The sequence below is a fragment of the Triticum urartu genome, chromosome 2 (assembly GCF_003073215.2).
Source record: "Triticum urartu cultivar G1812 chromosome 2, Tu2.1, whole genome shotgun sequence".
Taxonomy (NCBI): Eukaryota; Viridiplantae; Streptophyta; class Magnoliopsida; order Poales; family Poaceae; genus Triticum; species Triticum urartu.
The window spans coordinates 744,252,424-744,321,743 of record NC_053023.1 but is presented as its reverse complement, the minus strand read 5'-3'; the positions used below and the strand labels follow the sequence as shown (position 1 = coordinate 744,321,743).

Here is a 69,320-nt window from a genome sequence, read left to right as displayed (position 1 = left end):
CAATTGCTTGCCGATCATTGGGCAAGTCAACCAAAGTCCATACTTTGTTCTCATACATGGATCCCATCTCAGATTTCATGGCTTCAAGCCATTTTGCGGAATCTGGGCTCACCATCGCTTCTTCATAGTTCGTAGGTTCATCATGATCTAGTAGCATGACTTCCAGAATAGGATTACCATACCACTCTGGTGCGGATCTCACTCTGGTTACTTACGAGATTCAGTAGTATCTTGTCCTGAAGTTTCATGATCATCATCATTAGCTTCCTCACTAATTGGTATAGGTGTCGCAGAAACAGTTTTCTGTGATGTACTACTTTCCAATAAGGGAGTAGGTATAGTTACCTCGTCAAGTTCTACTTTCCTCCCACTCACTTATTTCGAGAGAAACTCCTTCTCTAGAAAGGATCCATTATAAGCAACGAATGTCTTGCCTTAGGATCTGTGATAGAAGGTGTACCCAACAGTCTCCTTTGGGTATCTTATGAAGACATATTTCTCCGATTTGGGTTTGAGCTTATCAGGATGAAACTTTTTCTCATAAGCATCGCAACCCCAAACTTCAAGAAACGACAACTTTGGTTTCTTGCCAAACCATAGTTCATAAGGCGTCATCTCAACGGATTTAGATGGTGCCCCTTTTAACGTGAATGCAGCTGTCTCTAATGCATGACCCCAAAAACGATAGTGGTAAATCGGTAAGAAACATCATAGATTGCACTATATCCAATAAAGTACGGTTATGACGTTCAGACACACCATTATGCTGTGGTGTTCCAGGTGGCGTGAGTAGTGAAACTATTTCACATTGTTTTAACTGAAGACCAAACTCGTAACTTAAATACTCTTTTCCACGATCAGATCGTAGAAACTTTATTTTCTTGTTACGATGATTTTCCACTTCACTCTGAAATTATATGAACTTTTCAAATGTATCAGACTTCTATTTCATTAAGTAGATATACCCATATCTGCTCAAATCATCTGTGAAGGTCAGAAAATAATGATACCCGCTGCAAGCCTTAAATATTCATCGGACCACATACATCAGTATGTATGATTTCCAACAAATCTGTTGCTTGCTCCATTGTTCCGGAGAACGGTGTTTTAGTCATCTTGCCCAAAAGGCATGGTTCGCAAGCATCAAGTGATTCATAATCAAGTGATTCCGAAAGCCCATCAGCATGGAGTTTCTTCATGCGCTTTACACCAATATGACCTAAACGGCAGTGCCACAAATAAGTTGCACTATCATTATTAACTTTGCATCTTTTGGTTTCAATGAATATGTGTATCACTACGATCGAGATCCAACGAACTTGTTTCATTGGGTGTATGACCATCGAAGGTTTTATTCATGTAAACAGAACAATAATTATTCTCTGACTTTAATGAATAACCGTATTGCAATAAACATGATCAAATCATATTCATGCTCAACGCAAAAACCAAATAACACTTATTTAGGTTCAACACTAATCCCTAAAGTATAGGGGAGTGTGCGGTGATGATCATATCAATCTTGGAACTACTTCCAACACACATCGTCACTTCACCCTTAACTAGTCTCTGTTTATTCTGCAACTCCTGTTTCGAGTTACTACTCTTAGCAACTGAACCAGTATCAAATACTGAGGGGTTGCTATAAACACTAGTAAAGCACACATCAATAACATGTATATCAAATATACTTTTGTTCACTTTGCCATCCTTCTTATCCGCCAAATACTTGGGGTAGTTCCGCTTCCAGTGACCAGTCCCTTTGCAGTAGAAGCACTTAGTCTCAGGCTTAGGACCAGACTTGGGCTTCTTTACTTGAGCAGCAACTTGCTTGCCGTTCTTCTTGAAGTTCCCCTTCTTCCCTTTTGCCCTTTTCTTGAAACTAGTGGTCTTGTCAACCATCAACACTTGATGTTCTTTCTTGATTTCTACCTTCGTCAATTTCAGTATCGCGAAGAGCTCGGGACTTTACTTTCGTCATCCCATGCATATTATAGTTCATCACGAAGTTCTACTAACTTGGTGATGGTGACTAGAGAATTCTGTCAATCACTATCTTATCTGGAAGATTAACTCCCACTTGATTCAAGCGATTGTAGTACCCAGACAATCTGAGCACATGCTCACTAGTTGAGCGATTCCCCTCCATCTTTTAGCTATAGAACTTGTTGGAGACTTCATATCTCTCAACTCGGGTATTTGCTTGAAATATTAACTTCAACTCCTGGAACATCTCATATGGTCCATGACGTTCAAAACGTCTTTGAAGTCCCGATTCTAAGCGTTAAGCATGGTGCACTAAACTATCAAGTAGTCATCATATTAAGCTAGCCAAACGTTCATAACGTCTGCATCTGCTCCTGCAATAGGTCTGTCACCTAGCGGTGCATCAAGGACATAATTCTTCTGTGCAACAATGAGGATAAACCTCAGATCACGGATCCAATCCGCATCATTGCTACTAACATCTTTCAACACAATTTTCTCTAGGAACATATCAAAAATAAACATATGAAAGCAACAACGCGAGCTATTGATCTACAACATAGATATGCTAATACTACCAGGACTAAGTTCATGATAAATTAAAGTTCAATTAATCATATTACTTAAGAACTCCCACTTAGATAGACATCCCTCTAATCCTCTAAGTGATTACGTGATCCAAATCAACTAAACCATAACCGATCATCATGTGAGATGGAGTAGTTTTCAATGGTGAACATTGTTATGTTGATCATATCTACTATATGATTCACGCTCGACCTTTCGGTCTCCGTGTTCCGAGGCCATATCTGCATATGCTAGGCTCGTCAAGTTTAACCTGAGTATTCTGCGTGTGCAAACTGGCTTGCACCCGTTGTAGATGGACGTAGAGCTTATCACACCCGATCATCACATGGTGTCTGGGCACGACGAACTTTGGCAACGGTGCATACTCAGGGAGAACACTTCTTGATAATTTAGTGAGAGATCATCTTATAATGCTACCGTCAATCAAAGCAAGATAAGATGCATAAAAGGATAAACATCACATGCAATCAATATAAGTGATATGATATGGCCATCATCATCTTGTGCCTGTGATCTCCATCTCCGAAGCACTGTCATGATCACCATCGTCACCGGCGCGACACCTTGATCTCCATCGTAGCATCGTTGTCGTCTCGCTAATCTTATGCTTCCATGACTATCGCTACCGCTTAGTGATAAAGTAAAGCATTACATCGCGATTGCATTGCATACAATAAAGCGACAACCATATGGCTCCTGCCAGTTGCCGATAACTCGGCTACAAAACATGATCATCTCATACAATAAAATATAGCATCATGTCTTGACCATATCACATCACAACATGCCCTGCAAAAACAAGTTAGACGTCCTCTACTTTGTTGCTGCAAGTTTTACGTGGCTGCTACGGGCTTAAGCAAGAACCAATCTCACCTACGCATCAAAACCACAACGATAGTTTGTCAATTTGACTCCGTTTTAACCTTCGCAAGGACCGGGCGTAGCCACACTCGGTTCAACTAAAGTTGGAGAGACAGTCGCCCGCAAGCCACCTGTGTGCAAAGCACGTCGGGAGAACCGGTCTCGCGTAAGCGTACGCGTAATGTTGGTCCGGGTCGTCTCGTCCAACAATACCGCTGAACCAAAGTATGACATGCTGGTAGGCAGTATGACTTATATCGCCCACAACTCACTTGTGTTCTACTCGTGCATATAACATCAAACCATATAACCTAGGCTCGGATGCCACTGTTGGGTTTCGTAGTAATTTCAAAAAATTTCCTACGCACATGCAAGATCATGGTGATGCACAGCAACGAGAGGGGAGAATGTTGTCTACGTACCCACGCAGACCGACTGCGGAAGTGTTGACACAATCGTAGAGGAAGTAGTCGTACGTCTTCCCGATCCGACTGATCCAAGCACCGTTACTCCGGCACCTCCGAGTTCTTAGCACACGTACAGCTCGATGACGATCCCCGGACTCCGATCCAGCAAAGCGTCGGGGAGGAGTTCCGTCAGCACGACGGCGTAGTGACGATCTTGATGTTCTACCGTCGCAGGGCTTCGCCTAAGCACTGCTACAATATGATCGAGGTGGAATATGGTGGCAGGGGGCACCGCACACGGCTAAGGAACGATCTCAAGGATCAACTTGTGTGTCCTAGGGTGCCCCCTGCCCCCGTATATAAGGAGCAAGGGGGGAGGCCGGCCAGCCCTTGGTGCGCCAAGGAGAGGGGGGGAGTCCTTCTCCTAGTGGGAGTAGGACTCCCCTTTCCTAGTCCAAATAGGAAAAGAGGGGGAAGGAAAGAGAGGGAGAGGGAGAGGGAAAGAGGGGCCGCGCCCCCCTCCCTAGTCCAATTCGGACTCCCCATGGGGGGGGGGCGCCACCTCCTGGGCTGCTGCCCTCTCTCTCCCCTCAGGCCCAATAAGGCCCATTACTTCCCCCGGGGGTTCCGGTAACCCCTCCGGCACTCCGGTTTTATCCGAAATCACCCGGAACACTTCCGGTGTCCGAATATAGCCGTCAAATATATCAATCTTTATGTCTCGACCATTTCGAGACTCCTCGTCATGTCCGTGATCACATCCGGGACTCCGAACTAACTTCGGTACATCAAAATGCATAAACTCATAATAACTATCATCGTAACGTTAAGCGTGCGGACCCTACTGTTCGAGAACAATGCAGACATGACTGAGACAAATCTCCGGTCAATAACCAATAGCGGGACCTGGATGCCCATATTGGCTCCTACATATTCTACGAAGATCTTTATCGGTCAGACCGCATAACAACATACGTTGTTCCCTTTGTCATCGGTATGTTACTTGCCCGAGATTCGATCGTCGGTATCCAATACCTAGTTCAATCTCGTTATAGGAAAGTCTCTTTTCTCGTTCTGTAATACATCATCTCGCAACTAACTTATTAGTTGCAATGCTTGCAAGGCTTATGTGATGTGCATTACCGAGAGGGCCCAGAGATACCTCTCCGACAATCGGAGTGACAAATCCTAATCTCGAAATACGCCAACCCAACATTTACCTTTGGAGACACCTGTAGAGCTCCTTTATAATCACCCATTTACGTTGTGACGTTTGGTAGCACACAAAGTGTTCCTCCGGCAAACGGGAGTTGCATAATCTCATAGTCATAGGAACATGTATAAGTCATGAAGAAAGCAATAGCAACATACTAAACGATCGGGTGCTAAGCTAATGGAATGGGTCATGTCAATCAGATCATTCAACTAATGATGTGACCCCGTTAATCAAATAACAACTCTTTGTCCATGGTTAGGAAACATAACCATCTTTGATTAACGAGCTAGTCAAGTAGAGGCATACTAGTGACATTCTGTTTGTCTATGTATTCACACATGTATTATGTTTCCGGTTAATACAATTCTAGCATGAATAATAAACATTTGTCATGATATAAGGAAATAAATAATAACTTTATTATTGCCTCTAGGGCATATTTCCTTCATCTAGATCCACATTTCCACCAATCACTTTCTCCTCTATGTGAGGGGAACCCCTTGGATTTAGATCTTGGAGTTCTTTGTGTTCTCTTTCTTGTTCTTCCTCTCATTTTCCTCCCTAGCATTATTTGCTTCGGTGGGATTTGAGAGAGAAGGACTTGGGCAGTCCGTGTGCCATTGCATTTGGTGCATCGGTTTGAGTTCTCCACGGTGATACGTGGAAGTTACAAATTGAGAAGCTTATTACTCTTGGGTGCTTGGTACCCTTGAGCTTGTTTCTCTTGGGTGCTTGGGCGCCCTAGACGGTTGTTGGTGTTCAGAGCTCAATCATTGTGGTGTAAAGCTCCGGGCAAGCGTCGGGGTCTCCAATTAGGTTGTGGAGATCGCCCGAGCAATTTAACGGGTTTCGGTGACCGCCCCCAAGGGTTGCCAAAGTGTACGGGTTCGGTGACCGCCCCCAAGGGTTGCCATTTGTACGGGTTCGGTGACCGCCCTCAAAGGGTCCCTTAGTGGAATCACGGCATCTTGCATTGGGCGAGGGCGTGAGGAGATTACGGTGGACCTAGTGGCTTCTTGGGGAGCATTGTGCCTCCACACCGCTCCAAACGGAGATTAGCATCCGCAAGGGTGTGAACTTCGGGATACATCGTCGTCTCCGCGTGCCTCGGTTATCTCTTACCCGAGCTCTTTACTTATGCACTTTACTTTGTGATAGCCATATTGTTTCTTGTCATATATCTTGCTATCACCTAGTAGTTTATCTTGCTTAGCATAAGTTGTTGGTGCACATAGGTGAGCCTAGTTGTTGTAGGTTTTGTGCTTGACAAATTAACCGCTAGGTTTATTCCGCATTTGTTCAAGCCTAAACCGTAATTATTTTAAAAGCGCCTATTCACCCCCCCTCTAGGCCACATCCACGATCTTTCAGCGCGCGCGAGAGAGAGAGACGCCTTATGATTGGCCACATTCAAACACGTTCTGGTTTGTGTAAACATTGAGACCATCGCCGGCAAGGGTGACAAGGAGAATAAGACACAACACAAATGTGATGCCCTATTAAAATAAAGGACGTTGACCTATTGTGGTTTTGAGTCATGGTTGTTGGGTTAAGAGTGTGTGTTATTTTCTCCCGTTGCAACACACGGGGCTCTTTTGCAAGCACTCCGTTCCTCTATATAAGGTGTATTTGTTTTTTAAAAAAAATCCATGATGTAATGTGTATTTCGCTTCTCCTCTCATATTTCCATGTGTGCCCTTCCACCATCCAATACATGCTTTTTATAGAAAGTGGTACGTACTCCTCAATAGGAAGGTAGTAAAAAAGACCTCTCTTCCTGACTGCATGCACTCATATTTTTCTTTCTCGAATCTCACCGACAAATTTTATTAGAGATTCAATTGCCTTTTATTAGACTAGCACATATGTCCGTGCGTTTCAACGGGAGTGAAAATTAGCGTGTTCACCAGTGTGATATGATAGCATCCAGAAGGTATCACACGGCAGGGAGACGCACATCAAGCTCTAAAAGAAATACATATCAGTCTGGCATTAATCATGCAACAACCCTTAACACGGGTACTAAGGATCAATTAATTCTTCTTAAAATCCTACCATCTACACTTAGTTAGTTTTACACCTCCACACATCCAACTTGTAGCACACTGATTGACCTCGCTACGACACGTGTCCGACTTGTAGCAGTGGCGGTCATCCTTGTTGTGTCCATGTGGTTGGCTTTGCGACGTTGTCCATATGACTTGTTGTCTTGGCATCATTTATGTAACTGGTTTTGCAGCACAGTGGTCCAACTTTTCAATAGAAAAATAATAACGACGACTGGTGTTACAGTGGTGTGCTTCCGGATGTAGCAAGCAATTGGCCTTCCAACGTTGTGTTCTGCTTTGAGAAACATCAGCGGGCCTAAAACTACTGTGTGTGCCGTTTGCAGCAACAATGTTCGATCAAAAGTTGCATGTTGATTAACCAGTTTTTTTTTTAAAAAAGTAAAATTTAATAGCGGCAAAAACATCGAGAAATAAAAACATTTCCTTGTACATTGAAAAGGTTAACATGCCGCCCAAAAATCAAAGCCGACGGCAGGTCGTTTGCTTCCTTTTTCGTTTTTGAGTAGTTCACGAGCGAGACCCGATTGATCCCATGAAAAGAAGGCAGCAACATCTCTCGTGTTGCACACATCTCGGGGGCTGTTTTGTTAGTGCGCATTGAGATTCGACCATCACTCACCAGCTATATATACCACTCCAACCAGATATTTTATATCTTTTGTTAGTTAGATTCAGCCATACCATACACTCCATGGGACATGCAAGCACATCCCGAGCCTACAAATCCAACAATACTTCCCACATTTCTGTTTAGAGCCAACATTTAATTCTTTCGTCAGGCTCTATTCCAACAATTTCATTTAATTAGAGCCAACCTTAATTCCTTCACTCCCGCACCATACCCTTCCTTGGGCTTCATGATTACTCGACAACTATCCAACGTATATAAACTGGTGGATTTTTGAGGATCAAACCGACGTGGGATAAATATTCAAGCGAACCCTCTCTATCTAAAAAATGTTTGCGCTTTTTAAATTTAAAAAATGGTTGTGTTTCCGTATTTGTACATAAACTAAAAAATATTCTTGATTTTCAAAAAATGTTCGTCTTTTTCAAAGTTGTTCAGAATGGGTTGCTCTATTTTTTCACAACTTTTACAAAATGTTCAGAATTTCAGAAAATGTTCCCGTTTTCAAAGATTGTTCACAAATCTTAAAAATGTTCATGTTTTCATTTTCAGGAGTTTCAAATAATGTTACAGTTTCCAAAAATGTTTGAAAATGTGTTAAAAACGTGTTTTCAAATTTTGTTTCGGTTTTTCAAAAATTGTTTGGAATGTTTTTGTTCTAAATTTTCAGAAGTTTTCAGAATTATTATTGGAATTTCAAAAAAAAAAGTTCCCCTATCCACAAATTGGTCAATTTTTTTTTCAAATTTTCATGTTCCAATTTCTTTTTCGGAGTTTCAACTTTTTTTGTGTTACCAATTTTGGTTGCAAGTTTCCAAAAATGTTTGTGTTCCACATTTTGTTTTGGAATCAAAAAAATGTTCCTGTTTGAAAAAATTGTTCAAGATTTTAAGAAAATGTTCATATTTTTAAAAAATGCTTCATTTTTTAAAATATGTTTATAAATTTGTAAAGTGTTTGCGCTTCGCAAAAAATTCTCGTATTTTTTTCAAAAATAGTTGATATCGAGATTTAAAAAATATCCGTATCTGCGCTGGTGATTAGTTCTTAGGATTTTTCACTGTTTTATAACCAATAATGGTCGGTATGTCAACGGGTTGGAGCGTTATGTGTTTAATGAGACATCTTGGGTTCGATCCCCATGAGCTCATCGTTTTTTGAGCTACAGTATATATCATCACAGCCTATCATTATTTCATGGGCCGGCCCATACGTTCGAGAAAATCACAGACGAACGTACAAATTAACCCCAGCTTCCCATGCGGACGAAAAATAGGTAGGTCCCACCGTAAAAGAAAAAAAATATCACAAGACAAACAATATTATGACCAAACCAAGAATACCTATTCCATTTAATAGTAGGTATAGGTATAGGTATAGATTGTTGGTTATTTAGTTGTCTCTAATTAAGTTGCTAACTACATAATTAGTCGAGGGTATTTTAGTCCAAAACTCATCCCAATTCTATGCATATGTCACCGCGCGCAAAAAAATACATCTTGCATTGTAAAAGCATCCACATAATCAAAAGAAAAAGAATATGAATCAACCTGTAGTTGGATGGTCAGAAGGACAGTGGTATGCCCAACCCATTAAAGTTCAAATTCTAAATTTGACATTGATGCTCGCATTTTGCTAGATTTATTTCACGTCTTTCCTGCGACGTGCGCTTAGTAGGAGGAGATGTCGCCATCGACTCCCGAAAGAGTCTGTGATGATTTTGTTAATTTTCAGAAGATGTGCCGGCACAGTCTATTGAAGGTGCTCACCGAGATAGAGTGTGCGTGAGTCCGATCATAGGAGTGAATGTATATGCGTACGTTTAAGCGTCTGCGTCTTCACTGTGTTATTAACTAGCACATATGCCCATGCGTTGCAACGGGAGAGATGTTTATTACGAGAAGCAAGGAAGAGAAATGATATGTCCTCCGAAAACAGTCTCTGCAGCGGTGGCCGACAAAGGTAGGAGCTGCGATCTTCCCACGGGTCATGTTTGGTGTACGAGATCTTGATAGTGCTGGGTTGGTCGATGTCTCCTACCACGGTGTAATTGGATGTATTACTAATTACAACACATAAATCAAAGACCAGACGACGTGCTGCTAGCTAGTCGAAAAAACACATCCTAAAAACCAACGGCCAAATCGAATATTTAAGAACATAGTGCAGCATCAGTTTTGAAACATTTTTTGATTTTTTCGAACTTATCATAAAAATAAGAATGATTTTGCGTATATTCTTCGAAACATGAACAATTTGAATTCCAAACAGATTTTTGAAAATTCTGAATATTTCACAAAAAACATCAAGAAAGTTTTAAATTGGATTTTTTAAATTCACGAACATTTTCTGAAAACACGAACTTTTATAATAACCTGACTATTTTTTCAATTAGTGATTTTTTTTTATTAAAATGGTTTTTTTTTTGAACATTCAGAACAATTTTGAAAATGTTTTTTTTCAACTAATAAAATTATTCTAATTTCGTAAATATTTCACTGAAACAACAACATTTTCAAATTTGAAACATTGTTTCAAATGCGAAAAGAATTATTGGAAATCATAAATAATTATGGAGAAACAACATTTTAAAAAATTGGGAACATTTTTTTATTTTCAAAAAATTTCATAAAGAAAATAAAATAAAGTGTTGAATATTTTTCTAAACGGAAACTTTTTTAGATTATGGAACATTTATCGAAAACTTGGAAAAAAATTCTTAGTTTTTTTAAAAATTTCGAATTTACTAAAAAACGAGAAAATGAAATTAAATTTGGAAGGGAAAAAAGTGAAAGGAAATAAGAAAGAAAGAGATAAATAAACATAAAAAAGAAAAACACAGGATAAAAAAAATGGGCCGGGCCGGTATATGGCGTCCTATGGGAATTTTTAAGTATTTGACACTTCGTGCGGCAAATAGGGTTCTGCCAACTATGTGGGCTGAAAAATAAGCAGGCTGGCTTCGCTGTGCCTGAGCGCGCGGCCCAGATACGAAATTCACAAACCGTTTTTCTTTTGTAGCAGATGAACGCACAGAAATTTAGTACCATCTCGGGTAAAAATAATCTATTTGTTGGTGAACAGATGAAAAAATTCGAAGAAACGCACCTTGCTTTATTAGTATAGGTATAGGTATAGATAAGAAGGAAAAAAATTGTTAAAAAGAAGAAGGAAAAGAAACAGGAAAAGCAGAAAAAAGAGAGAAGGAAAGCAACTCGTATCCTATCCGTCCGACCGGCCCGAGTCGAGTCGGTTCGCAGCAACAGCAGCAGAGCCCACCTGCAGCCTCGGGTTTCACTAAAAAAAAGACCTGCAGGCAGCCTCGGGTCGGTTCGAGCAGCCGACACCTGCCACTCGCGCCGCCGCCGCCGCTAGGGCTTCCTCCCTCCACGCCGCCCGCGATCGCCGCCGCCGCCGCCGCCAGCGATCGCCGCCGCCGCCGCCGCCAGCGGGGGAGATGGCGGACCGGCTGACGCGGATCGCGATCGTCAACGAAGACCGCTGCAAGCCCAAGAAGTGCCGCCAGGAGTGCAAGAGGAGCTGCCCCGTCGTCAAGACCGGTAACGCCGAATTCCCCCTCTCCTCTCCTCCTCTTGCCCCCACTCGGCGGGCCGCCGGCCGGACGGGAGACGCGAGGTCGTTTGGTCGACTAGATCCCCAGGTTGATTCGGCTGCTTTTCGAGTCCGTGCGTGCGTGGTGTTTTGATCTGGCGCCTCTGGCCGAATTGCTCGCGAGATCTGGCTGCTGGGCACTCAAGGCGCCCCCTTGATTTCTCCAGCCAGCACCACTACCAGTGTCGCTCCTGCTACGGGCTCTTTTACTAATCTTGTTCTCGTGCATGCGAGCATGCGACCAATTTAAGTGCTCTCTCCGCCTCTTGAAAAGAATTGAGGCTGTGCTTTTGAGTTTTGACAAATTAGGTCCGGTCAGTGGTAAAGTCGAAAGCTTTGACTACATCTTCTAAAATATCTGGGTTAAACATGCTTGAAGAAGGCCATGTGTAAAAAATTGCCTATTTTCACAACGTCTAACTTGAATTGGTGGTGAAGGAAAGGTTGTGTTTCGGGGACCATGTTCATGCCCAGAGCAAATTTTATACGACCGGCTCCCCGGTTGATTGACAATTTGACTATACGTATTGTAGCCTGTGAAGGACATATTGCATCTGGCGCGCAGGTTTGTAGCGTATCACTTATTTTGTTTGTGCGCAATAGCTCTACACTCGACTCGGTGTGGCGTTTGTAATATATCCTGATGCATGCTTATTCTGATTGTATACATTTTCGGCTTTGAGACCATGGCCTATTCTGATTGAACTGGATTACGACAATTTGCTGGTTAATTTGTTGCACAGGGAAGTTGTGCATTGAAGTTGGTCCGGCGTCCAAGGTTTCCTTCATCTCTGAAGAGCTGTGCATCGGTTGTGGTATTTGTGTCAAGGTATATGTCTATATGCATATGCTGACAGCTTCCAACACAGCTACTCCCTTCGTAAACTAATATAAGAGCTTTTAGATCACTAAAGTAGTAATCTAAATGCTCTTATATTAGTTTACAGAGGGAGTACTAAATTGCATGGTCTTTGTATGCGCTCTACTATTTGGTTTTCTCATTTCTCTGTAATTAATTCTTGCTGCAGAAATGCCCATTTGATGCCATCGAGATCATCAACCTCCCAAAAGATCTGGAAAAGGATACCACCCATCGCTATGGGCCAAATACATTCAAATTGCACAGGTAAGTTTTGTTTGATCAAGACTTCTCGGTTTGTATCAAGTTGTGTGTTATTTGTCATTTGTGCAATTACTAATTTTGCACTCGCAGGCTGCCTGTACCAAGGCCTGGTCAAGTGTTGGGACTTGTTGGAACCAATGGAATTGGAAAGTCCACAGCGCTTAAAGTCTTAGCTGGCAAGCTGAAACCAAATTTGGGACGATTCAAAGTATATATCCCATACCTCCTGCACAAAAAGTTTCTTCTGTATTCAGTGAACTGCTCAAGATAGTGTTATTTAGCTCTGCACTTCTCCTTTTTTTTGCAGAATCCACCTGATTGGCAGGAGATCCTTACATACTTCCGTGGCTCTGAACTTCAGAATTATTTTACACGTTTATTGGAGGATAACCTGAAGGTACTGTATTGCCACAGTTTTTTATTCACTGTGTTCGTAATTCAGGCAGGGTCTGTTACTATTTAGTTTCTAACAAGAAGCTTGTGATAACCTTTTCATTTGCCGTGTTATTTTTCTGTTCTGTTTTATCATATGTGAAAATAGGCATGCAGGCTAGTAGCAATATTCTCTCCCACTTATGCATTCAACGATATGCTTGTAGTAGATAGTCTAATGTACCTAGAGTAGGCATATAGTACCGCACTTATGGTAAACATTCAACTTCTTTTGTCCTTCAAATAGTAATATGCAATGATCATTTTAGTAAAACCATGGCTACGGCGATTCTTGTATTAATGCTTCTAATGTGGATGCCTTGAGATAACACGTTACTATGTGAAGTGTTGCAAACTTGCAAAATTAAGCATATACGTAATAGCATACTCTATATCTTATGGTTTAGTCTTCCTGATATTATTTAGTCATGCATTTGTTACCATGCCCTCTGTTACTGTCTGACATACAAATACCTGCTCTTTCATATTTCTAATAGACTGTTGTACTACTGTATGTTTTTTTTAACAGTTGAATACTTCTGATGATTCCTTGCACTCTCTCTGCAGGCAATCATTAAGCCTCAGTATGTTGACCACATTCCAAAAGCTGTCCATGGAAATGTCGGGCAAGTACTTGAGCTGAAAGATGAGAGGGATATGAAAGCTGAGCTGTGCGTTGACCTTGAATTGAACCAAGTTATTGACCGAAATGTGGGAGATCTTTCCGGCGGTGAGCTCCAGAGATTTGCAATAGCAGTTGTTGCTGTGCAAAGTGCAGAAATTTACATGTTTGATGAACCATCAAGTTATCTTGATGTTAAGCAGAGACTGAAGGCTGCACAAGTCATTAGGTCCTTGCTGAGATCGAACAGGTAATCTGTATTTGTTTTCATGGATATATTTTGAATCTTTTGACTAATAAAATCTTTGAAAATTTTACTGACAAGTACTCTGATTTTGTTTCCAGCTACGTCATTGTTGTGGAACATGACTTGAGCGTCTTAGATTACTTGTCCGACTTCATTTGCTGCTTATATGGAAAGCCAGGAGCTTATGGTGTAGTTACACTGCCATTTTCAGTCCGAGAAGGTATCAATATTTTCCTGGCTGGATTTGTTCCAACTGAAAATCTTCGGTTCCGAGATGAATCTCTTACATTTAAGGTAAGGCAAGATACGCAGATGGTATTTCAGATCCTTGTTCCATGATGAAAATATGTTCTGATGTTTATATTGCCCTCTTAGATTGTGGATACACAAGACAACGCGGAGGAGATTGAAACATACCAACGATACAAGTACCCTACCATGAGCAAAACCCTAGCAGATTTCAAGCTCACTGTCATGGAAGGTGAATTCACTGATTCTCAGATTGTTGTGATGCTTGGTGAGAACGGGACAGGGAAAACTACATTCATCAGAATGCTGGTACATCTCTCCACCCGTTACTTCTCCCCTATCTTCTCTCTATATATAGTGTACTTTGCGCTCTTGATCTTGCAAGGCACTGCTATATTTGTGTAAATAGCGTTATGACTAAAATGATACAAATGGAAGCTTTGTGCTCTAGACCTATAATGCTGTAAGTTCTTTGATAATGTGATAACTCCAGTCTTACGTATTACGATCAACCATTTCATGGTCAGAATTTTCAGAAGCAATGGTATCTTGTTTTTCTTATCCACTTCTTAAATTTATAGCAACCATTCAATTCCTGAGAACTGTTCTCAAGTCAAAACTGTTACCAGATAGCTACTCTTCTATACAAGAAGTTTGTAATCTAATTTGCATTTAAATTGATGAAGCCCTTGGTTCTTATGTTCATTGTCTTTTATGATCGAACAGGCTGGGCACTTGAAGCCAGATACCGTGGATGGAGTTGAGATCGAAATTCCTGAATTTAATGTGTCCTACAAGCCCCAAAAGATTAGCCCAAAATTTCCGGGCTCAGTGAGGCAACTGCTTCATAAGAAAATACGCGATTCATATACTCATCCTCAGTTTATATCCGATGTAATGAAGCCACTACAAATTGAGCAGCTCATGGATCAGGAGGTGCTGAATTTATCAGGTGGAGAACTCCAAAGGGTGGCTCTATGTCTTTGCCTTGGACAGGTATCTCCTTGTATCTGAAGTTCTGAACTGTTGCTTAGTATTCTTGGTTTAGCAGGACACCATAGTTCATGTTTGACCACCTCATCTGTATTGACAACAGTATCTTGCATGAGATATAACCTCCACATGCAAATGAAGAGCATTTTGTTAACAGCAATTCAAGAGCATTTTTTAAAACCAAACCAAGAGCATTAGATAAAGCACAAAATGTGTTTGAAAAGATGTCATTCCTACTTCACATGGTCTGAGAGATACCAGCAGTGAGAAGGTAAAGAATTAGAGAAACATGGAAGGTGGACTTGGTGACATTGAAGTCATATTGTTGTATGAATTTGTGCCAAGATAAAAAAATGGCTGTAACGGCTGTATTAATTGTTGACATGGATATAACTTCAGACCAGTTTATTGTAGATGCTATAAGAGATAATTTCATTTGCAACATGCCAAGTGATTCATGTTCAGTTGCTGGTTACTATTTGTTCAATGTTTGCTGAAAGAGATTTTGTACGACAGCATAATATGGATGAGACTCAGCTAGCACAACAGATGTGGGATACAAGAATATGAGTACCGTCATCAACGTGTGTGGATAACTAACTAACTAACTAACTTGTTTATGTACTTTTCAGCCTGCAGAAATCTACCTTATTGATGAGCCGAGTGCGTACCTCGATTCGGAGCAGCGCATTGTCGCCTCGAAGGTGATCAAGAGGTTCATCCTCCATGCCAAGAAGACGGCGTTCATCGTCGAGCACGACTTCATCATGGCAGCCTACCTTGCGGACAAGGTGGTGGTCTACGAAGGGCGCCCCTCCGTCGAGTGCACTGCCTGCACGCCGCAATCCCTGGTGTCTGGGATGAACAGGTTCCTATCGGTAAGTGCATAAGCAACATCCATCCATCTAGGGAAGCAGAAAGCTAGGGCAATCGACGAGCTTTCCTGGTCAGTTAAGTTGATGGGCACAAAAGCAAAATACCCTTCAACAACTTGGTCTGAGTAACCTCCCCTTCTATCACAATTAGAGTGTCATCTTCACATTGTAGCACAGGGCAGGGTTGAGAATCTAGGACGGGGTGTCGAAGCCTGCAACACATCCAACCACCACAATGAAGAGCAGGGGGGAACGTCTCCCTGCCTTAATCACCTTTTAAGGTCGATCCGGTCTTCTGGTATTCCTTTGAATAGAATTGATGACTTGGCCGTGGTTAAGAGTGCTTCCATCCATCCAATCCGGTGATCATTAAACCCTCTGGTCCTTGGAACAGAGAACAGTGCGTCCCAGGAGGCAGTGTCAAAAGCCTTTCTTTTTTCCTTTTTCTGCAGGTTTGGACCAAATCCATTGCATATAAGAAATTATCTGCAATGCGTCGCGCCTTGTCAAATCCTGGCTGGTCGTTGTTAACGAGCAAAGTAATCTATTAATTCTAAAACTTTAGTAATCCATTTAACTCAACAATTGAGCAACGAGATCGGTCAGACGGTACCAGGAGAGTTGCCATTGTCTCTCTTCCTAAGCAATATCATTAAAGATCTATTATTTCTCTCCAGTTGCAGCTTCCCAGAATGGAACTGATTGGAGAAAGCAATTATGTCATCTTTAATGGCTTGCAAAGTCTTTGTAGAAAGCTGAGCCGAAACCATCCGGTCCTGGACTTTTATCCCTCGGCACATCTCTTATAGCTCTGATAATCTCGTCTGAAAACGCAGTAGTCATAGAAGACAAGCCAATCTGATCTGAATATAGCTGAACCATGTCAATGCCAAAGTAAGTATTGGATCGGGTTTCCATCAGTTCTTTGTAGAATTTAGTCAGGACATCTTGTTTTGCCGAATGGGAAAAGTGGGGGCACCCCATCGACAGTACAGATTTAAAACATGTATCTTCCTGCTCTGCTTTGCTGCCATGGCAACCGAATGGAGAAGTGACTGAATTTTGAGCTTCATCATAGTTATGAAATGAAATTCAAGCTGACACCTGTGTTTGTTGCACTGACACAAATAACGCTAAATCCGGAGTTTTCTTACCCGTGCTTTACCCCAGTCCTTCGGTTTGGAACCAAGCATGTACGTGTCGCGTGGAGGTGCCCTTCTTGGCTCATCTTCATGTCTGTCAATATGCTAATAAGAAAATCAATTATGAGGAAAGTTTCAGTTACATATATCCAAGATTGTACAAAATATGTTGCATAATACCCAGAAACCTGTTCAGCTAGTTAACTAACACTAACCAGCGAACTGTGAGCAAATGAAGCACGGGTGCGCAGTGTGGTAATTGCTTTAATGTTTCATGTCAAGTTGGCAAAGCCCATTGAACAGGGGTGCACACCTGACAATGGGTAGTGCTGAAAATTACCAATGTGGTAACTACTTCAATGGGCTTTGCTTTAATGTCTTTCTTGTCAAGTTGCACTTTGGTAAAATTTCCAGCTATTAGCTTAAATGTTTTTACTATGTAAACTAAATAACTAATTTCAAGGTTGAGTCTTGTTTGCAGTTCAGTGTGATTGCGATAATGGCAAATTGAATTGGAAGAAACAGCATTAATACTTAGTTGGATATGCCCATAAACTGAATGGGCAGAGTCATAATTCAGTATGATGCATTTATGGACTGCGGCATGCGACATCTCCTAGCCGCTATCTCTTGTGCTTGATTGCCAATTTTTTGTGCAAAATATGAAAGAAATGTGTATCTATCTACTATTTTATGTAGTTGGAATCGAAACCCTCTAAGATGTATAATCAGTTATATCCCTCTCCCAGCATCACTTGATTTGAGCAGCACGTAGAGTTTTGCATCTGTAGTTTTCAGCGCTAATTTCTGTTGTTTTGTTCCTTCTGGTTTGGCAGCACCTTGACATCACGTTTCGGAGGGACCCGACCAACTACAGGCCTCGGATCAACAAGATGGACTCAACCAAGGACCGGGAGCAGAAGGCCGCGGGGTCCTACTACTACCTCGATGACTGACTGATTGGCGCACCGCCCCTCCCGAGAGAATTCAGTTTGACTGATCTTGTTTTTAGGTGAATTGAATTATGCTCGGATAGACAGACAGACAGACCTGGGTTTGTCCCCGTTTTTGTCCTGGGTTTTATACTGAAGTTGGAGAGATTTGGCAGATGAGACAGCGAACTGCACCTGCTCTGTCCCAGGTCAAAAGCAACTCTGTTATCTTTGTTACTTAATTAGCAGCTACTAATTGAATTAGCATACATGCAAAGCCAGACCTGATCTGAATCTGATGGTTATGTTTCTGCTCTTTCTCGTGTCGCTGGGTTTTTCTAATTATGCATTTGCATTTTTCTTTTGAAAAAGCTACCGGTTTAAACTGCAGAAATTATGTACGGAAAGGTCGCACACGACTATCAGTTCATACTCATGCACAGCAATGCAATTTATTTTAGCATGAACTGCATGAGTCTTAAAAATGCCAACGGAGCTCGAGCTGTTGGGAGCTTGTTTTGTAAATTCAAATTTTCGCAGCGTAAAAAGTTCTGATTTCTTTTGTGAACACATACACATGTTACTATGTATGTGTAAAATTTCACAATGTTATACTTTCACACATGGTGTACAGAAGAAAGAGAAATGTGTATTTTCAAAATGGGCCCTTCTTTTTTGTTGTTTGGCCGGAACTTTTTTGTACAGCCCATGAATCACAATATTTTTAAACAAAATTTCACACGCTCATGCGGAACACATAAGTTTCCATGGAACTTTTTTGGATTGTTTTGAACCTTACGAAAATGCCTTGTGATTTTTTTAATTGGGAGACAAGCAAAAATGAAGGGAATGAGACAACCTCTACAAGTGCTCATAGGTAAGATGAGCAAAGAGAGAAGAGAGTGAGAAAACAAAACACTAATCTAAGAGCCAACCCTGTTTATTTAGGGCCTGTTCGGTAGTCCACCTGCTCCACAAAATCCTGCGCTCCGGCTCCCCGAGGCAAGGTCCCACTCCTCCATCGATTATGAGAGCCCGGAAACTGTTCGCTTGCTTGCTCCGCTCCAGTTCATAAGATGGGCCGGAAGCCCAATAATCTGGCCTTTGGCCCATACTGATGGGAGGTGGTACAATAGAAAAGATGACGAGCGCCAGAAACATAACACCAGCGAACCGGTACGCTCGACTTATCGGTGGCAGCCTGCCGTAAATTGAATGAACTCCTCTGTTTCGAGAATCTGTGGAGCACCTCATTCCTCGCTCCGTAATTTTCAACAACAGAGCGCTCCGCTCCGCCTCCGTCGACTCCGCCTGCTCCGAGAGGGGAGTCCTGGAGCGGAGCGACTCCGAACAGGCTTTTATTTATGCGAGAAAGCCAACCTTATTTCTCCTCTCCTCATTTCCACTGGCCAGCCAGAATCTTCACCACTGACGCACGCCTTGACCATCTTAACAATTTTTCCGTAACATCATCTGTGTTGCAGAAGTCCTTCTGCAACATCATCCATATTGCAAAAAATCGAGATAAAAAAAAATTCTACAACATCATCTGTGTTGCAGAAGTTGTTCTATAACAACATTCATGTTGCAAAAGAGTTAAGACGAAATAATAATAATTATACAACAGAAGCTCTGCTGCAAATGTTTCTCCAATATGAGGTCTCTTGCAAAGGGTTCTGCAACATCACATTTGTTGCAATGGTGAGAAAAGGGCTAGGCAGCTGCATGGCTCCAGATCAAAAGGCTATCGAGGCAGTGAATCCTTTAGAAAGATTCATCTGGTGCCCGCGGAAAACATTGGTAACAATGAAAAAAATCATAAACTTTGTTTGTTTGGAATATGAAGGGTGACGCGTCGATGTTGGATCCAACAACATCCAACTGCCCCCCCCCCCCCCCCCCCAAGATTAAACATTACTATTTTCTATTTTCCACTGCCTACGTGGTGTTTTGTTTGTTGTTAACGGTTGTGGTTGAACGGTGGTAGGCGTCTGTTTGTGTGAACCAGAGTTATTTCTCTAGCTACATCTACATTACGGTTTTGAGAATCAAACTGAGACATGAAGGAGTAATAGCCGTGGGGTTCACGTGTTTGAGAAGCAGATAGGGTGACAACTCAGTAACTCACCCAAATCGTGTCTGCCTGATCAAACGGCTGTTGTGCGGATGGCGCAGGCGAGTTATCAGTCGAATGATACCAAACGTTTTCCCAACAATAATGTTAAATCAAGCAAAGCAAACTAAAGAAAATTGTAGGTCTATTGATCGGCATGCATCTACTCCCTCCGTTCGGAATTACTTGTCTCGAAAATGGACATATCTAGAACTGAAATACGTCTAGATACATCCATTTCTGCGACAAGTAATTTCGAACGGAGGGAGTACATGTCTGATGATATGGTAGGTATATGAGCACAAGTTGCACAACCCTTGACGCAAACCAAGGATGAGTTTAACATGAATAGACGAACACTGATGAGGGCCTCTTCGGTAGCTTCCCAGCTCCACGCTTCGCCGAATCCACGACTGGAGCTGGCCCGAACGGCCCGGCTCCATGAAGCTGGCTTCCCGGATCAGTGGCCGGGCTATGTACAAAGAGTCGTGCTATACACACGACATAAATCAGACGATTCATGCATGATGAATGAAATCCGGCCGGACATACGTCTGATGGAGAGAGCATCAGCCGCTGGATTTTCTGTCGTGCATACATCGGGCACGAGGATCGTGCATGGAGCAGTTTTGATGTACAAAAACGTGGAGCAGCTCATTTGGAGATCTCAGAAAAACGCAAAAAATAGAGTTTGCTCTTATTACAGAGTTGTGCCACCGTCAAGTGCCATACGTACCGGTTCGATAGATAGGCTGGAGAGACGCCCTGATCCCCACTCTCTTATTACAGAGATGTGTCACCGCCAAGTGCCATACGTACACGCGTGATCCACTGAAAAGGCTGTCAGCCCATGCATGGCGAGAGGGAAACTGGAGCAGCCTCATCGAACGATTTTTTGATCGCTAGCGTTCCGGCCGGAAGCTGGCAACCGAAACGAGAAGCGAGATTTGAGGATTTGCTGAAGTTGGGCAACTACCGAACAGGCCCTGAATACCGGCCATCTTTGAGTACAAAAACTGATTGTCTTATCTGTCCTATCATCTCGCAGGCTGGAACAGTTCATCTTCGGCAAAACCGCCAAGACACAGGGCGCCTGCTAGTTCTACGCCCACAAATCCATCATCCGTCTGAAATACACTCCCTCCATCCCATAATGTAAGACGTTTTTTGACACTAAAAACGTCCTATATTATGGGATGGAGGGAGTAAATTCTAAGAGTCTCTCTCCCGGTCTTGGTCATGAGGTCGCCTCCAGAAGCTAAAGGTATTGTCTGATTGCCTAGTTGATTGATATTCCCTTTAAACCATATAAATGCAAGTATGTTTTAATCATAGTTATATTTTTTAAATTTAGAACCTATTATCATTACGAGCTCCTGAGATGGCTCTGACCATTCCGAAGTGTTTATCATGGTAAGTGGCTTATTGTCAATAATATAGTCAACCTTTTCTTCTTACTTGAATTGTCAACTCAACTAGTTAGTTGACCAACTTAAGATGCATGTATTATAATTATATAGTATGACATCCATATGAAAAGAAATCGATTTAATCACATTTGCCCTCACCAACATCATTCTGCCATCGCCCTCCTTCTTCACCATGAAATCAAACCGGTGACTTGATGGAAGTAACTGAAATTGGACATAAGATTCCACCAACAACAATGTATAATAAAGCAAAATAAATTAAAGGCAATGGTAGATGTACCGTTCATCATGCCACTGCATGTAGAAGACGCATTAGGTAGGGAGTGGACCCCTTGATGTATTACATTTTCACGATTTTTGCCTAGTTATTCTACTATGACAAAAAACGAGCTAGTGGCATGACCCACGGGAGCCTGTTTCATGAATAAAACTTGCAACAAACAAGATCAAAAGTAGATAACCAATCTAAAATTGATGCCAACAATTTTCTTACTAATAGTTTGACAACAACATATTTTATTAATTAATGGTATGGCAAGATTACACTGTAGAATCTGATGGCAAGTACAATGGATGTCATTTAAAGAAGGAAACATACACATATATAAGAAATAAAAAAAGTCCATACCAGCTCATGGAGTCCAAGAAAGGAACATACTGGCACTATGAATCGAGCTCAATGAATCAATGAAAGCAAATGACGCTGAAGATGGATCACCCTGTATATTGCATAGACTAGGCGGTAGGTAGAAAAGTGCAACCCTTGATGCACTCAAAGTATGTGCTTAACGACGGCGAGAAAAATATCCTTGTCTTGAATAAGACAACATGCAATTTCTGGTCGTAGCGACAGTGTGCCCGTTGTATGCATTGAGCACCTCGAAGAGGTAGCTACCATGGAGGGGATCATTATCATGGGTCATGGGGGCATCAAAAGCATCATCAGGCAATGGATCCACCATCGAAGGAGGCAACGGTACCATAGGGAGAGGATCAACCATCTGCACATTGTCAGGCACTTGTACCGCAGAAGAGGAGTTCGCCCCATCAGCTGAGGTGGCTGCACCAAAGTGATGATCATTCATTGAGATTACCTCGGTCGTTGGCACCACATGAATGGATTCAATGGGTGCAAGAGGAGATGGCAGCATGGCCAGTGACGCATCTTGCTCGTGTGGTGGAGGCAACACTAGCGCTGACACTGAACGGAGCTCCTCAATGCGTGCATTGACTACATTGAGTTGCATCTCTACCCTCTTTCCAAGGACATGGAGGATGTCAAGGGGCATCTCGCCAAAGCTTCGATGGCCACCACAGAGGTGATTGAGCAACAAATTGATCTTCAGGTCGTGGTTCTTCTGGTAGTTTTTCAACAACCTCGCCTTTGCCTTGATGATCATCTGCTGGATGAAGCCGGCAGCATCCACCTTATTCTTGAGTTTTTCTGAGTCTAACATGTTGCCATACCGCTGCAAGAGAGCAGTGGCTTCCTCCGGTGATGGCCACTGTAGGACCGGTCGGGCTTCACCGGGAACACACACCAAGAGGCAGATTGGAATGTTGCAGAGGATCGCTAGCTCTTGAGCCTTCTTCGCGAGCGTAGGGAGGCGCCTCCTCAACGCTTCCTCGCGCTTCGCTTTGTTGACGATCCATTGGATCTTAGCGCTCCGCCTACGAGCCATCACTTGTGTTTGGCAAGTACAAGGAGAAGGAGGGAGGATGGTCCATCTTATCGCCAGATTTTTTGGACTGCCATATAATTAGCACACAAACATGTATATAAACCTAGGGGGGGCGATGCGCAAATATGCAATTAAACACAAAATATTTTCTTTTTGAGTGTGGGTATGTTTGTATGTAAACATGTAAGAATATGCATGTGAACGGAGGGAGATTATTTAGACGTGAACTCGTGAGATTTCTTCTTGAAATGCATATTCTCCAATGGAGAGCAGATATCTCTATTATTAAAGGAGAATCGAACGTCGTGGTGGTTCGACCTCCTACGATGGTTCGACCTTCACGATCGCCTCGCTTCCCTCCACCCCACCCTCCTACGATTCCTGAAAAATCGGACTGCCTCCCCGCCCCTCCGCTCACGAGAAAAAGAAAAAAGAAAAAAAAAGAAAAACAACGCACGTCCCCACGTCCTCGTATCCCACCTCCCACTCCCTTCCCCAAATCCCTCGCTCTCGATTCCCTATTCTCTCCAGAGAGGAATCACCGCCGCCGACCTCCTCCCTCCTACAGCGACGGAGGCGGACGCCGGGCTGGGTCGGACGCCCACGTGGAAGGAGCGGGAGAACAACAAGCGGCACGAGCGCCGGAGCGCCGGCGCCGGGCCATCGCCGCCAAGATCTTCACCGGCCTCCGCGCGCTCGACAGCTACAAGCTCCTCAAGGAGCTCTGCCGCGAGGCCGAATGGGTCGTGGAGGATGACGGCACCACCTACCGCAAGGTGAAGCCTCGCTTCTTGGTCTCGGGATCGAGATCGCCCCTCCCCCCCATCCCATGTTTCTTCTCTCCTTCTGTTTCCTGGATCTGGCCAACCTTGCTTGATGTGTAGATTGGTTTCGTTGACGGGTGGGGACAAAGGCCGCCGTCGTCCGGGCCGTTCGGTGGGGTCTCGTCGGTGGGCATGAGCCCTTGCTCGTCCTCGCAGCTTCTCGGTGCGCCGTCGTCGTTGTCGTCGTCGTTCCCGAGCCCGGTGCCTTCCTACCACCCCAGCTCGGCGTCATCCAGCTTCCCGAGCCCCACGCGCCTCGACAACCCCAGCCCCGCCTACCTCTTCCCATTCCTCCGTGGCCTCCCCAACCTGCCCCTGCTCCGGGTCTCCAACAGCAGGGGGTGAAGCAAACACTTATTGGGAGGTACTCAAAATTTGACCACTTTGTTGTAGAATCATGGTGCCGATCAATTAATCCTTGACTGATTTTGAATCTCTGCCAATAGTTCAACATCTTTTTTTAATCACAAGGTCTAAAAGGTATCATTCAAAATCTTCTACATGAACTGCTTTGTAAAAAGTGGAAAATTGTTGCTCGTAATGTTGATGTGCAGACTACCAAATTGGGATTTTTTTTTATCATGGTGAAACTACACTGTAAAAAGTGAATCATATTAGTAATGTCTCCCAACTCTCAAATTGTTGCTTGTTATATTAATCTGCAGACTACCAAATTGGAAGATTTTCAATCATGATATGATTCTGAGAATGAATGCATGATTGCAGATGGCTACCAAACCGTAAAATTTCAACATTCAAAATATGTATTTTGTACTGGCAGTTTTGATGCATGATTGCAGCTGCATGTAGGTTTCGGTTTGTCCAAGAACTGTCTATGTATACCGATAATGATTACTCCATCCGTCCCAAAATAAGTTTATTTTGTTTAGTACAGTTTATACTATAAAACTGTACTACCTGTACTAAATCAAAGATACTTATTTTGGGACTGGGGGAGTACTCTGTTTTCAAATGGCGCCTGTTGTACACATGACAACTGTGCGTGTATAAATTAGTATCATGTTGCCTGCACATTGAACTTATAATTCTTTTTCTGAATAATGTGTCATATTTTGATTCCCGTCAAAATGACCATTGCTATTTGCTTTCTAGACATCTTATATGTGGCTTGTGGTGATAACAATTTTTATTTTTCTCAGGATTTGATTATGATCGTGAAGGGTACATTACAATTTACGATAATTTAATCTTCTCTGATAATCAAAGCGCTGCATAGTCTTATGTGCATTCATCAGAGCTATTCCACAATTTTTCCCCACTTATGCCTTTTTACACTTTTATATGTGTAGCTTTTAATTTTTTTAAGACATTCATTCTTTTTTTCTAAGTCTTCATGTGTGCAGAATTACTTCTGCGGTGAGCCGGAGTGTGACGTCTTCTCACGGGCTACTGTCATCAATCAAGGTGGTCATTGTCTATATCAAGCTTGACGAGTACTTCCTGAAGGCTGATTTCTGCTCCCGCCGCGTTGCTGACCAAGGCCCCATCTACGTGGGAAGCTGCTATTTTTTTGATAGATTGGCAATGAAATGCTTGGATAGGAGAAAAGAAGTCGGAAGAGCATGAGAGAAGATGTTGAGAACCTAAATAATGCACACACATTTACATATTTCATGTGATGGTAGTATGTCGTCATAGTTTTTGTGTTGGTTGTCCTACTGAATGTTCCTGTCAGCCCTAACTCATCACATCACTCTCAAATTTCAGTCATGCTTGGAGCCTTTATCTCTAACTCTACAAAATCAGAAAGCATGTCTAAAGCTCAAGGTAATGTTGAAACTTGGAGGCGATCAAACCATATGCTTTTTGGGCTATAAGAGTTTAAACTAACTATTGCTTTTTGGGTTCTACGAGTTTGAACTAACTAGTGCTAACATCCTGGCTTTGAATTTTCAGTTTGTATTTTCCTTTTGCAAAAGTTTGTATTTGTCCATGGTCAAGATAGGGGGCACATGGAGCTTGGTTTGTTAAGCTTCTTTATATTCTCAAGGAGGTCAGGAGTTCCTCTTGAGAAGAAAGAGGACAACCTTTAACTCAACCTACGCCTTCAGAGAGAACTGCTTGAACTCAAGATGCTCCTCCCAGTCATTTGATTGATGCAGAAATAACCTTTTATGAGTGACCTAAAAGTCAGATGTTTTACATTAAGCATACATCTCTTGTAGGTCTATTTAACTTTGGGTTTGGGAGTATTATATGTTGTTTGAGAGGGTCTATTTTTTTAAAAAATATGATTTTGTTCTTTGTTTCTATACTTATCGAAGTTCATGTTTCTTTCCATTTAGTTGTGATATGACTTTGTAAGTTTCCATTCAAAAAGGAGATCAAATAATATTTTGAATCGATGACATAATAAATGAAAATACAAGATTTTGAATAGGGCTTGCCCACACGGCACTGTGGAAAAAGGTGAAGGGAAAGGAAGGATGAGGAGAATAAAATGATGCAAGGGGGAGTTTTTAAAGACATACGACGATTGCCTAGGAAGAAATAAGAGGAAGAGAATCAATTTGTCCAGGAATTAAAACCAGTCCTATCATATCCGTCACGCATTTTTTTAATTCAAAAAATTATTTGATCGTAATTCAAAAAATTATTCTCTACTATTAAAGGAGAATCGAACGTCGTGATGGTTCGACCTCCTATGATGGTTCGACCTTCACGATCGCCTCGCTCCCCTCCACCCCACCCTCCTACGATTCCTGAAAAATCGGACTGCCTCCCCGCCCCTCCGCTCACGAGAAAAAGAAAAAAGTAAAAAAATAAAAACAACGCACGTCCCCACGTCCTCGTATCCCACCTCCCACTCCCTTCCCCAAATCCCTCGCTCTCGATTCCCTATTCTCTCCAGAGAGGAATCACCGCCGCCGACCTCCTCCCTCCTACAGCGACGGAGGCGGACGCCGGGCTGGGTCGGACGCCCACGTGGAAGGAGCGGGAGAACAACAAGCGGCGCGAGCGCTGGCGCCGGGCCATCGCCGCCAAGATCTTCACCGGCCTCCGCGCGCTCGACAGCTACAAGCTCCTCAAGGAGCTCTGCTGAGCAACTTTCTCAACTATCGCACCGGTGTGAATGCCACATCGTTCGGCCAACATGCGGAAGTGAAATTTCACGTCTACTCTAAACCAATATAAATGTGACACAGAGAGCGGAGGGAGTAAGGATTAATCGCATAAACGAGTTTTTGAAGCAATCGTGCAGCCAAATGAGTAGGTGCTCCATGTCTAAGTGCCCCTACGAATTTCCCACGTAAATAACACTGAACCTAGTTTTGGAATAGTCCTCAGACCTGATAGGTGTATGGCTAGATCGCCTTATGCCTCGAAGGTAGAAGTTCAAGACTTTGTGGTTTTTCCTATGGAATACGACATACCTAATCTCCTGCGAGAAGGGGATGCATGGGAGGCCACCTAGCGACGCCTCAGACAACCATGGATGCGAACCAGTGATAGGGGATCTTGGCTCAGAAGTCCTCTTGGTGATGCGGAGTATCTCCGGCTCCTGGTATATTTTTTTCATTCAAGGGAGAGAAGTGAGCCCTAGGTTGGTGTCCTAGCGATGAGCCGGAAAATAGTCATTTTTCCGTTCTTCCTTTTTCTAGGAGAAACTTCAATTCTATTCATAATCAATGATGGCACTTTAGAGAACACCAGAGCTAACAAAAATTACAAGGAAGTCTATGTGGACCACCTAGATAGGACTACAAGCATTGAAGCGAGTGAAAGGCGCACCGCTGCTACTTGTAAACTGTGTTGGAATTTTCTTCGAAGAGGAGGGGTGAAGCAGTACCGTAGAGATAAGTATTTCCCTTGGTGAGAACCAAGGTTATTGAACCAATAGGAGCACTGACTAAATCCTTGTGAACAACACCTGCACAACACAAAAGCAAATACTTGCACCCAACACGGGTAAGAGGGTCATCAATCCCCTTGAACTTGATACTTGCAAGGATTAAATCTTGTAATGGTAGATAGATAAATTGCAAAATAAAAAAATAAAAAAATTGCAGCAAAGTATTTTATTTTTCTTGATATGATAAAGGTAGACCTGGGGCCATAGTTTTCTCTAGAGACTTCTCTATCAAACCAATAGCATATGGTCGGTAGACAAATTATTGTTGGACAATTGATAAGAAAGGGTATAGTTATGATGTTATTCATTGCAATGATCATGTATATAGGCATCACGTCTATGACAAGTAGACCGACTCCTACCTGTATCTACTACTATTACTCTACCAATCGACCACTATCCAGCATACATATATGGTATTAAGTTCATGAAAAATGAAGTAACGACTTAAGCAAGATAACATGATGTAGACAAAGTAAACTCAAGCAATATGATTAAACCCCATCATTTTACCCTTAATGGCAACAGTACAATACATGCCTCACTACCCTTTCTGTCACTGGGTGAGGACACCGCAAGATTAAACCCATCACAAAGCACCTCTCCTACTGAAAATAAATCAATCTAGTTGGCCAAACTAAATGGATAGATCAGAGAGAAATGCAAAGCTATAACAATCATGCATAATAAAGTTCAGAAAAGACTCAATTACTTTCATTGAATAATCTGATCATAAACCCACAATTCATAGGATCCCAACAAACACACCGCAAAAGAAGATTACATCAAATAGAACTCCAAGGAGATCGAGTAGAACACCGTGTTGAAGATCAAAGAGAGAGAAGAAGCCATCTAGTTACTAGCTATGGACCCGTAGGTCTGTGGTGAACTACTCACGCATCATCGGAAGGCAGCAAGGGTGATGTAGAAGCTCCCCGCGATTGATTCTCCCTCCAACAGAGTACCGAAAAAGGCCTCCAGATGGGATCGCGGAAGAACAGAAGTTTGCAACGGTGCAAAAAGTGTTTCGGTAGCTCTCTGGTGTTTTGAGAATATTTGAGAATTTATAGAAGTAGAATTAGGTCAAACAGTGTTGCATGGGGCCCACAAGCTCGGGGGGCATGCCCTACTCCCCAGGGCGCGCCCTGTGAGCTCGGGCTATCTCCTAGCTCTTCTGGCCTCCTCCCGATCCTTCCAGGGTTCCTTTTGGTCCATAAAAAAATCACCGTAAAGTTTCATCGTGTTTGGACTTCATTTGATATTGATGTTCTGAAAAGCCAAAAACAAGGAAAAAACAGAACTGACACTGGGTTAATAGGTTAGTCCTAAAAATAATATAAAATAGCATATAAACACATATAAAACATCCAAGATTGTTAATATAATAGCATGAAACAATCAAAAATTATAAATACGTTGGAGACGTATCAGTCGCCGTCATCGCCCCTCCCTCACCAGAGCCGGGCAAACCTTATTGTAGTAGACAATTGGGAATATGTCGTGTTAAGGCCCCATAGGACTAGCATACCAAAGCAACAACCATAATTGATGAAGAAAGTCATAGATCAGAAGGATCAAACCTGTAAGCACCCAAACATAGATTAGATTCCAACAAAATCCGCCAAAGACCAGCACCAACTGAAAGCACGAGATCCGACGGAGACATATCTCCACGCGCCCTTCAATGACGTTAGACGTACCATCGGGGCGAGGATCAAACTTGTGAGACATTGAGGCTAATTGGCTTGATGCCAATATTTGGCAAAACTAAGAGTTACAAAAAATTGGCAACTTTTTAAGAGATGAACAAGAACCAATTAGGTACACAAGCTGTCCGGTCGGGAAGAAATGTTCGGTAAGACTCAACTTCAAGTTGGTCTCCACCGGCCGTTGGATGGGTACGTGTAACAATGGATAGCTCATATGGTGATACAAGCAAATACAGTGGGGTGGGAGTTAAAGTAGTGGCAAGCACAAACAATCAGTTGTCCTAAATTCTCCCTGACAACTAGATGTGGAGACACCTTTGAGGTTAAGCTGATGGCAATCACGGAGGGCATACAAAAAGCCACTGAGGAGTAGTAAAATTTTCGACGCTAGTGACCACCCCACCCTTCGCTCTGGCGACCGTGATTCCACCCCACCCACCCCACCTCGCCGCCGACTTCCTCGCGATGGCGAGCCTCCCTGCCCTACACCCCGCCCCCATGCCGAGAGTCGACAGATCTACATGCTCGGCTCCTCGCCCGGGCTCGACAATCCCGTACATGCCTCCCCCCTTTGTGTACCGGGCCTTCCCGGAGATGCTGTGCCCGATTGGATCGGTGTCACCGGAAACGCTGCGGGCGACAAGGATGCGGAGGTGGATGGAGCGAGCCACGCGGATCCGCGACGACACATCCTCCTATCTCCTGTGCGTGAAGGAGTGGAGGGCGCTGCAGCAAAAAGTGGAGGCGGAGCCAGATCCGGAGATGAAGGTGTGGGCATCATGGGGAATCGAGAACTATGGTGCCAGCGTAGATTACGAGCTCTTCAATCTGGCACGGAGGATCTATTTCGAGGGCAATTGGGATGAGAAGAGGAGGATGCCACACCCGACCGCCTCCCTGAAGGATTTCGTCAATTGGGCGCGGGCAGAGGCGAGGAGCACAGATCCACAGCGGTGAGCGAGATGGGAATGCATCGAGGGGAAGATGCCGTCGGCGCCACCTTCAGATTTGGAAGAGGTCAACCCCTGGCCATACCTCTCCCCTGCCCCGGCCATGGATTGAGAGTTGGGGCATCCTGCAATAGTGGCGAAATTGGACCCAAGTGTCACGAGTGGACAAGGCAATTTTGGCTGGATGCGGCGATTGCAGAATTTCAAGAGGTGGATTGCGGACTGGAGCTTGCAGAGGGCATGGAAGAAGAAACCCAAGCTTACTCCGCCTACCACTTCGGTCATGAATGTGCGAGAAGCAACATCGGAAAGGGCAATAGAAGAGCTGCTGATTGTGGATCTCACCAGCAAGCTGCAGAGAGAGTTGAGGCTGCCCAGGAGAGGTGCAGAATCAATCCAGAAGATTGTGACTCGCATCCTGATGCATGCGGAGGAGGAGGAGCTTTCTCTGATCGCGCCGAATCAGGCCACCCAGCCATCGGAGGTGATCGCGTGGGCACTGGCGGTAAGGACCTCGAGATTCATGGAAAGAAGAGTGCGATGGGAAGCCTTCTTTCGAGCTCATTCGCAAGAGAGTCTGAATCTAATGGAGACGCTGCTGAGCTCCAACCAAAGCAGGGGATGAGCCTTTCTGACGAAACAGAAGCCATGTTGGTTATGGAGCTTGCTGGCGGATTCAGAGTGGTTCAGAGAAGGATGAGCACCAAAAGAGGGTACAAAAATTTGGGGGAAAAAGCGTCCAGATCACCAGTTTGCTTTCCAGCTTGCCATGGTGACGAAGCGGAGCTTAGGTGCAGTCAGCTGTGGATTGGTATAAAAAGCGAGAAAGGGGGGACGAGTTTAGGGTTTCCACTACCCCCTCCTCCCCACCCACCGCCGCCGCCGCCCCGTCCTCACCAAGCCAAGCTGCGGCCACTGCAGATCCCGTCATGGAGGGAGGGAGAGGCCGTGGCCATGGAAGAAGCAAAGGGGGAAGGGGAGAGAACCCCAACAGTTGGCAACAGGAGCAGATGAACTTAGGTATGGGAGCAAGTGGGGGGCAGCCGCCGTTCTTCGGCTTTGGTTATCAGGGGCCACCCCCACCATGGGCTTTCCCGGGTCAATTCCATGGCCAATTCCCGCAGCAGTCTTTGGGGGGGGGGCGTGCAGCAACAATGGTACGGCCCTCCCTAGCAGCAGATGCAAGGGCAAGCAGGGGGGCAGTCCTCGGACCCCGGCAACAATCAGGGAGGGAGCTCGCAGCAGAGAAAGAACCAAGGGAAACTTCAACAAAAAAGAAGCAAGATGTGGCTCAGAAGCAACAGATCAACCCAGGCTTGATGTCCTATACAAGTGTCACTTGTTACAATTGTGGAGATCCTGGGCACCACAAAGACAAGTGCACCAAGCCAAAAGGGTGCTTCATCTGCAAGATGATCAGTCACAAAGTTGAAGATTGCCCTACCAGGAGAAGACCTCACTCAACTGCCAAATATGTGGGTGGTGCTGCACAAGGGCTGGGCTTCTACCACTTGGATATGCCAGATGTCAATGCCCAACACTAGGGTTGGCTCAAGAATGTTGGAATTGTCTTTGTGGAGCAAGGGGAGGTCACTAAGCAAGAACTAGCTAAGGGGTTTGCTAGTATTTACAAAACTTACTGGCCATGGGCCATCAACAAGCTGGATGAATGGACCTTTTTGGTCAAGTTTCCCCCAGAGATTGATGTGGAGCAAGTGGCTGGGTACCCTTGCTTTGGTCTGACAAAGGAGAACACCATGGTCAAAGTGGAAGCCTGGTTGGGAGATGTCACAGGAGAGGAGGAACTCCAAGAAATTTGGCTAAACCATAGGAAACTAAACCCTAAATGGTGTGAATGGATAATCCTTGATCAGATCACATCAACTTTTGGGGTCCTGCTGGATGTTGACTGGCAGCACAACTTCCAGAGCTTCTATGAAACAATAAGAGTTAAAATATCTTGCAAGGATCATAGGAGAATTCCACATGAGAGAGTTTTTGGGATCCAGGGGAAGCTATATAGGATCCAAGTTGAGGTGGAACCACCCCAAGCAGATGTCGAGGTAGTTATACAAGAGCCTCCAAAAGCCAACAACTCTGTCTCAATGGACACTGATAAGGGGAGTGAAGGGGAGCCTGGGGGCACAGAGATGCAGAAAAGTGCCAAGTCTGGAGCTGCCAGCAACTCTAATGCTGGGAGTGGGAAGAGTGACAAGAGCTATACCCACAACCAGCTGACTGCAACCACTGAGCCTTCCACACCAACCTCTCTCTTGAAGGCACAGGCTCCAGAAAACCTGCAACAAGCCAAAAGGAGTGCACTAAGCTGTTTCATGAGCAACAATGATGACAATATGGATGGTTTTAGCTTGCTAAGGGAAATGGAAGGGTGGAACAATGAGGACATAGACACAAGATGAATGGGATGAGCTGCAAAACAAGGAGCCCCTGAGGCTGGATGGAACACTGATGAACAAACAGTATGAGGTGGAATACCCACCCCTCCATAACCATGAGACTAAGAGGGCAGAGAAGTGGGGTCCTGTCGGGGATATACCCTGCGGCGTAAACCAGCCGGAAGTATAACCCGGCCGGACTAGGCGTTTCATTGGTAAACCGCCAGAGGATTGGCGGTTTACGTGTCTGGCGGTTCACTGGTATGACGATTCACGAACCTGAAGACTCATTGGTGACCCGGCGCATGTTCCAGATGGATGACAAGGCCCAATGCCCAACATGCCGGTTTATGATAATGGTGGGCCGGTTTAAGAGGAAAGGCATGAGGAACATTTATCTTACAAAGAGTTAAGACCTGGACTTGTATCCGGTTTGTATTAGAGATAGACTAGTCCTAATCCTAATAGGACTCTACATGTAACCGACCTCTCCAACATATATAAGGAGGGGCAGGGCTCCCCAAAAGGGACAGGATTCACAAGTTCCACAAGTTGGACAAGTTAGGTTTAGACAATAGCTCTCGAGATAGAGCACATTTGTAACCATGATCATCATCATCAATATCAATGAAGCAAGATGTAGTCTTTTACCTCCATCATGAGGGGCCGAACCTGGGTAAATCATCGCGTATCTCGTCCCGCTCAACCCCTCTCAAGCTACCACATAGATGCGTTGACCTCGCGACTAAGTCCTCACACTAGGACATCTGTCGTGACAAATCCATGACAGTTGGCGCCCACCGTGTGGCTAGCGCACGGTGGTGTTGAGTTCTTGAAGGGATCTCATCTAGGGATTGACGAGCTCGCGATTTTGTTGGTTGAGAAAGAACCGGCAAGTTTGTTATTTTGTGATCAGGAACATGATTAAACTTTAGAGCCGGTAGTACATGAGATCGAAAGAAGCTAGGATTCCGTGCGCGCCATCGCACGTGACCTATTGATCCGCCGGTTCAAGTGAAGTTGATTTCCACCGGAACGGCCGTGCAACCCGACGAAACCGAGACTGGTTCAAAGTACTTCACTGTTCGATTACCGTTTATACGGGGGAGCCAGCGCACGTACGTGCAATCATCTACTCACGGTCCAATCAAGACCAAATCAAAAGTACTTGACTAGTACTACTTAAACTAGTACCATGCCACGTGAAATCCATCATCAAATGTTCTTTTTTAGGAAAAGGGCCAGCGCTACTTGAATAGTACTACTAGATCAGATGTCCTTTTTCCCTTGAATACTGCATCCATCCGAGTCAGAAGAGATCAAGTGCTGCTGCCAGATCATCGTCAAAAAAAAGGGCAAATCCACCACGACTTGGACTCTGCTATCGCTACTTGCGCAGCGCCTGGCCTCCTGCGCCACCCCGGACCGGCTCCGTATCGACACACCAAGCTGCACGTAGTCGGCCGTTGAACCGCCATCTCCATGGCCTCGCCTACAAGCTGCCCCCGTCGGCCGACCTCGATCGCTGCATCGGGCCGTGCCCGGATTCAAGCTGCCGTCCGCCTGCCGGCGGCACGTGACCCGCCCGCGCTGGTTCTGCTGCACCCTGCATCCGCCTCCGCGGCCTTGGCGAGATTCCACCGCTTCTACTGCGGTCCCCTTTGGCTTACACCGTGTGTAGCCCGGCCGCCCGCCGGTTCGCCTGCCTCAGCCGCTTCCTTGAGCTGGCCCTCCCACCTGAAACAGATGGGGCAGAAGAAGAGCTGCAGGTTATTTCAGAGAAAAGTGAAGTAGCATACAGGGATTTTCTCCATCCACGTCACCTATGTGTGGACCAAAGGGGATCAGCGTAAACGTATGCACTTTTGGGACAAATAATGAATGGAGAATCACCTATCTACCAAAGGCATCAGTTCCTGGGTCAAAAATCACAGTCAGACGTTCCGACGAACATTGCGCCAAAAATCATCTGTCGTCTAAATGCATCAGGTGATATCTGTCCAGTCTGTTTTAATAGCACATATTAATTTTTGTGTGAACAGTTACTTCGGTTTGCGATACTTTTTTATGCAGGACAATTGTTCATTACAAATGTGGCGTCATACCTCGGATACAGAGCGCGCCAGCATGAACCTGTACTGGCATTCGTCCGTGCCACGTTGCCCAGACGACACGCACAGACCGCTGTCCCCGTAATCCGGTCTACATCAACTCACCAGGACCACACCTGCAGTCTGTGCATCTGACCATGCCCGTGCCGACTCAACCGTCCGCGCGCACGACCGACTCGTTTGTTCGCACGGCTTACAATGTCGCGGCCGACTCACGCGTCCGCTTCGTCTTCTAAATGTCGCAGGTTGACTCCGACATATATATATATATATCAACAAATCAAAGCCATGTTGTCCAATGGACATATGTGAGCCGCCCCCGCTGCGTTGAGCCGCCCGTTGAATGGATCATCCATCATCCGAACAAAATAGGTGATATCCATCTCAGTTTATTTTATTAACACATGTTGTTTTTGTCAAAGAACAAGTTTATCTTTGTCTTAGTCTGCAATATTGTTTATGCAGGGCAATTATTTATGACAAAAAGTGATATTATACCGCGGAGATAGAGGCACGCCAACATCTTTTGGGCACAGGTGGTCGTTGTTACTCAACGGGCTCCCGCATCGGCTTACAACGCCGTGGCCGTCTCTCGCGACCACGCTGGCTTACAACAAGGAGGACAACTTGCCCGTCTGCACCGGCCTACAACGCCACGGCCGGTTCATCTATCTATGACGCCTCTGATGTTACGGTCGTCTTTACCGTCCGTCTCTCGCAGCCTGGTCTACAACGACACACCGAGCCGCACCTGTCTGCATGAGTTGTTTATTGAGTATGAGCAAGTCACAGCTTGGGTAGCCCGGTTTTCTTTCAACAAAATGAAGGCAAATTATCATACGCTATCAACCACCGTCTGCACTAGGTGGCTCAAAGGGCAGGCGCGCAAGTCACCGCCGCTACAGTTTGGTGAACTTCAAAATCACCAGTTGGAAGGAACCATTGGCCGAGTTGCTGACACGGCTCATACGGGATCATTTATAACCCGCCGCAGTCACCTCAATCTTTTGTGGATTCACATCGTGCTATCAACGCCAATGATATACAAGTCATACCGGTTTATATCACGGTTAAATATGGGGAGTCTCAAGCCAACTCCTCGAGTCACCTTGGAGGCTCGGGGGCTACGATGACATGACTTAGCAAATCTTGCCAGTTTCAGCAAATTTAAGAACCCCAGGACGATGGAGGGAAGGATAACCCGGTCCCGGAGGCTACTGTTATATTGATGAAAGTTTAAAGGCCGTCGGGAAATTGCCGGCTTAGAAAGTATATGACAGTTATAAAATCCCGGCTCAATGAAGAAGTTCCGGGTCATCAGAAATGACTCCGGTTTAAAATCCGGCTCAAGGGAAGTCAGTCTCACTGAAGCTCTCAATATCCGGTTTACAATCCGGTTCAAGAAAAATCTATTTTCCCACAAAGCTCTGAAGCGCTCAAATCCGGTTTAACAATGTCCAGTTCAAAAGGGAATTAACTTTTCGCAAGTTCGAGTTTAAAGGCCGTCAGAAAATTTCCGGCTGAAAATGAAGATTCCGGTTTAAAATCCGGTTCAAGGGAAAGATATCTCCCACAAAGCTTTGAAGCTCTCAATATCCGGTTCAAGATCCCGGTTCAAGAAGAATTTATCTCTTGCGAAAAGTTAAAAATTGCCAAAGAGGACCTGCTGCCATGATGCGCGGTTCAAACATGGGTATCCCGCCTTATTGGCCTGACATATTATTGATCACGTGGGGGCTTTTGCTTCATAAAGCGGGGTCTCTGTTCTTTTACATCATGCGTGGTTACACGGAGCTGTTCTGTCTTAAAGCGGCCTCCGGTTTACCCCTTGAAAATTTTATAAACATCACTTGGGGGCTTGGTCGTGTCCGAACCAATGCAACACCTTTTGATAGGCGAAAGCCACCAGATCACTTGGGGACATGGTCAAGTCTGAACCAGTCACGCCTCTTGATCGGCCTAAGGCCATAGAATCACTTGGGGGCTTGGTCGAACCCGAACCATTGCCACGCCTCTTGATCGGCATAATGCCACGGTTTCATTTGGGGACCTGACTGACTTGAACCATAGCTACACCATTGGGGAGCTTGGTCGTGTCCGACCATGGTAACACCATCTGATCGGCTCAATAAGCCTCTTTTTGCAAATGGTTTTATCATTGGCTTTGCTTCAATATTTTCCTTGATAACTGTTTCTTTTATTTTTGTTGCGTTTTTAAACCGACAAAGTTTTAAAACGGTTCAAACTGTCAATTACAAATTAACGGAACACGGTCAAATCTTAATCCGGAGACTATCTGCCCGGTTTGATTTTCTGTTACCATCCTATTATGGAGTAAACCGGTGTTTATCACAACCCGGCACGGTTTTATCATAAACCGGCACAATATGGAAGGAGTTATCAGTACTCAAGATTGGGGTTATCACTTTTACTACAAAAAGTTAGTAAAACCAACAATGTGATTCAATGTCACAAGTATGATCTATTTCATATTTGATTATTCTTAAGTGCAGCCTTGGTTATAAACCCGAGTTATATGTTGGGCGTTATGACTCGTCCGGCGGTAAACCGCCAGGACACTTTAAACTTGTTGTATGCAGAAAAAGGTTGAATAAAGTATGACGGTAAATTATCCGGTGTTTATTAAACCGGCCTGGCTTTCAACTATATGTCGCCAGTATGATGATAAATTATCCGGTGTTTATTAAACTGGCCTAGCTTTCGACTATAAGTCGCTAGTATATATTTGGATTGCGCCATTGGAATCATGCGCTTATAAATCATTGGGTTATATTATTCAAATAGCCAAACTTGGCTGAATTTCCATTATGATGTTGAATGAATAAGGTTTTCATACCGGATTATGTTATCTTGAATAGCCAACATGGCTGGATTTTATTATGGTTATTAATAACCGGTATTATTGAGGTTTTCAAAGTCGCTTTAGCGCAATGGCTATTATATTATCAATGGATATGGTTTATTTTACAATTGAAGGAATAGTCCCGAGTCGCTGCAGGCTCACGACCCGGCACTTGGGGGCTACATTATTTCAGTTGAGATTACATCAAATACACAAGTCTCATGTCGCTGCAAGCATGCACCATGACACTTGGGGGCTACCAATTGCTCCTGTCAACAATTCAAGGTACACAGATTTTTCATCTATTATTAAAGGATCCACTGCTCAGTTGGTAAAGCACAAGGCTCTTAACCTTGTGGACGTGGGTTCAAGCCCCATGACGGGGGTTACATCATATGATGATTTCATTGAAGAATACATCAAGTCCCTGCTCAATATTATCTTATTAAGCCGGCCCTCGGGGGCTACATATTGCTGCTCAAGCTTACATGATCATATTTGCAAAGTCCCTGCTCATTATTGCATACTGACCCGGCTCTTGGGGGCTACACTAGTTAAAAGTTTTTTATGAGAATAAGGCAATTTCAAAGTTCCAGGTTGCTGCAAGCATGACAACCCGGCACTTGGGGGCTACATATGTAGAATACTCAATTCTGACTATGATTGAGATGAACAAACCGGATTTTCTTCAAGGTTGAAACACTTATTGGAGCAAGTCTTAAGTTATCATTATTCTCCTCTTAAGACTTGGGGGCTACAGGTATTATGCATATAAAGGAGGAACATTTTCATTTTATCAGTTTTGAGCAAATCAGGAAGATCAATTACATGACCCAGTGTCGACAACAATTATGACCCGGTGCCATTAATATTTATAAACCGGCCATTTTGGTAATATTAAACCGGCAAGTTTTACATCTTCAAACCGGCTGAATATCAGATAAGTATTTCAAAGACCCATATTTCTTAAACCGGCGCTTTGGGAGCTGAGTCAAAGGAGTTATTCTTCACAATATTTTTCGGTGACAAACCAATGTCGGCAAATTGATTATGAAGCTGGTCTATTGACCCGGATTTCCCAGAAGGAGGAAATAACAAGGACTTAAGGGTGATCAGGTACCGGTTAACAAAAATTCTTAACCCGGAGCATAACCTGTCAAATTTGTTCTTGTGTTTATTTTGCAGCATAAGTTTACCATGGATAAATCCAAGCTAAACTTGGGGGCTAATGTCGGGGATATACCCCGCGGCGTAAACCGGCTGGAAGTATAACCCGGCCGGACTAGGCGTTTCATTGGTAAACCGCCAGAGGATTGGCGGTTTACGTGTCTGGCGGTTCACTGGTGTGACGATTCACGAGCCTGAAGACTCATTGTTGACCCGGCGCGTGTTCCAGATGGATGACAAGGCCCAATTCCCAACATGCTGGTTTATGATAATGGTGGGCCGGTTTAAGAGGAAAGGCATGAGGAACATTTATCTTACAAAGAGTTAAGACCTGGACTTGTATCCGGTTTGCATTAGAGATAGACTAGTCCTAATCCTAATAGGACTCTACATGTAACCCCCCCTCCAACATATATAAGGAGGGGCAGGGCTCCCCAAAAGGGACAGGATTCACAAGTTCCACAAGTTGGACAAGTTAGGTTTAGACAATAGCTCTCGAGATAGAGCACATTTGTAACCATGATCATCATCATCAATATCAATGAAGCAGGATGTAGGCTTTTACCTCCACCGTGAGGGGCCGAACCTGGGTAAATCATCGTGTCTCTCGTCCCGCTCAACCCCTCTCAAGCTACCACATAGATGCGTTGGCCTCGCGACTAAGTCCTCACACTAGGACATCTGCCGTGACAAATCCACGACAGGTCCCATACAGGCGCCTAGGGCCAGTGCAAGAAATACTGGAGATTGCAGAACCATACCGCAAAAGGCACAACAGCTCAAAGCGGCTCAAGATGCAGCAACTAAAAAAGAGCAAGGTAATAAGTCCACACCTTTCTCCCTCTTCAATAATCCTCATTTTATTTCAGTAGCTTCTAAAATAGGAATTGATATAGACACTAGAGATGAGAACATGTTCAACTTACCATTCCCTAGCAGTTTGAATCCTGACAGGAATGTTGATCCTGATTCAGGATTCACTACCCCCCAAAAGATAATATAGATGATGGGGTGGAGCATAATAGTAGATTTGACTCTGTTGGAGTGTGGAATCTAGTATGTAATCACAAACGGGGCAAGCACCCCAGGACAAAGGTTCCCCAATGAATGCAATTTTTTGGAATGTTAGGGGTATCTCTGCTCCAGGGAGAAAAACCCTTATAGTTGATACAATTAGGAAATTGCAAGCGTCTGTCCTAGGCTTCCAAGAAACCAAAAAGGAAGAATTTTCTGACTCCTACCTTAAATCCTTGGTAGGAAGCAGGAACTTCTCCTGGCACCACCTCCCATCTAAAGGCTCTGCTGGGGGCATCCTGATGGGTGGGGATGCTGACCTTTTTGAGATCATCTCCTGGTCTCATCTTGAATTTTCAGTTAGTTGTGTTCTTAAACTGAAAAGCAAAGATGTAACCTTTAGAATTGTCACTCTTTATAGATCTCCCTACGAGGAAGGGAAGGAAGCATTTATCTCTGAGTTTCACTCCCTGTTCATAGAGAATCCACACCCCACCCTGATTGGGGGGGGGGACTTCAATCTAGTTACGTATGCTAGAGAAAAAAGCAATGGTGTTGTCAACCATAGATGGTGTGACAACTTCAATGCTTGGATAGAAATCTGGAGTCTGTTGGAGATCAAGCTATCTAGTAGAAAATTCACCTGGGCTAATAACCAGGCTGACCTGATCATGTCTACAATAGATAGGCTCTTCTGTAATACTGAGCTTGACAAGATTTTTCCACTAGCCTATTGTATTGCTCTCCCTAGATGCGGCAGTGATCATGCACCCATTATCTAGGAATCAGGTGTTGAGTGCTTCGTGTGACGCCCCGAGACCGATGTGCCAGGTGTTCTCCAGTTATTCGCCGTCGTTGCCATGTCATTTGCTTGCATGTTGCATTTTATCATGTCATCATGTGCATTGCATCATCATGTTTTCAAAACTTGCATCCGTCCGGGTTCCCCCAGTTCCGTCCGTTGTCCGTTCTGAGCCCAGACACACTTGCACGCGCCCGCGGCACGTCCGAAATATTATTTTATAAGTGACCGGGAAATGTTCTCGGAATGGGTTGAAAGTTGACGTGTGGTCTTATTATAGTGTAGATAGACCGTCTGTCAAGTTTCATCGCATTCGGAGTTCGTCTGATAGCCCATGCGTTAAACTATACCGGCATTATAGCCGGTCTAACGTCGGACGTTTTCGGTTTCCGGAATCAGTCGCCGGGCCTCCCTCTCTTCTCTTCTCTCAGCTCGAGACCGTCTACACAGCCCACTACCTACCATCAGGCCCAATCTGGGCTCTCTCGTCAGTCCGCGGACCTCCTCGTGCGCGCGTCCGAAAAGTTGTCCCGAACCCGACCCGGACTGTCGTCACCGTTGGATCCGGATCATCCCCAAACGTCAACAAAACATCACCGTTTTCTTATTTGGACTCCCGAGCCTATTTATTCTCGTCCGTCGGATTTCGATCGAATGATCCAGCTTCCCTCTTCTCTTGTATATATAGTCTACCCCTAGTCTATTTTCGGACCAATCCCTAATCCCTAGGGATCCTCCTAGCCGCCGCCACCGCACTGTCTCTTCTCTGTTTTCCGTGTCCGACCAACCGTCGTGCTCCGTTCCTCCATCTCCTCGCCTGACAAACTGCAAGCCGCGGTAGCAGCAGTCCGTGCCCACCTCGCCTTCGCGCTCCCGGAATCACTCAACGCTCGCAGCTCCTCGCATCCGCGCACCACAGAGCATCAACAGCAGTCCTGAGCGCCCCGTCCCCTCGTCTTGTACCTCGATCCGGGATGGATCGGGAGCAGAGATTCTCTCCACTCGTCGTCGGCGGCCTCAACATCTGGATCCGCCGCCTACCCCAGGTCACGCCGCCCAAGCAGTGCAACGCGCCTCCGCTTCTCCTCCTTTCTCCGGTGCCCTCCCTCTGCTCTAAGTGCCGCCGCCATTTTCTTGCAGGAGCCAACGCCGAGCTCGTTGCCGGCCTCCTCGGCCTCGTCCTTCGCCGGATCTGGGTTCCCCACGCGCGGATACCTCGTTCCTGTCCTTCCTTGCCTTGCCCCGTCGTCGTCCCCACCGAATCACCTTCGCCGGCGCGGCCGTTCCGTCGCGAGCCGCCACCGTCCTCACATCAGCCTCGCTCGACCTCCTGTGCGGGGGAGAGGACCGAGCCGTTGCCTCCCTGGGCCGACCCCGCGCTCATGGGCCGCGCCAAGGCCCAACCTCCCGCTGCTAGCTTCCCCTGCAGGCCTCCCTCTCCGTCCAGTGGGCCGTGGCCCATGTGAGCAGCCTTCCCCAGCGCCTGTTTCGGTTGGGCCAGCCAGATCCGGCCCGCTATGTTTTTTTCCCTGTCCAGTGATTTTAGTAATTATCCAGTTGCTACCTGTTTTGCAGAAAAGTCCCCCTAGATCATGCATATAATTACTCATAAACCGTGCATCGGATTAAAATGTTTTAAATATGTAAAATGTCTAGAATTTAGTCTAGTTTAATAATATGCAACTTTCATCTATGTTTAAAATGCTTAAAATGTTGTTTCGTTAAATTTACTCCTATGCCATGCTAAAATGATTTAATTCATAACTAAATAACCGTAGCTCCAAATTTATTAAACTTTATATGTAAATGGGGTAGAAAAATGCCTAGTTTAACATGGTGTACTTGTTTTGCATGTTTAACAACCCTAAAATTGTGTTTAGGACAGAACAGTACCCAACCTAATATATGCATATGAGGAGTTTCCGAAATTGTTGTTTGTTGTTTCCGGCCTCATTTAAACTTGCCTAAATAGTTAGTTTACTTTGCTTCACCCTCTTGCCATGTTTAACAACATTTAATATTGTTGGGTACATAAATGGGATCAAACTAAATAACTTATCATGGTGTTTCGTCAATATGCAACTCGTTGCATATTGAGCTCCATTTAATTTGTAGGATTGCTTGTGCACTTTGCCATGTCATGCTTCATTAAACCGGACATGCATCATACTTGATTGTGCATCATTCCATGATTATGTGGTGGTTGTTTACTATGTTGTTTGCTCTTTTCCGGTGTTGCTTCTTCGGGTTGGTTCCGATAACGTTGCATTGTGAGGATCCGTTCAACTACGTCCGTTTATCTTCTTCATGGACTCGTTCTTCTTCCTTGCGGGATTTCAGGCAAGATGACCATACCCTCGAAATCACTTCTATCTTTGCTTGCTAGATGCTCGCTCTTTTGCTATGCCTATGCTGCGATACCTACCACTTGCTTATCATGCCTCCTATATTATTGAACCAAGCCTCTAACCCACCTTGTCCTAGCAAACCGTTGATTGGCTATGTTACCGCTTTGCTCAGCCCCTCTTATAGCGTTGTTAGTTGCAGGTGAAGATTGAAGTTTGTTCCTTGTTGGAACATGGAGATGTTGTTCCTCGTTGAACATGTTTACTTGTTGGGATATCGCAATATATCTTATTTAATTAATGCATCTATATACTTGGTAAAGGGTGGAAGGCTCGGCCTTATGCCTGGTGTTTTGTTCCACTCTTGCCGCCCTAGTTTCCGTCATATCGGTGTTATGTTCCCGGATTTTGCGTTCCTTACGCGGTTGGGTTATAATGGAAACCCCTTGACAGTTGGCCTTGAATAAAACTCCTCCAGCAATGCCCAACATTGGTTTTACCATTTGCCACCTACCCTTTTCTTTCCCTTGGGTTCTGCAGACTCAAGGGTCATCTTATTTTAACCCCTCCGGGCCAGTGCTCCTCTGAGTGTTGGTCCACCTGTCAGCTGCCGGTGGCCACCAGGGGCAACTCTGGGCTGGCCTACCCGTACCTAAGACAATCTGAGTGTGCCCTGAGAAAGAGATATGTGCAGCTCCTATCGGGATTTGTCGGCACATTCGGGCGGTGTTGCTGGACTTGTTTTACCATTGTCGAGGATGTTTGAAGAACCGGGATACCGAGTCTGATCGGAATGTCTCGGGAGGAGGTCTATTCCTTCGTTGACCGTGAGAGCTTGTGATGGGCTAAGTTGGGACACCCGTACAGGGATTTGAACTTTCGAAAGCCGTGCCCGCGGTTATGGGCAGATGGGAATTTTTTAATGTCCGGTTGTAGAAAACCTGAAGTTGACCTTAATTAAAATGAATCAACCGTGTGTGTAACCGTGATGGTCTCTTTTCGGCGGAGTCCGGGAAGTGAACACGGTGTTGGAGTTATGCTTGACGTAGGTTGTTCTAGGATCACTTCTTGATCATAGCTTCTCGATCGTGCTTTGCCTTCTCTTCTCGCTCTCTTTGCGTATGTTAGCCACCATATACGCTAGTCGCTTGCTGCAGCTCCACCTCATACCTTTACCTTACCCATAAGCTTAAATAGTTTTGATCGCGAGGGTGTGAGATTGCTGAGTCCCCGTGACTCACAGATACTTCCAAAACCAGCTTGCAGGTGCCGTTGAACCGTGCAGATGACGCAACCAAGCTCAAGGAGGAGCTTGATGAAGACTTTGTTCGTAGTGTTGTTCCGTTTCCAGTTGATCAGTAGTGGAGCCCAGTTGGGGTCGATCGGGGACCTTTGTCACATTTGGGGTTCTTCTTTTATATTGGTTCCGTAGTCAGACCTTGATTGTATTTGGATGTTGTAATGCTTTATTCATGTAATTGTGTGAAGTGGCGATTGTAAGCCAACTATGTATCTCTTTCCCTTATGTATTACATGGGTTTGTGTGAAGATTACCTCACTTGCGACATTGATTTCAATGCGGTTATGCCTCTAAGTCGTGCTTCGACACGTGGGAGATATAGCCGCATCGAGGGCGTTACACTACGTCTTGACCTTGCGTTGGTTTTCCCCGAAGAGGAAGGGATGATGCAGCAAAGTAGCATAAGTATTTCCCTCAGTTTTTGAGAACCAAGGTATCAATCCAGTAGGAGGCCACACTCAAGTCCCTCGTACTTGCACAAAGCGATAGCTAATCGCAACCAACACGATTGGGGTTGTCAATCCCTTCACGGTCACTTACGAGAGTGAGATCTAATAGATATAATATTTTTGGTATTTTTGGTATAAAGATGCAAAGTAAAAAGTGAAAGAAAAGTAAAAGCAAAGCAAGATTAAAGTGATGGAGATTGATATGATGACAATAGACCCGGGGGCCATAGGTTTCACTAGTGGCTTCTCTCAAGAGCATAAGTATTCTACGGTGGGTGAACAAATTTCTGTTGAGCAATTGACATAATTGAGCATAGTTATGAGAATATCTAGGCATGATCATGTATATAGGCATCACGTCCGTGACAAGTAGATCGAATTGATTCTGCATCTACTACTATTACTCCACTCATCGACCGCTATCCAGCATGCATCTAGAGTATTAAGTTAAAAATGGAGTAACGCCTTAAGCAAGATGACATGATGTAGAGAGATAAATTCATGCAATATGAAATAAACCCCATCTTGTTATCCTCGATGGCAACGATACAATACGTGCCTTGATACCCCTTCTGTCACTGGGTAAGGACACCGCAAGATCGAACCCAAAGCTAAGCACTTCTCCCATGGCAAGAACTACCAATCTAGTTGGCCAAACCAAACGGATAATTCGAAGAGACTTGCAAAGATAACCAATCATACATAAAAGAATTCAGAGAAGATTCAAATATTATTCATAGATAGACTTGATCATAAACCCACAATTCATCGGTCTCAACAAACACACCGCAAAAAGAAGATTACATCGAATATTGTATTGAGATTCAAAGAGAGAGAAGAAGCCATCTAGCTACTAACTATGGACCCGAAGGTCTGAGGTAAACTACTCACACTTCATCGGAGGGGCTAGGATGATGTAGAAGCCCTCCGTGATGATGGCCCTCTTCCGGCGGAGCTCCGGAACAGGCGCCAAGATGGGATCTCGTGGATACAGAAAGTTGCGGCGGTGTAATTAGGTTTTTGGCTCCTGTTCTGATCATTTGGGGGTACGTGTGTATATATAGGAGGAAGGAGTATGTCGGTGGAGCACCGAGGGGCCCACGAGCCAGGGGGCGCGCCCTAGGGGGGGGCGCCCCCACCCTCGTGACCTCCTCTCTGACCCCCTGGAGTAGGGTCCAAGTCTCCTGGATCACGTTCAGTGAGAAAATCACGTTCCCGAAGATTTTATCCGTTTGGACTCCGTTTGATATTCTGTTTCTCCGAAACACTGAAATAGGCAAAAAAACAACAATTCTGGGCTGGGCCTCCGGTTAATAGGTTAGTCCCAAAAATAATATAAAAGTGGAAAATAAAGCCCAATATAGTCCAAAACAGTAGATAATATAGCATGGAGCAATTAAAAATTATAGATACGTTGGAGAGGTATCATTGAGCAAATGCCTAAGAGTAGTAGTCATATGATGGAAAAATGATGGCTGCTTAGAGAGGACTGATAACCCACAAGTATAGGGGATCGCAACAGCTTTCGAGGGTAGAGTATTCAACCCAAAATTATTGATTTGACACAAGGGGAGCCAAAGAATATTCTCAAGTATTAGCAGCTGAGTTGTCAATTCAACCACACCTGGAAACTTAGTATCTGCAGCAAAGTGTTTAGTAGCAAAGTAATATGATAGTGGTGGTAGCGGCAACAAAAGTAAAGACATCAAAAGTAATGTTTTTGGTATTTTGTAGTGATTGTAACAGTAGCAGCGGGAAAGTAAATAAGCGTAAACCAGTATATGGAAAACTCGCAGGCACCGGATCAGTGATGGATAATTATGCCGGATGCGGTTCATCATGTAATAGTCATAACATAGGGTGACACAAAACTAGCTCCAATTCATCAATGTAATGTAGGCATGTATTCCGTATATAGTCATACGTGCTTATGGAAAAGAACTTGCATGACATCTTTTGTCCTACCCTCCCGTGGCAGCGGGGTCCTATTGGAAACTAAGGGATATTAAGGCCTCCTTTTAGTAGAGAACCGGAACAAAGCATTAGCACATAGTGAATACATGAACTCCTCAAACTATGGTCATCACCGGGAGTGGTCCCGATTATTGTCACTTCGGGGTTGCCGGATCATAACACATAGTAGGTGACTATAGACTTGCAAGATAGGATCAAGAACTCACATATATTCATGAAAACATAATAGGTTCAGATCTGAAATCATGGCACTCGGGCCCTAGTGACAAGCATTAAGCATAGCAAAGTCATAGCCACATCAATCTCAGAACATAATGGATACTAGGGATCAAACTCTAAGAAAACTAACTCGATTACATGATAAATCTCATCCAACCCATCACCATCCAGCAAGCCTACGATGGAATTACTCACGCACGGCAGTGAGCATCATGAAATTGGTGATGGAGGATGGTTGATGATGATGACGGCGACGAATCCCCCTCTCCAGAGCCCCGAACAGACTCCAGATCAGCCCTCCCGAGAGGTTTTAGGGCTTGGCGGCGGCTCCGTATCGTATAACGCGATGATTTCTTCTATCTGATTTTTTTCTCATCGAAACTCAATATATGGAGGTGGAGTTGGAGTCGGAGACGCAACAGGGGGCCCACGAGGTAGGGGCGCGCCCTAGGGGGGGCGCCCCCACCCTCGTGAGAAGGGTGTGGGCCCCCTGGTCTTCATCTTTGGCAAGGATTTTTATTGTTTTTTCTAAGATGTTCCGTGGAGTTTCAGGTCATTCCGGGAATATTTGTTTTCTGCACATAAAACAACATCATGGCAATTCTGCTGAAAACAACGTCAGTCCGGGTTAGTTCCATTCAAATCATACAAGTTAGAGTCCAAAACAAGGGCAAAAGTGTTTGGAAAAGTAGATACGACGAAGACGTATCAACTCCCTCAAGCTTAAACCCTTGCTTGTCCTCAAGCAATTCAGTTGACAAACTGAAAGAAAGAAAAACTTTTACAAACTCTGTTTGCTCTTGTTATTGTAACTATGTCAAGCGAGCATTCAGGTTTTCAACATAGATCATAACTAACCACATTGGCAATAATTCTCAGGTCTCACAATTACTCATATCAATAGCATAATCAACTAGCAAGTCATAATAATAAATCTCGGATGACAACACTTTCTCAAAACAATCATAATATGATATAACAAGATGGTATCTCGCTAGCCCTTTCTGAGACCGCAAAACATAAATGCAGAGCACCTTTAAAGATCAAGGACTGACTAGACATTGTAATTCATGGCAAAAGAGATCCAATCATAGTCATACCCAATATAAATTAACATTGATGAATGCAAATGACGACTGTGCTCTCTAGCTAGTGCTTTTTAATAAGAGGGTGATGAATCAACATAAAAGTAAATGGATAGGCCCTTCGCCGAGGGAAGCAGGGATTTGTAGAGGTGCCAGAGCTCGGTTTTGAAATAGAGATAAATTGTATTTTGAGTGGTATACTTTCATTGTCAACGTAACAACTAAGAGATGGCGATATCTTCCATGCTAAACACATTATAGGCGGTTCCCAAACAGAATGGTAAAGTTTATACTCCCCCTCCACCAACAAGCATCAATCCATGGCTTGCTCGAAACAACGAGTGCCTCCAACATACATCAGGTCCCAGGGGGAGTTTTGTTTGCAATTAATTTTGATTTAGTTTGCATAAAGCATGGGACTGGGCATCCCGGTGACCAGCCATTTTCTCGTGAGTGAGGAGCGGAGTCTACTCCTCTTGAGAATAACCCGCCTAACATGGAAGATAAGGACAACCTTTGTTGATACATGAGCTATTCGAGCATACAAAATAGAATGTTTATTTGAAGGTTTAGAGTTTGGCACATACAAATTTACTTGGAACGACAGGTAGATACCGCATATAGGAAGGTATGGTGGACTCATCTGGAATAACTTTGGGGTTTAAGGGATTGGATGCACAAGCAGTATTCCCGCTTAGTACAAGTGAAGGCTAGCAAAAGACTGGGAAGCGACCAACTAGAGAGCGACAACAACCATGTACATGCATTAAAATTAATAAACATTGGATGCAAGCATGAATAGGATATAATCCACCATGAATATAAATATCGTGAAGGCTATGTTGATTTTGTTTCAACAACATGCGTGAACATGTGCCAAGTCAAGTCACTTAAATCATTCAAAATAGGATACCACCCCATCATACCACATCATAATCATCTCAATAGCATGTTGGCATACAAGGTAAATCATTATAACTCATAGCTAATCAAGCATGGCACAAGCAACTATGATCTCTAATTGTCATTGCAAACATGTTTATTCATAATAAGCTGAATCAAGAACGAGGGACTCATCATATTTACAAAAGAGGTCGAGTTCATACCAGCTTTTCTCATCTCAGTCAGTCCATCATATATCATTATAATTGCCTTTCACTTGCACGACCGAACGGTGTGAATAATAATAAGAGTGCACGTGCATTGGACTAAGCTGGAATCTGCGAGCATTCAATAAACAGGAGAAGACAAGGCAATATGGGCTCTTGGTTAAATCAACAATAATACATATAAGAGCCACTTCAACAATTTAATTATGGTCTTCTCCTACCGACCCCCAAATAAAAGAAAAGAAATAAACTATTTACATGGGAAAGCTCCCAACAAGCAAAAGAAGAACGGGAAATATTTTTGGTTTTTCTTTTTAATTATTACTGCTATAGCAGAAAAATAAACTACTACTATTTTTTTGGTTTTTTCTTAAGGTTTAACAAACACACAAGAAGAAAGCAGGAAAAAGTAAATAAACTAGCATGGATATTACAGTGAAAAAGTATGAGCACCGACATTTAGCAATGAGTGTGTGTGAGCATAAATGTAATGTCGGTGAGAAATACGTACTCCCCCAAGCTTAGGCTTTTGGCCTAAGTTGGTCTATGGCCACGGCTGGCCTGGCGGATATCCATAATAATAGTTGTTGGGGTCGTACTGTGATGAGGAAGAATAGTTGGGATCATACTGTGATGAAGAAGAAGACTCTGACTGCCACTGGCTGACAGTCATCTCTGGATCCCAAGAATAAACAGATTGTCGTGGAGGCTCATCTTGTGGCTCCTGTTCCGGGGCTGGTGCAGGATTCTTGTAAGCTTGGACGGCAGCCCACGTAACGAGGTAGGGTCCTACAAAATTAAACAAAGAAGGAGCAGGCAGGGTAATAGTCTCAGGATGATGTTTGTTAAAGAACAATTGATATTTAAGCTCTCCTGCCCTATTCTTAACAATAAAATCATGTGCCACCATACTTTTATGATCTAGATAAACACGGGGCAGCACCTTTTCTTCCTTCTCAGCATGCCTAATAGGTATGTTAAAATGTGCAGCTAGGCATGTGGCATAGACGCCTCCAAAGATGGGGCCCTTAGTACGGTTCATACTTAACCGTCTAGCAATAATACTGCCCATACTAAAAGTGTTATCACTGTATAAACCATGGTACAGAATAATTATATCAGGGATACTCAGGTTTCCACTGTTTCCACGTCCAATTAAACAACGACCAGCAAATAATGCAAAGTAACGTAAAACAGGAAAATGTATGCTGGTGATTCATGCATCGGAAACCTTTCTAGTTTCTCCTAAGTGATAGTATCAATAAACCCAGCCACATCACCATGATGTGGTTCTTCTGTCTTGCCCTCAAAAGGGATTAAACAAATCCGACAGAAATCATAAAGTGACATCTCCTTATGCTCATCATATAAATGAAACTCCACCGTAGGTGGTGAGTTCCTAGAATGAAAATGAAAGTTTTGCACAAAAGTATTTGTGAGTAGGAGATACTGATCGCATTGCTCGTGGAGGAAAGCGGTGAGGCCTGCATTGTGAGCCAATTCATGGAAATCTTCATAGATATCGGCTGCTCTCAAGAAATCTTCAGAAGGCCATTCACACGCCCGAATCTCCACGGTGTGCGGCAAATTATACTTAGGCTTCGGGGACTTTTCCTTCGAGCTTTGGCTCGACGAGCCCCTCAAAAATCTCCCATTATTTTTCTGAAACAATCTGATTTTTTTAGTAACTTCAAACAAAAGTGAACCAACTTCAATAATATTGATAGCAACTACTCCTACAAGTGCCTAGAGCCTATATCAAGCATTAGAACTACTTGGAACCATATAAATTTGACATGCAAGCTCAAGAACATGGTCACCTATGCATCACAAATTTGTAAAGAATAAAGCACTAGAACAAAAACTAATTGGACCAATGGAGGAGTCACATACCAAGGAACAATCTCCCCAAGCAGTTTTGTGAGAGGTGCTTTGAGCAAGGAGATCGAAAATCACAGCAAAAGTGGCTGGAACTCGTGCTTGAGTTGGTTTTTTCAGGTTTGTGTGAGATAGAGGAAGAAGATGGGTGCTCGGATAAGTGGAGGAGGGCCACTGTGGGCCCACGAGGCAGGGGGTGCGCCCTATAGGGGGGGCGCCCACCACCCTCGTGACCAGGTGGCAGCTCCTCCCGCGGTAATTTTTGCACAGTAAATCCTCAAATATTCCTGAAAAATCATATTAAATTGGCATGTCATTCTGAGGACTTTTATTTTCGAGATATTTTTATATTGCACGGATAAGTAAGGAAACAGACAGAAAATACTATTTTTACTTTATTTAATATAAATAACAGAAAGTAAAAGTGGGGTACAGAAGTTTTGTGCTTCTAGTTTCATCCATCTCATGCTCATAAAAAAGAATCCACTAACAAGGTTGATCAAGTCTTGTTAACAAACTCGTTCCGATAATCATGAAACCGGAGAAATTTCGAATAACACTAAGTTACCTCAACGGGGATATGCATATCCCCAATAATAAGAATATCATATTTCTTTTTGACAATAGGAAGAGGAAATTCAAAACCTCCAAATATAATCGATGGAATTTTTCTAATAGAATTGATACTATGAACTTGAGGTTGTTTCCTCGGAAAGTGTACCGTATGCTCATTACCATTAACATGAAAAGAGACATTGCCTTTGTTGCAATCAATAATAGCCCCTGCAGTATTAAGAAAAGGTCTTCCAAGAATAATAGACATACTATCATCCTCGGGAATATCAAGTATAACAAAGTCCGTTAAAATAGTAACGTTTGCAACCACAGCAGGCACATCCTCACAAATACCGACAGGTATAGCAGTTGATTTATCAGCCATTTGCAAAGATATTTCAGTAGGTGTCAGCTTATTCAAGTCAAGTCTATGATATAAAGAGAGAGGCATAACACTAACACCGGCTCCAAGATCACATAAAGCAGTTTTAATATAATTTCTTTTAATGGAGCAAGGTATAGTAGGTACTCCAGGGTCTCCAAGTTTCTTTAGTATTCCACCCTTAAAAGTATAATTAGCAAGCATGGTGGAAATTTCAGCTTCCGGTATCTTTCTTTTATTAGTAATGATATCCTTCATATATTTAGCATAAGGATTTGTTTTGAGCACATCAGTTAATTGCATACGCAAAAAGATAGGCCTAATCATTTCAGCAAAGCGCTCAAAATCCTCATCATCCTTTTTCTTGGATGGTTTCGAAGGAAAAGGCATGGGTTTCTGAACCCAAGCTTCCCTTTCTTTACCATGTTTCCTAGCAACAAAGTCTCTTTTATCATAACATTGATTCTTTGATTGTGGGTTATCAAGATCAACAGCAGGTTCAATTTCTACATCTTTATCATTACTAGGTTGAGCATCATCATGAACATCATCATTAATATTTTTACCAGGTTCATGTTCATTACCAGATTGTGTTTCAGCATCAGACATAGAAATATCATTTGGATTATTAGGTGGTTCAGCAATAGGTTCACTAGAAGTATGCACAGTTCTATCATTTTTCTTCTTCTTCTTTTTAGAAGAACTAGGAACATCAATATTATTTCTTTGAGAATCTTGCTCGATTCTCTTAGGGTGGCCTTCAGGATACAAAGGTTCCTGAGTCATTCTACCAGTTCTAGTAGCCACTCTAACAGCATAATCATTTTTCTTACTATTCATTTCATTAAGCACTTCTTTTTAAGCCTTAAATACTTGTTCTACTTGAGTGGTAACCATAGAAGCATGTTTGCTAACAAGTTTAAGTTCACCTTTAATATTAGCCATATAATCACCCAAGCGTCTAATCATATAAGCATTTTCTTTTAATTGTCTACCAAAATAAGCATTGAAGTCGTCTTGCTTAAACATAAAGTTATCAAACTCATCCAAGCATTGACTAGCAATTTTAGTAGGAGGGACTTCAACTTTATCATATCTATAGAGAGAATTTACCTTTACTACCTGTGTCAGGATATCGGGATCAGGAGGTTCTTCAGTAAATAAATAATTAAGATCATATGTTGCTTCAACAGGCGGTGAATTAAGACCATGTATTTCTTCAATAGGAGGTAAATTCTTAACGTCTTCAGCTTTAATACCTTTCTCTTTCATAGATTTCTTTGCCTCTTGCATATCTTCGGGACTGAGAAATAGAACACCTCTCTTCTTCGGAGTTGGTTTAAGAATAGGCTCAGTAATTGGAGCAGGAGATGGCTCAGGAGCTGGCTCAGGAGGTGCCCAATTATTTTCATTTGTCAACATATTATTCAATAGAATTTCAGCTTCATCCGGTGTTCTTTCCCTGAAAAGAGAACCAGCACAACTATCCAGGTAATCTCTGGAAGCATCGGTTAGTCCATTATAAAAGATATCAAGTATTTTAGGTTTCTCAAGAGGATGATCAGGCAAAGCATTAAGTAACTTGAGAAGCCTCCCCCAAGGTTGTGGGAGACTCTCTTCTTTAATTTGCACGAAGTTGTATATTTCCCTCAAAGAAGCTTGTTTCTTATGAGCAGGGAAATATTTAGCAGAGAAGTAATAAATCATATATCCTGGGGACTACGCACACAACCAGGATCAAGAGAATTAAACCATATCTTAGCATCACCCTTTAATGAGAACGGAAATATTTTGAGTATATAAAATTAACGCGATCTCTCATCATTAGTGAACAGGGCAGCTATATCATTTAACTTAGTAAGATGTGCCACAACAGTTTCAGATTCATAGCCATAAAACGGATCAGATTCAACCAAAGTAATTATATCAGGATCAACAGAGAATTCATAATCTTTATCAGGAACACATATAGGTGAAGTAGCAAAAGCAGGGTCGGGTCTCATTTTATCTCTAAGTGATTCTTTGTTCCATTTAATTAATAACCTCTTAAGCTCATATCTATCTTTGCAAGCAAAAATAGCGGCAGAAGATTCCATATCAAAAAGACAACCCCCAGGAATAACATGCATATTTTCATCATCACTATCATCATCGTATTCAGATTCAATAATTTCTTTTTCTCTAGCCCTAGCAATTTGTTCATCAAGAAATTCACTAAGGGGCACAGTAGTATCAGGCATAGAAGCAGTTTCATCACAAGTATCATGCATAGCAGAAGTGGCATCATCAATAACATGCGACATATCAGAACGAATAGCAGAAGCAGGTGTAGGTGTCGCAAACTTACTCATAACAGAAGGTGAATCAAGTGCAGAGCTAGATGGCAGTTCCTTACCTCCCCTCGTAGTTGAGGGATAGATCTTGGTTTTTGGATCTCTCAAATTCTTCATAGTGTCCAGCAGATATAAATCCCAAGTGACTCAAAGAATAGAGCTATGCTCCCCGGCAACAGCGCCAGAAATTAGTCTTGATAACCCACAAGTATAGCGGATCGCAACAGCTTTCGAGGGTAGAGTATTCAACCCAAATTTATTGATTCGACACAAGGGGAGCCAAAGAATATTCTCAAGTATTAGCAGCTGAGTTGTCAATTCAACCACACCTGGAAACTTAGTATCTGCAGCAAAGTGTTTAGTAGCAAAGTAATATGATAGTGGTGGTAGCGGCAAAAAAAGTGAAGACAGCAAAAGTAATGTTTTTGGTATTTTATAGTGATTGTAACAGTAGCAGCGGGAAAGTAAATAAGCGTAAACCAGTATATGGAAAACTCGTAGGCACCAGATCAGTGATGGATAATTATGCCGGATGCGGTTCATCATGTAACAGTCATAACATAGGGTGACACAGAACTAGCTCCAATTCATCAATGTAATGTAGGCATGTATTCCATATATAGTCATACGTGCTTATGGAAAAGAACTTGCATGACATCTTTTGTCCTACCCTCCCGTGGCAGCGGGGTCCTATTGGAAACTAAGGGATATTAAGGCCTCCTTTTAATAGAGAACCGGAACAAAGCATTAGCACATAGTGAATACATGAACTCCTCAAACTATGGTCATCACCGGGAGTGGTCCCGATTATTGTCACTTCGGGGTTGCCGGATCATAACACATAGTAGGTGACTATAGACTTGCAAGATAGGATCAAGAACTCACATATATTCATGAAAACATAATAGGTTCAGATCTGAAATCATGGCACTCGGGCCCCAGTGACAAGCATTAAGCAAATCAAAGTCATAGCAACATCAATCTCAGAACATAATGGATACTAGGGATCAAACCCTAACAAAACTAACTCGATTACATGATAAATCTCATCCAACCCATCACCGTCCAGCAAGCCTATGATGGAATTACTCACGCACGGCGGTGAGCATCATGAAATTGGTGATGGAGGATGGTTGATGATGACGACGGCGACGAATCCCCCTCTCCGGAGCCCCGAACGGACTCCAGATCAGCCCTCCCGAGAGGTTTTAGGGCTTAGCGGCGGCTCCGTATCGTAAAACGCAATGATTTCTTCTCTCTCATTTTTTCTCATCAAAACTCAATATATGGAGGTGGAGTTGTAGTCGGAGACGCAACAGGGGGCCCACGAGGTAGGGGTGGCGCCCTAGGGGGGGCGCCCCCCACCCTCGTGAGAAGGGTGTGGGCCCCCTGGTCTTCATCTTTGGCGAGGATTTTTTATTGTTTTTTTCTAAGATGTTCCGTGGAGTTTCAGGTCATTCCGAGAATATTTGTTTTCTGCACATAAAACAACATCATGGCAATTCTGCTGAAAACAGCGTCAGTCCGGGTTAGTTCCATTCAAATCATACAAGTTAGAGTCCAAAACAAGGGCAAAAGTGTTTGGAAAAGTAGATACGATGGAGACGTATCAAGGACTTCTCCAAGCTAATTTCCAAAATTTGGAATGAACCCACCCTTAAGGCCAACCCTTTAGACAATTAGCAGGAGAAGATGAGAAAGCTTAGAAGAGTGACCAAAGGTTGGAGCTCTAATGAAGAGGCCCAACTTAGGAGATATAAGAAGATCCTTTTAGAGGACTATGACAAGCTAGACATCAAATCTGAAACATTAGTGCTCTCTGACTCTGAGGCAGCTAGGCTCAAATTCACACATAGTAAGCTCCAGAAAATTTGGCTCCAAGAGGAGATCAAAGCAAAACAGAGATCCAGGGATAGGGACATTAAAGAAGGAGATAGGAATATTGAGTATTTCCATTCAGTGGCAAACCAAAGGAGGAGGAAAACAGCTATCCACTCCTTGGATGGCCCACTTGGACCAGTCACTGACACTAAGGAAATGCCTGGGATTGCTACCAACTTCTATAAAGATCTCTTCAAGAAAGAGGAAAGGGGTGGGATCCAGTTAGACCCAACCTTTTTATCTGATGAAGAGAGAGTTAACTCTGCTGAAAATGAAGCCCTTGAGGCCCCCTTCTTAGAAGAGGAAATCAAGAAGGCTGTGTTTGAATCATATGCAGATGGTGCCTCTGGCCTAGATGGTATCCCCTTCTTTTTTTACCAGCACTTTTGGGAGCTGATAAAAAAAACCTGATAACCATGTTTGAAGTTTTTTATCAGGGGAGATGGCTATTCATAGACTTAACTTTGCTATGCTGACTTTAATTCCAAAATAAGCTGATGCTTCCATCATGAAAAAGTTTAGGCCCATTAGTTTGCTAAATTGTAGTTTCAAGATCTTCACCAAGGTCCTCACAAATAGCTAGCCATGATCCTACAAAGGCTTATTGCTAGTAACCAGTCAGCCTTCCTTAAAGGTAGATATATCTTAGAAAGTGTGGTTACAGCCCATGAGATTCTGCACTCCATCCACTCTACTAAAAGGCAAGGCCTGGTGCTTAAGCTAGACTATGAAAAAGTTTTTGATAAAGTAGATTAGGAATTCCTTGAAGAGCTGCTTAGAAAGAGAGGCTTTGGAGATAAATGGGTCCATTGGATCCTCCAAGTAACTAGAGGTGGATCAGTGGGTGTTAAGCTTAACAACACTGAGAGTGATTTTTTTCTTACAGGAAAAGGTTTAAGGCAGGGGGACCCCATTTCCCCTGTGCTATTCAACCTAGTAGTTGATATTTTAACTAGAATGTTAATGAAAGTATCAAATCATCAGCTGATACAAGGGTTGTGTGCTGAGATTTGCCCTGGAGGGATAGTATGTCTCCAATATGCTGATGATACCATTTTATTCTTAGATAGTAATCTAGAACATACCAGAAACCTTAAAATGGTTCTCTCCAGTTTTGAGATGATCTCTGGTATGAGAATAAACTATAGTAAAAGTGAGCTCATACCAGTTCACATGGATGCAGCTGAGGTGGGAGAGTTCCTAGAGATACTAGAGTGTAGTATAGGTTCCTTCCCCATTAAGTACCTCGGGATATCTTTGCACTATGATAAACTTAAGAGAGAAGATGTTCAACCACTTATTGATAAGATTATGAAAAGAATTGCTGGATGGAGAGGGAAGCTTCTTTCTTACAAGGGAAGGATAATCCTCATCCAAGCATGTTTAGCTAGTATTCCTATGTACTTGCTTTCTTTCTTTAAATTTCCTAAATGGGCAATAGAACTTATTAATGCCCAAATGGCAAATTGTCTATGGAATGATTTTGAGGGACATAGGAAATTGCATTTAGCTAACTGGAAGACGGTCTGTATGAAGAAAGAATTTGGGGGGCTTGGCATCCCAAATCTTCATGAGGTCAACATCCGCCTCTTAGGATCTTGGGTTAAAAGATACTATGAAGGTGAGGGGAAACCCTGGAAGATGATGATAGACCAGAAATATATGAGAGGCAAAACTAATGTTTTTGCCCCTAGCACCTCCACCAATACCTCTAGGTTCTGGAAAGGAGTGAAATCCATCATCTAAACTTTGAAATTTGGGTATAAATGGAAAATAGGGACAGGAGACAAGATTAGGTTTTGGGAAGATACTTGGTTTGGCACCTCCCCCACTAGCAGTCCAATTCTGGCACATCTATATGATTTGTAATGAGCAAAGCAAAAGTGTCAAAGATGTCTGGGATGGTGAAACGCTGAGGTTGACCTTTAGGAGGATTTTTGATAGTAAGTTGATGGAGAGATGGTACCGGCTAATGGAGATTGCCAAAGAAATCATCTTTCGATGGTGACTCTGATGCTCTGATCTTGGAACTTGAGAATAAGGGTGTCTACTCCTCTAGCTCTTTGTACCACGTGATTAACTTTAGAGGGGTGCAACCCCTATTTTTGCCAGCTGTTTGGAAACTGGCAGTGCCCCCAAAGATTCATGTCTTCCTTTGGTTCTTTTCCCAAAATAAGCTGACAAGAGACAACCTTAGGAAAAGACATATAATCAAACCGCTTGATTGTGTCTTCTGTGCTGAGCAAGAAACAAACCATCATTTATTTTTTGACTGTGTTGTAGCCAAAAATATATGGTCGTTTGTTAATCTCTTTTTCCAAAAGAGCTTGGGTGCAAACTTTGAATCTGTGGCCCGACTTTGGATCTCTAATAAAAATAATTTAGCTTTGAACGTAGTTAGTTCTGTTGTCCTTTGGTGTTTATGAAAATGTAGGAACTCTATGATTTTTAATAACACCATTTGGACATCTATTAATCAGGTGTGGAGACTAATACACAGATGATCAAGTTCTGGGTGATTCTGATCCCAGAAACAAGCAAAGCCCGCGTGGAAGAGTTCTTGAGTGCGCTGGCAAAGCTACTCTAGCAACCCTTGATGATATCATGTGGCTGAAGAAGAACCCTGGATTGGATGCTGAGGTATGCTGGGACAACCTCAAGATCTCTGAAGACGGCGGTTTCTCTTCTCCGGCCAAGAAGCGTGACACCGACGGCAAGACCATGGTGGACAGCCCCGTGTCTACCCTCGCAATCTTCTGGTCGCCCCAGGCGGCCCTGGCGCCACCACTCAAGAGAAGGGGAGCGAGCGGGTTGTGTGGTGTGATCACTGGTTGACAGGCACCTATTTTGTCTTCAGTGTGCTTTCGTTTTGTCCTTTGGCTCTCGTCGAGCAGGGCTGTAATTTCTTTGTTTTAGTCTGAACTGGTGAACCTTAGTTTCAGTAGTTTTCTCCAAACAAAGACGCTGTATGGTTTCATTCTGGTTAATGAAACCGGGGAGAGGCCTCCATGTTCTTCTACACTGAGCATATGTTATTGAATTCATGCATCAGTCAGTTGTTTCAAAAGTTCTAATTGATGGAGTGAGGCATGCAATATATTTCAACACTTCCCCTAACGTCTAGGCTTGTTTAATCCTTAGACATAGGATCGATGTAGGCCGCAAAATCTTTTTTTAATACCGTGTCGGTAGGATTTTCAACTCAAGACCTTTTGCCTCTGATACCATATTGAATTCATGCACCTTCTAGTTGCTTCAAAAGTCTAAACTTATGAAGAAAGGCGGGCAATATATTTCAACACACATCCCTACTAATGATTCTTCAAACGGACAGTGCCAGAGGTGTATTAGCTTTGAGAAACAAAAAGGTTGATTGGCCCTAACTCCGTCATTTTGTGGAGAAAGTGAAGGAGTTAGTCAGGGGAGATCGGCAACTTAAGCTAGATAAGACTAGTCATACTCGGAATGGGATTGTGGATTTCTTGGCTAAACTTGCAATTAGGAGCGATCATCTAACCATTGTTTGGTTTCAAGATGTCCCAAGTTATGTAGCGGTTGTACTAGCTACAGATTGTAATCTTGTTTTAACTTAATAAAGCTCCCGGTTTCCAGCGCAAAAAAATAGTATGATGGCTCAAGTTTCATGCACTATAATGCTAACATGCTACAAGGAATGTTTTTCCCCTTCCAAATGATTGACTCCCACGGGGCTAGGGTTTCCCCGCCTCCCACCGGCGCCATCGCCAATCTGCTTCCTCCTGCTTTGTTCTAGGTGTTTTCTTAAGTATGTTTAAGGTTTGTGTCATGCTCAGGAAGAGAGGCGATGACGACGGCTTTATGAAGATGGAATAACGTTTTCCTCGCCTAGCACCCGTCCCGACGGTGTGTGTCTTGTCGTTGGAGGGTGTGTGGAGATATGTCTCCGGTGGATCTCACAGGATTCAGTTAATATTTGTATTCGGTGGATCTGGTCTCTGCTCGTCTGCGTTACTGTGTCTATGGATTGGATCCATTTGATCTATGCTTCTCTTCACGGGTGACGTTTTTGTTCTGGCTTGTTGGTCCTTTGGCGCCTTAGCACGACTATTTCTGGGTGGTCTACTATAACATGGTTTGCCTGGCTCCTGTGAGGGAGGAGCGATGACGGCTCCGTGCCTTCAGCTCGCTCCAGTGCTTATAGTCATTACTAGGTGGTCTACAAACATGAATGTATTTTTTTGTTACTTATTGTGTTCTTTGTACTGTCGTGATGTTTCATGACACTACAAGAAATATGTCAACTTATGACCTTCTGTCAGTGACCCTCGAAGAATTGGTCATAAATTTATGACCATTTTAGACCAATTGGTCAAAAGCTGTTCAGGGGGCTTCAAACCCTAAACCATTGCGACCATTTTGGTCAGAAAGGTCGTAATTTCCTTACACGAAATGGTCACAAAGCAAACAGTGCTAGTCCGCTGCCTTATTTCTAGTTGTTAATGACCAATATAGATGGTCATAGTCTTGTAGATTGTGGTGGGTTGTGATGACTAGGCGCCATCTCATCAGTTTTGCCTATGTGTCATGTCCATGTGGCAGTTTTTGCCCTAGGTTGTGAAGCAACCTATATTTCTATCATTCCCAAAATTCCCAAAAAAAGCTCATAAATTCTTTGGGTCATATCTTCATCAAATATGTAAAAATCCTTCCTTGCCTAGTTCAAAACTAATTCAACAATATTCATTTTCCTATTCTGTTCACAACAACACTTTATGAAGGAAGTGCTATTTATATATTCTTTATTGCCCTCGGAATTTTTGGGCACTCTTTCCTATCCAAATCATTACCGCATGACAAAATTCAGCTCCATTTTCCTAGCAAATCTTCCTCGGCAAATTTCCAAAGTTTTTGTCCACCTAGAAGCATTGTGAAGGAAGTACCTTTTTTATATCTCTAAATGACATGAAATTTATACAGTTCCTTCATATGCCCAAATTATCACCCTCCTCCAAATTGCAGCTCAGTCAAATCATCTATGTGAGCCCAGGTTCAATTTATATTTTATGGCCAAATTGGCACGTTGCAAAGCAAGTGTTATATAGACCCCTCCTATTACCCTCAAACTTTTCGGGCACTCTTCCATACCCAAATCATTGCCACATGATAATATTCAGCTCAATTTTCCTAGTAAATCTTTCTCAGGAAATTTCCAAAGTTTCTACCTCGAGAGAAGCTTTGTGAAGTAAGTACTAGCTAGGCTTACCCAAATGATCTGACAATTTACCAGAGCATGACCATACCTAAGTAACTTACCTACACCAATTTTGAGCTCATTTCATTCATCCAATCTCTCTCACTAGTTTTCCCAAGTTTCTGTCCATAGAAGAGCATTGTGAAGGAAGTACTACTTTGGCACGTCCAAATGGTATCAATTTTCTACAATGCTTTCCTATGCCCAAATAACCATCATCCACAAAATTTCAGCTCACTCCATTCATTATTTTGAGCCCAGCTTCAACATTCATATTTTGTCCAGCGTGGTACTTTGCAAAGCAAGTACCACCTAGGATCCTCCTTTTGAGCTAAAAATTTGTGAAGACATTCTCCTTAGTAGATGATCATCCTCAGCCAGAACTCACTCCCATTAGCCATGTGCATTTCCCGTACCGCTAATCAAACACTTGGCTGCTAATTCATGTTTGAGCATCGATTGGTCTCCTCGTGAGAATCTTATGTTGTAATTTTCTTCCTAGCACCAACCTGGGGAGTGCCCAACCCACTAAACATGCCTAGGCCGCCCAGAACACATGGCAACATTACGGTCACGCGGTGACCACGCGACGGGCATGCGAGTTTACGCGCTCTAGAGTTGGGGCCCTCGGCCACCGCCCAAACCTTGACGTATCGCCACCAAACCATGTATTTATGATTAAATAGGTCCTTATGTAACTATAAATGTTTTTTGGAAAAAATAAATAGCAAACTATGAGGCAGCTGCAGTTCAAATTTGACCCGCTTCCAACTGAATCAGCAGAAATTTGTCTTTTTCATGAGAGGTGGATCAAAACATTTTACACCCAACAATTTTGTCAATTGTGCATTAAATATGGCCTAGTATTTTATAAAAATTATTTGGTCCAATTTTGCAACAATTATTTGGTAGTTCCTTCACAAAAAAACCTCATTTCGGCCACTCGAAAAATGGAAAATGGTTTTTTCGTCCAACGAAAATGAAAACTTCCTTAGGCAACATTGTTTGTCATTCCAATATGCACCCTTGTGCACAATATGAGATCATTTGAACAAACTATGCCATGAATGTGGCCATAAGATTGATCATTTGGCTTGAAAGCCATTGATCTCCACACGTGATAGCTCGTTTCTGAGAACACTTTTTTAAAATAATTGCCGTATTACAAGTTTGTTATTTTTCCTGGGAACTTGGCCACATATAATGACACAATGCGAAGGTTTCCCAATTTTTTGATTTTTTTGAATTTTTTATGCCCGTTTCAAAATGCGGTCAAAATGGCGGGAATGACCGTTCCTAGCTAGTGGTTGAATCTTGGATTTTTTTTGGTGTTTCTCTGATTAAATAGGTACTTATGTACCTAGAAATGATTTTTTTTAAAAATAAATAGCAAACTATGATGCAGCTGCAGTTCAAATTTGACCCGCTTCCTACTAAATCGGCGGAAATTTGTCTTTTTCACGAGAGGTGGATCAAAACTTTGTACACCCAACAATTTTGTCAATTGTGCATTAAATATGGCCTAGTATTTTAGAAAAATGATTTGGTCCAATTTTGCAACAATTATTTGGGAGGTCCTTCACAAAAAAACCTCCTTTTGGGCACTCAAAAAATGGAAAATGGTTTTTTCGTCCAAAGAAAATGAAAACTTCCTTAGGCAACATTGTTTGCCATTCCAATATGCACCCTTGTGCACAATATGAGATTGTTTGAACAAACTATGCCATGAATGTGGCCATAAGATTGATCATTTGGCCTGAAGGCCATTGATCTCCACACGTGATAGCTCGTATCTGAGAACACTTTTTTAAAATAATTGCCGTATTACAAGTTTGTTATTTTTCCTGGGAACTTGGCCACATATAATGACACAATGCGAAGGTTTCCCAATTTTTTGATTTTTTTTGAATTTTTTATGCCCGTTTCAAAATGCGGTCAAAACGGCGGGAATGACCGTTCCTAGCTAGTGGTTGAATCTTGCGATTTTTTTGGTGTTTCTCTGATTAAATAGATACTTATGTACCTAGAAATGATTTTTGCAAAAAATAAAGAGCAAACTACATGGCAGCTACAGTTCAAATTTGACCCGCTTCCAGCTGAATCGGCGGAAATTTGTCTTTTTCACGAGAGGTGGATCAAAACTTTTTACACCCAACCATTTGGTCAATTGTGCATTAAATATGGCCTCATATTTTAGAAAAATGATTTGGTCCAATTTTGCAACAATTATTTGGTAGGTCCGTCACAAAAAACCTCCTTTTGGGCACTCGAAAAATGGAAAATGATTTTTTCGTCCAAAGAAAATGAAAACTTCCTGAGGAAACAATGTTTTCCATTCCAATATGCACCCTTGTGCACAATATGGGATCATTTGAACAAACTATGCCATGAATGTGGCCATAAGATTGATCATTTGGCTTGAAAACCCTGAATCTTCATGCATGGTAGCTCATTTTTGAGAACACTTTTTTAAAATAATTGTCATATTACAAGTTTATTATTTTTCCTGGAAACTTGGTCACATATAATGACACAATGCGAAGGTTTCCCAATTTTTTGAAATTTTTGAATTTTTATGCCCGTTTCAAAATGCGGTCAAAATGGCGGGCATGACCGTTCCTAGTTAGTGGTTGAATCTTGGAATTTTTTTTGGTGTTTCTCTGATTAAATAGATACTTATGTACCTAGAAATGATTTTTGGAAAAAATAAAGAGCAAACTGTGAGGCAGCTGTAGTTCAAATTTGACCCGCTTCCTATTGAATCGACGGGAATTTGTCTTTTTCACCAGAGGTGGATCAAAACTTTTGACACCCAACCATTTGGTCAATTGTGAATCAAATATAGCCTAGTATTTTAGAAAAATGATTTGGTCCAATTTTGTAACAAATATATGGTAGGTCCTTCACAAAAAGAACTCAATTTGGGCACTCGGAAAATGGAAAATGAATTTTCCGTGCAAAGAAAATGAAAACTCCCTTAGGCAACATTGTTTGGAATTCCAAGATGCACCCTTGTGCACAATATGAGATCATTTGAACAAACTATGCCATGAATGTGGCCATAAGATTGATCACTTGGCTTGAAAGCCATGAATCTTCACGCATGACTGCTCATTTCTGTGAACACCTTTTTAAAATAATTGCCGTATTACAAGTTTATTATTTTTCCTGGAAACTTGGTCACATATAATAACACAATGCGAAGGTTTTCCAATTTTTTATTTTTTTTATTTTTTTATGCCCGTTTCAAAATGCGGTCAAAATAGCGGGCTTGAGAGTTCCTAGCTGGTGGTTGAACCTTGAAAAGCTTTTGATGTTTCTCTGATTAAATAGATACTTATGTACCTAAAAATGATTTTGGGAAAAAATAAAGAGCAAACCATAAGGTAGCTGCAGTTCAAATTTGACCCGCTTCCAGCTGAACCGGCGGAAATTTGTCTTTTTCACGAGAGGTGTATAGAACCTTTTGACAACCAACAATTTTGTCAATTGTACTTTAAATATGCATTAGTATTTTCTAAAAATTATGTGGTACAATTTTGCAACAAATACATGTTAGGTTATTCACAAAAAAACCCATTTTGGGCACTTGAAAAATAGAAAATGGCTCTTTGTGCAATGAAAATGAAACCCCCCAAATCAACATTATTTGTCATCCTAAGTACATACATGTGCACAATATTGATTGATTTTAACAAACTATAAGTGGTTAATATGTTGAATGTTTGCCCTGAATAAGAGGATAAAAACTATAAGAAAAACAAAATATTTTTTTACACAACCTTAATTCTGATCGGTTGAATTCGCTATGGCATGGATCGATGACATGGCGGAGATCCGCCCATCCATACAGCCATCCACCGTCCATCCAACCCACTGATCCAGATCCTACCCTACCCTGCGCTTCTTTCCCCGATCCAACCCACCTCCCCCCTCCCCGCCGCCTCCCCTCACCTTCTCTCCCCGATCCAGATCCACACGTCGCCGCCGCCGCCCCTCATCTCCCTCGATGCCTCCCATCCCCACCGACGACCTCGATGCCCTTCTCCCCCACCAGCGCCGCCCCCATCCTCTTCCCTTCCCCGCACCTTCCCTCGCTCTCTTCCCTTGGCCGCCGCACGAGCAGGACTGCGGCGCGGCACCAGCGCCGCCACACTAGATCCAGCGCTGGCTACCCCCTGCCCTACAGACCCGCGGCAGCTCATCTTGGTGCTGCGCCAGCGTGTGCGTCATGCCGCACCGTCGGAAAAGCCTCCTCCGGCGTCCTGCGCCAAGCCTCCTCCGACTCAGGGGCGCCACCGCGAGCCTCCTCCGACTCGGGCGCCGCGAGCCGCCCTACCGGGAGCAATGCCGGTGTCCTTCCGACTCTCCTGCTCGACAACGCCATCGCCTAGGGTATTTTTTTCTTTGCCTGTCTCAATCCTATACCATGCGGTCTGTGAACTTCAGAAGCATATGTGCAGATCAATTAGTGTAATTAGTGTATTCACTGTGGGATCCATGGCCCCCCTCCCCCCAGATCCACCAGGCCACGCTCCTCCCGTGGGATCCATGGCGCGGGTCACCCTACAACAGCTGATCTGTGACAAGCGAGACAGGAAAGAGGTGTTCCTTCTCATGGTCTGCAGTGCATCTCACGTTCCACGACGTCCTTGGCGAGATGTACGTGACATCTTCAGCACATACAACGTCATGTGGCAATGAAGATCAGAAGCTGCGGCTGTACGACCACAGTGGTGGTAAGAGAAGTACGACTCCTTCCCTTCCTTGCTAGCTAGTAGCTGTTTTGATTTTGGTTGGTCCAATCCGATCCAATCTTGCCATGTAGTTTGGTTATAACATAGGAGAGGGACACCTACAGTTGAGTTTCAGTTTGGACAGCATTTGACGCACATGTATTGGGGTATTTGGTTCACTTCTATTTGTATGTGCATTTCTTAAATTGAAAATAAAATTAGTTGGGTATTCAATTCCTACGAACCAATCTGCAACATTTTTTATTCAACATGTACTACATCAGCAACTTAAATTTGTCTGTTTCATTTACCAAATTTTTAGAGGCTTGATAGATATCAATGTCACAAGCGAACAGCTGGCTCGATTTGTTGACGCTTTTATTGCTTTACTAGGTACCAATACAATTCTTCCACAAGTGAAATAAATGTCTGAATTCAATTATACCTTTTGCTGTAGAGTAGTGTTTTGACACCCAGTTAAATTGGCAGGAAGGAATGGAACCTTGGAGGAGTTGCTTGAAGTCATCATGTGGGCAGAACTAGGAATAAACAAGAAGCCGGTAAAAACTACCTTCCCTTTGTTATTGATGCTTATCATACAAAATTCATACAACCCCAATAATCTTGGGATGATGTGTTTGTCTGCAATTACTGACCGGCTAATCAACATGCATGCATCTCCCCTAGGCTTGTGCGGGTCAGACCAGCATTGAACAAATTAAAGTATGTTGCCAAGTGCAAGTGTGCTACTACGTACTAGTCTACTACATATGAGTGATTAGTGCGTGCAAGTGTTGTGCTTACTTATACAGTGCTACAACGTAAAAGCTTGGTGGCCCTGTCCCACAAACTAGTGCGCTACTACAAAATGAACATTAATGCATGCAAGTGTTTGTGCTAGCTTAGAGTGGTACGGTTTGAGTAAATACTGTTTGTACTACAGAACTAGTGCCAGCGTGCTACTACTGTACTATAGTACTAGTGAATGAGCGTTGGTGGTGTTAGTTTTTAGGTTAAAGACAATTTCTTACCTACTCAATTTATCATGTATATATGTTTTTTATGTGAGGCCCCTGTTATTCGCGTCAACTATTGTTTATATGGTATTTACTGAAGTTATACCAAAATAATATGGTATATATTGAAACTGAACCGTATTCATAACTCGTACTGTATTTACTACAACCCCTGATTTTGCTACATCATTTTTATAGTTCAGAAAATCTGGGGCTATACATTATTATGTTCAGAAAAACAAATAAGAAAACTTATGTGAATATACTACACTTGATGTTGATCATCTGGTGCATTAGTATGCATATCTCATTGTTAGTTCTTGTTTTCTTGATTCATTTGTACTATATGATTCAGGTTTTATACTTTGCCAGTAGGTAGCTCATACTGCCTGCTTGCTTCTGCTTTCAATATTGTGTTCTGCATGCTTTAGTCACTGTGCCCTTAGTTCTTTTTTGTAGGGAGCTATGCTTATCATCAGAAACTCTTGGTGATGATGTTATTCCTCATTTGGTTCATGTGTTGCAATTATATACCACATAATTCTACACCATGTGGTGGGCTTAAGTATCTTAGTGACTTCATTTGATGTGTGTATTTGTGTTAATTTTAAGCTTATGTTGCTGTGAAAATGTACCTCACTGACCGTCTGTCTATTTATTGTGTACTTCTTGCATGAGGAGGTGACTAGTGATGCGGCACGCCAAGCAGAAGTAGGGGAAGGGGGTCTCCTGATCAAGGAGGCGGAGGAGTAGGGGCGTGCACAGCCGGCAGCCCTGTCCTGCTCGTGGGGGAGGGGCAGGAGGGGTCGGCTCCTCTGCTTCCATTGCGACCACGGCAGGTAGCTCCTCCATCTCCCTCCCCCTCTTCCCGTGCTCACTACTTCTGCTGCTAAGTTGACGAATATGTGATGCACTTGTCCCAAGGAATTTTAGAGGGATCTGTATGAACAAGTCATGTTTTTCTTTTATTTTATTTAGGTTGTTAGTTACCAAACAGAGAGGGAAGATGAGCTCCTGCTCGGATTTTTTTTCTGCCAGCACATGATTTGTATGTATGCAATCATCATCTGATTTGATGCTACCTTGTCGTTCATGCTGTGTGCATTGATTCCCACAAACTATAACCTAATTTGATTCTACCTTGTCTTTTTTTTCAATTGATATTTTTCTCATCCAACACTCTGACTATAAATGTGTTGTTTTAATCCTGATGATGATGTAGTAGTATAAGGTGGACATCATATTCCTCTTTTAACCCAAAATGAATAATTTTGTTTCATCATGTCCTGGTTTACCCAAGTCAGATTGTTTTTGGTTTGTACTTTGGACCCTGTGTGTTTCTCACATGAACTAGTGTTGTTGTAACATGAACTTTAGTAGGTCGCTGCTATCTAAATGTGATCATTGCAAGGAGGAGCCATTGTTTGGCTTCATCCCTTACTCATTTGATCATTTTTATGGCCCATATGCATTCTACGTGTTGCCTAACTTGGCATGACGTGCACGAAAACTATTTGGGCATCCATATTCTAGCTCTTCTTAATTTTCATGCATGTTTCTTTCCAGACTTGATCTTACTACTAAATAGCTCAACTGTTGTTTTCTGTTTTCTTGTTGGCAGATATTTTGAGTAAATTCAAGACGAAAGATGTTGAAAGAAGCTCCAAGACATTCTTATATAGCAAGTTCTGTAATAATAGCTGGGTTATCTGGGAATTTAATGTATCTTCTCTCTGTTTGTGAATGAAATAGTAATTATGTATGTGATTTAATGTATCTTCTCTCTGTTTGTGAATTTCATGTATGTTTTTAGAATTACAATTTCTGTTTCATATGAAATAGTAATTATGTATGTGATTTGAAAATGTGTGCAATGGAAACATGACTAATGCGACCCACTTATCAAAATAA

At 43.1% G+C, this 69,320-nt stretch overlaps 1 protein-coding gene and 1 pseudogene across 1 annotated transcript; both read left to right on the top strand.

The window, feature by feature from the left end:
• Positions 1 to 11,083: 11,083 nt before the first annotated feature.
• Positions 11,084 to 18,298, top strand: LOC125540432 (ABC transporter E family member 2-like). Its single transcript, XM_048704047.1, has 11 exons — positions 11,084 to 11,315; positions 12,111 to 12,196; positions 12,396 to 12,493; positions 12,581 to 12,698; positions 12,798 to 12,887; positions 13,490 to 13,794; positions 13,890 to 14,085; positions 14,167 to 14,349; positions 14,767 to 15,036; positions 15,666 to 15,911; positions 17,887 to 18,298. The coding sequence occupies exons 1-11, from the start codon at positions 11,213 to 11,215 to the stop codon at positions 18,004 to 18,006; spliced, it is 1,815 nt and encodes a 604-aa protein (XP_048560004.1). The 5' UTR covers positions 11,084 to 11,212; the 3' UTR covers positions 18,007 to 18,298.
• A 4,495-nt stretch (positions 18,299 to 22,793) lies between these two features.
• LOC125538490 lies at positions 22,794 to 25,728 on the top strand (annotated as a pseudogene).
• The last annotated feature ends 43,592 nt before the right edge of the window (positions 25,729 to 69,320 follow it).

Coding starts and splice junctions, on each gene's coding strand:
- LOC125540432 (XM_048704047.1), top strand. CDS start 11,213: ATGGCGGACCGGCTGACGCGGATCGCGATCGTCAACGAAGACCGCTGC. Junction 12,494..12,580: donor AATACATTCAAATTGCACAG/GTAAGTTTTGTT, acceptor TTGCACTCGCAG/GCTGCCTGTACCAAGGCCTG. Junction 12,888..13,489: donor TATTGGAGGATAACCTGAAG/GTACTGTATTGC, acceptor CTCTCTCTGCAG/GCAATCATTAAGCCTCAGTA.